Source organism: Aristolochia californica, unplaced genomic scaffold, assembly GCF_029961685.1.
Source record: "Aristolochia californica isolate CCGP_79_NKW_82.1479 unplaced genomic scaffold, dmAriCali1.0.hap1 SCAF_10, whole genome shotgun sequence".
Classification (NCBI taxonomy): domain Eukaryota; kingdom Viridiplantae; phylum Streptophyta; class Magnoliopsida; order Piperales; family Aristolochiaceae; genus Aristolochia; species Aristolochia californica.
The window spans coordinates 23751043-23823131 of NW_027181771.1; the positions used below are offsets into that span (position 1 = coordinate 23751043).

Below are 72089 nucleotides of genomic sequence, written 5' to 3' on the forward strand. Positions count from 1 at the left end.
TTTCTTCCATTGAAGTGTGCAGTGATGACATCAATTCTGCCTAGACAAGGGATAAACATGTGGAAATCCCTATGAATTTACAACACTATTATAGACATGACAAGGAGTTCACAACAAATTTAAAGAAGGCACATGATGTACAAGTTGCATACCAACTTCTACAGCTCCAAACTCTTGACAAGATTAAGAAGTTTCCCCTGTTCTTTTGTCTCGATGGCAAATACTCATCCGATCTCACAGAATGGATTGAATTTGTTAAAGAAGGAATTGGAGATTTTGTGCTTGACTTGAGTGGAAGAGTAAGGCACTTCGACTTGACATATGATGATGATATCAGGTGGGGGTGAATAAATTCACTGAACTTAACCTGAGGCATGAAGAAGTGTCATTATGATTTCAAGGGACTCAAATCTCTAAAAAAGGAAAGTAGCAAAGATTGATTATCTTTGCCTGAAGAGATGGAGATAAGTAAGCCAAACCTGAAGAGTCATGAGTAGAAGGGTCGAGTATCTAACAAGCCAATTTTCAAAGCCATCCCTCCTTGAATGAAGCTACCAAGATGCTCATTCTTGACCTCGACTTCTTCTTCGATCTATCCAGGGATGTAAACCACTTGAACTCAAGTTTTTCAAATTGAATGCTCAACCCAGTCAGCTGCTACCTTGAACCATCACTTTTGTCAAATTGTATGCTCAACCCAACTAGTTCAGCCTCTAGACTGGTTGGGTTGAGCATTTCAATTTGAAAAACTGGATAGTTCTACTTGTCAATATCTCAGGTAGTAGCGGAGCCTCAGTAAAATTCTTTTCAGGACTCCTTAGTGTTTATTTGTGACAAGCAAGCAGACAAACTTTAATGGAGTTCAAATGATTTAAAAAAGTGCCATTAAAGAAAAAAAACAAAGAGGCTTCAAATATCGATGGAGAGAGCATCAGAATTGCACATTTTAAATAGATGAATAAATGAGAAAAGGCTTACAAATGGATCAATTGTAGTACAAGAATCTAGTCTCTTAGCCAAAAAAAGGGATCACAACTTTGAACAGCTACGATGTTCCTTTTCTTTACTGCAATTCTCTACAAAAACGCAAAAGAAGAAGAAGATGAATGAAAGACAAAACACTCTTGATTCTTTTTCCCCTACTCTCATCGTTCTTAAGTCTCTCCTGCTTTATATAACTCTTGTTTACACATTTATGACTATAACAAACAATGTATTCATTGAATGTGCTCCTAAAATTGGTTGTAACAAACCTGAAAATTAGCTATAACTTGTAAGACATTAAGAAATTGGTTGTCACAAACCTGACGATGGGGCATGACAGATGTTGTTGTGTCAGGAACTATTTCTGGATGGAAGCAGAAAGTGCCATTAGGCAGACAACCACATGGATCAGTGCTGGCAGAATCGGACCTGACCCGTCGGTCCTATAGTAATTGGACCGGGTAAGATTAGGTCCAATTCAATCCTTACAAATTGATGTGAAATACCTAAAAAAACTCGTCTTTCAAAGACGACCGGTCTAAAAATTCCGTTGTTGTGACAAGCTAATTTGCATAGGAACAAAGTATAAGACATAGCGTTGAGGCTTCCAAAAAATCATCGAAGTTGACAAAGGTCCAAACACACTTCGAATGTTAAAATCTATGAGACAAGCTTGTTGTTGCCGAACAAATTTCAAGGAGAAAAGTTCGACGTCTGGGCCGAGCAAGTGTCTTGTGTGATTGGCATTTAAGCAATACTTGAAATTTCCAGTCAATTATTCTAATCGTTGAGCAAAGCATAAAATTTGAAATCGCTATCTACTTCGATCGTTCCAGTTTTGGTTTCTACGATTGCCAATGTTCGAATTATCGCAAGACAGCTTTCTTTTCACCTTGTTTGTACTGTTTCCGTCCTCTTTGTTTTTAACAAAACTCTTATCAAAATTTCTTTTTATAGTTTTCTGGATTGTTTCAGCAAATCAGAGTTAAACGATGGACCAATCAATAGTGATTTATATGGTTGCATAAGGGCACTGTATAATTAAGTTTCATAAGTGGCTATAAGTCGAGTGAGGGGGTAAGTGGGGGACTTGCTGCCGGTGTAAACCCGAAGAAATGTTATCCCTCTAGAAAAATTTACTCCACCTGAGAGCTCATTTTTTCTCTACTGGAGGTAGTGGAAAATGACGAGACCTTCAGGGCACTTGTTGTTCCCGACTAACCCTGCCTGCATCGCTACCTCAAGGTGCCCACGTTCATTCAAGCCCTTACACTTTTCCACATTACAAGGCGCTAAGGATGCACTCCGCAATGACGAACATTTTGCAGAGAGAATCATCAGTCTCCTCCAACACAACAATTGGCAGCTTCTCATGACCTCCTCAGACATTCCAAGAAAGTTAAACCCGGAAATGATACAATGTGTCCTTCGCCGAGAATAGGTAAATGACCCGAAACTCCTCTTGAGTTTCTTCCACTGGTCCCAGTCTCAAATGGGTCTCCCGCAAACATTAACTTCTTTTTCAACACTTGCTGTAAATCTATGTAACGCCTGTTTGTTTGGTCCTGTAAATGGTATCTTAGAGCAAATGAGTGCCACCCACTTGGGCAATTCACATGTGGATGCTATTGCGAACTCAATCTTATATAGCTATAAAGACTGTAAAGAATTCAACCCTCTTGTGGTTGATATATTGATAGATACATACAAGAAAATTGGTATGCTGGAAGAAGCTGCAAAGTCAGTGCTAGTAATGGGAAATGAAGGACTCACACCAAGTATAAGGTGTTTAAACTCTCTTCGGGTGCACTGGACCCACTCTCTCCATCACTAGCATCTCTACACTGCACTGTGGCCTCTGGTAGGTCATCCAATCTGACAAAGTCGGACTTCTGAGGAGTTGCTTCAACAACTGTATTGGACTTGTCCTTGTATACAATCTTCTCATTGAAGATCATATTCTTGCTTCTTATAATCTTTCGGCTCTTATACTAGTTTTTAGGAAAAAATCGTCGATGACAACAACACAAGTAACAAGTAATCATGCACGACACAATATTTTACGTGGTTCGGCAAATTGCCTATGTCCATTGGAGCTGTATAGGATTTTATAGATCAGTTGAAGAATCGCAATACAGTATGTTTCTCACACTAGAAATACAACCCGAGAGAGTCTTCTCTCTATTTCGTCTCAATGAGTTTCGGTGAAACCAAAACTTCTCCCCGCTTCGTCTTCCTGGCGCACACACAGGCACCAATACGAAATCTCGAGGGAGTTCTGCAAACCTCTCAGTTCTAGTAAGTCCTAGACTCTGTTCTTCCGACTACAACGTCTAATAGCAGCACCGATAATGGCAACAGCAACGGCAACAAACTGTAACTCTTGCAACGGTGAAGGCAACATCTTCGTTCTTCTCGAGTCTCTCTCTATGCCGAGAGACTCTGTTTTGTACTCTATTTCTATTTCGGAAACAAAGTTGAAGTCCCACCCTACAGCACCGGCAACGGCGACGCCAGTAGCATTGCACAGCAGCTCCGGCATCAGTGACGGCAACGGCGTCCAGCCAACAAAGTGCCTGTTAAATCTTGCCTTTTCTATACTTTTTTGCCACTTTCCAGTTTCCACTCCAACTCGCAAGTCGCCACCCAATTCATGAAAGAGCACATGCAGTTTGCCAACAATGAGGTGACTTGCCATTCCGGGTCAACGCCCCAAAGTGCGTAACAGACCTACCTTGTTCCCTCCAAAAATCTTTTCAAAATGTATTCTATGTGCCCTCACCCCCTCTTTGTCTAAGCAAACGAGAAATCACAAAAAATAAAACAAATTATGATTATTCTCAATAGTGAACAAACAATGAAATACGAGACTCTCTACGCGTAACGTCCCTGTTTTGGCAATAGAGACGAAGTCTTCCGGTTGAGGGACTCTGTTCGTACACCATCTCTATTTCGGAAACAGAGTCGTGTGAAGTGGACCAGACTCCATAGTCCTCAACAAAGACATCTCACTTGAAATTTTTTCACGTCTACCCAAGAAATGACGGCTCAAGTGTGAAGCTATTTTAAAGAAATGACATAATATGATCAAGAAAGTTAGCTTCTTTCACTACCAAATCAATTCACTTCAGTTTAGTCTATCTCAAATACTACGACTATGGCTTCATACGTGAATGTATGTTTTGTCGCTTGGATGACAAAGGAGCACTCACGCTCCAAGACTCCCTCATCTTCCCTTCACATCAGAACATCAAGAATATGGGTTCATGCAATGGGGTCATCTTCTAGTGCAAGAAAATCCACACTAATCTCAAGCTCAGTTACTATCTCTACAATCCAATTACCAAGTATCTCATGACTCTTCCTCCACTCCCTCCTTTCAGAATGGCCCATGACCCCTTTGATAGTTGTTTCCCTTTTTTAGGTTTAACCCATTATTAGGTAGTTTCCCATAGATGTAAGGATAGTGAGCCTGAGTTTGGATTATACATTAAATGGGATTTGGTCTAGAAATAAGCTTGAGTTTTCTCCGTCAACGGGTTTCTCTGCTAATTCCTGGAATTTTGTCTACCATGACTGAAGGTATGCATCTTGGGTTTCTGATTTTCTTTTTACGAATTTTATACTGCTTTAGAAATTCTGATTTTCATTTGGAATCTCTCATCTTGATTACAATTCCATTATTTATTTATTTTTGTAAAATGTTGTCTATGTTTTTATTCTGCCATAAAAAAAAAAATTACGTGTCGTTTTTGTGTAGAGGAGGATGTAGCCTTACGATGAGGCCTTATGAGCCCCGCGCTTCTTCGATCACCAGTGGTGGCACGTGCGACTGTCAATACATTGTGTGCCTATTGGATCTCAATCACGTTGGCGCTCCCTGGCTAGACAGCGTCCAAGAGAGGCAATGATGTTTCCGAACAGCGTTCCCGGCCTGATAGGATGACTACATTGGTGTGTCAGAGTAGGTTGCACTTAGTGCACTGGAGGTGCCGGCATGTTAGCGGGAACAGATGCTCCCGAGGGAAGAAAATTCCCACAGCAAGCCGTCAGCCGCCGATCGGGTCAACAGAGGGGATCTTCGACGAGGGGAGTCGAACGACAGGCTCATTGTGTATGCTGGCGTCGAACCATCGATGTTTTGTGCGTTTTTTATTCCCGACTCCCGGTTGGTCCCGTTCCTCACTTCCAGTCACCTGGAGACCGGCGTTGCACACAACTGATTCTCGATCGAGAAACGTTGCTTCAGTGGGTGGCAATGAACACCAGAATTTGCGTCGAAGCACTGCCAAGAGGAGCAGTCACAAAGCACAGAAGAGAGACGTTGTAATGGAAGCCTGTGTACACCGACGTGTTGCACTCGTTGGACGCACACCGGTGACAATAGCACCAGAGGAAGGAGACGGCGGCGTGGGGATGGTGAGAAGAGTCCCGAATAGACGAGACGCCTGGCTATGAGCAGCGGAGAGCAGCACGAGCGAACATAGCAGAGACCTGTGCTTTGTGCGCCGGTGTTCCATGCTCTCAATGGAGTGCAGCCAAGGCCTGGAGCACGACATCGTGCTCGCCGGCTGTCCCGCACCACTATACGCGCAAGAGCACCAAACGTGCTCATGGCCCATCCAAGCCCAGTGTTATCATTGGATACATTTAATTCATATATAAATAACAAGAAAAATAGAATATTTTAGTTTTCATTCATTTTCATTTTAGTGCATATGGATTAAATAATTGGAAATGCATATATGAATGTTTAATATGCATGTGTTAGTTAATTTTTATATGTATAAAATTTTATTTTGTTTTTATGCATACTTAATCTTCTATGCATATTATGATCGACCTAAATATAAGAAATTAATAATTGGCGTAACTTTTAGTCAATTATTTTGATGTAATATTTTGGTTTACATTTGAATAATTAAGTAATAACCACAACATTCTTAATTATGAAAAATGTCTAGTGACGTTAAGTTTAGTCACATAAAGTTAATGATATACAAACTTGAGAATAACCATGGAAAGCTTATAATTTAACCTCACGTAGTAATTGTTATATTTAAGTCATTAATTTGGATTGGATAGAAACATTTAAAACAATTGGTTAGTGGCCCACAAAAATAGAAAATTCCTTTAGAGATAAATTTATGATGCCATTATAAAGTAATTTAAATTGTTTATGTGTTATAATCTAAGCCTAGTCACATGTTGATTTATTTATTTGAATTTATTTACGTGGGTAAATATTCAATTTATTGTTCCATTGCATGTTTTAGTAAGCATTGTTGTTTATTTTGTCATTCTTCAAACTTTATATGTTCCGAATTTTGATTCCTCCAATATTATTCCTCTGAATGGTAATAATTAAGCTCTTTGTTGGTCATTTCTTCTATTAAATAGCATTGACATATATGACTCTTTCATTAGCAAAGTCATCACATTTTCTCTTGCTTGGTCATATATGACTCTTTCATATCAGCTCTTCATCTCATGTTCTATTTCTTTTTTATAAGATTAACATATTAGACTCTAGTTGATAAAGTACTGACACGTTTTTGGTTATTCAATTTGTTGTTCTTTATGAAATCTTCTGGTAATGTCATGAGTTAAATTAGCAAAAATGAGGAGAACCATGCTTTTAGTTCATGTTTTGAAGTTATAATTGGATATCTTATTTTTATACTATGTTTTATTTGAGTCATTAAAAATATTAGGCATAGGAATTGATTCTTAAAATATTAAGAGAGAAAACAATTAATTGATTGTATAATGAGTACATTGTTTCTCTATTTATAATAGAAAAAACTCACAGAATCAAAATAAAATTAAACCTACCCATGTTCCACTTACAACTTGAATAAAACTCCAAATACGAAACAAAGTAAATCACTATTACAAAAAACTGATAGAATCAAAAGATTTCTTATGAAAGATTCTTTCCCATGAGACTCAAATAAGACTTTTTCATACTAATTCTTCCACCATGAGACTCCTTTACCATGAAAATCATATTAGACTATTCCATATTTGCTTCTTCAACACTCCTCTCAAATTGGAGTTCCTAACCTTCGCATGAAAAGAAATTTTCGTCTCTATCCTCCTCCTTACTTAGATGTTCTTTATTTCTAAAAAAACATTTACCACCACTACTTCTCAACACCTCTTCTTTTGAACTTCTCCTTCTACTTCTCTCCATTAAGTGACCCTTTCCTTTTAAAGAGGCCCCAATTGTACATAGCAAATATGAGAGAAGGAAGCATCACTCTAGCCAAATGATAAAACTTCATATTCCTTTTAATATGGTCTATGTTTGAAAAAAGACTCCTTTCAATTTCAAAGGCAGACAAACCCAATTTTTGTGCATGAAAAAAAGAAAGTGTAGTAACTATTTTAATGGTAGCTCACAAAAATATACTACTTTGGTGAATAAAAAAACTTAACTCACTCTGACTGTTGGGTGCACTCTTGTTCTATGTAGGAAGTATAGCCAGTGCTCTGAAGTGATAAAAAAAATACAAGAAATTTCATTACCTATTTCAAAATTCTAGAATTTCTAGAGGACTAACAAAAGTGATCATTGTTTTATACCAAGAAGGTGACAAAAGAAGTAGAATGATAACAAAAAATTAACCAGAATAGTAACTAACCAATGGAGCACAAAATTGACTAAAAATGTTGGCCACAAGAGTTTGACTAAATAATTGAGCCAAAAAAATTACTAGAATTTTAATAATAAATTAAATACACTGGAGATATACCTTGGAGAAAGGGGGAATGCACCATGGAGTTTAACTAGAAAATTAGTTGGAGTTAATTGCAGTATCATATTCATATGGCCTTCGAGCAAAAAAATCTTTCCTCATGGACACTCTTAGAATCCCAACATATGGCCTAACTTACTATGATGAAAGAAGGCTAGTTTGCCTCCCAAATGAAGAAGAAATAACTTAAAAGAACAAGAAAAAGAGCTTTGAAAATAAGGGAAACTTCTTTGCACAAAATGAAGATGGTTTACACTTGTGGTTACAAAGCCTACTTATATGCAAACTAGGAATAAGAATCCTTATCCCTTCATCTTACATGGATCAATATGATCTTCCCACCTAAGTACGAGGTTTACCCCTTTATTTAAATTCAAACTTGGCATTATCACAAATGCCTAAATAAGCTCATAAAATATAATTCAAGAGCATATTAATCGATCCGAGTTAAAATTTAAATTTTAAACGAGACAAAGAAATTGATAGCCAACCTCTACAGCTTGAATGCATGCGTGCCACTCACCTACACATGTGCGTTGCCTATGTGGCTCACCTACGCACCTCACCTATCTCCTCACCCATGCCTGGGTGGGGGGCAAGGGTTGGGTCGGGATTAATTAAATAACACATTTAATGTAATACATAACTATCTTGATCATAGCTAATACTAATTAATTAATGACATTATGTATTTACTAATCATATAATTACTGATTAAGTAAGAAATAATTAAATACCCGATGATTTATGCTAATTAATCGGCCAAGTGACCTATTTAATGTAATAAGTAATGAATTATTTAATAGAAAAAGTAGTAATAACTTACTTATCTAATTAATCAAACACATTCTAGTTATATAATTAGGTTGGGTGACTTCCTGAGAAGTCTTCGTGTTGCACCCCTTTTTGCCCTATTTTTCACTGCCACCAGCTAATTTATCCATCGCATTGCTGCGTTTAGGGGGTGACAAAACACATTTTTATATATAATTTATTTTCTTTTTTAACGGTTTGAAACTTTTGGGTAGAAGTGAAGAGGGGAAAAAAGAAAAAAAGTATGATTTTGTTTAGTTTTTCTTTATTAATGCAGTTCGCTACACTTTCGACACAAACAATCAATGTTTTTTTCTTTAACCCAACAAAATGGTGCTCCTTTTTTATTTTTTATATCTCGATTTTTGCATAAGATTATAATTTTTATTTTATTTTATGTAGGGAATGTGGAAAAGACCGACAGAACACGGGGGTATAGTGAAGCCGGAGAAGGGATTGGTAGCATGGAGAGGGTAACACAAACGAGTGCGAACATACTAGCACCAATGCACCAGATCCCATCAGACCTCAGAAGTTAAGTGCGCTTGGATGAGACTAGACCTAGGATGGTTGACCTCCTAGGCAGTCCTCGTGTAGCACGCGTTTTTTCCCATTTTTCCTTTGCCTCTAGCTAATTTCTCCCTCGTAATGCTACGGTTAGGGGCGGCAAAACATATGTGTATATATAGTTTGTTTTTTTTTAAAACATTCAAAACGTTTGGGTAGAAGAGAAGAGGGGGAGAAAAGAAAAAAAATACTATTTTGTTTTGGTTTCCGTTAATATCGTAGTTTTGTTCAGTTTCAACACGGACGATGAATGTTTTATTCTTTAAGCCAACGACATAATGCTTTTAATTTTTTATGTCCTGATTTTTGTTGAAGATTTTAATTTTTTATTATATTTTATGTAGGGAATGTGGAAAAGACCAGAAAAATACGGGGGGAGGGGGAAAATGGGGAAGGGATTGGTAGGATGGAGAGGGAAACACAAACGGGTGCGATCATACCAACACTAATGCACTGAATCCCATCAAAACTCCGTAGTTAAATGTGTTTTGGCGACTGCAGTACTTGGATGGGTGACCTCTAAGAAGTCGTTGCACCCATTTTTACCCTTTTTTTCCTTTGCCACCTGCTAATTTCTCCCTCGTAATGCTGCGGTTAGGGGTGATAGATGCCATATTCTGACATGAAAATAGGTTAATTATAATAGAATAACCTTTATAATTGTGTTATAGGTGGTTATTTATCGGTTTTAAAATGAAATGAGCATTTATTGAATTTGGTATTAATCACTGTCGATATTGCATATTTTTCTCTCCTGAATTATATTTCATTGTTTTCAAGGTTTATTTCTTTCTGAAATGCTTTTTATAGATTCTATTATGGAATTTCAGGAGAATTTTGGTTGAGAAGGAGATAATTACCAAAATGCCCTTAGTGAAATGTAGGTGATTTTTAGGGCAAATCGTTTTTAAAACAAAGAAAAATTGGCATTAAAGGAAAGAGGAGCGTCGAAGGGGGGACGGAGCGTCAAGAGAAAATAGAGGGTGCGTCGACCAAAACAAAGCACCAAAAACAGGGGAAGACCCGAGAGGAGTTTTCCACCGTCGTTCGCCGGGCCACTGTCTTTCGCCGCGCCACCGTCGTCCACCATCGTCCACCGCCATCCAGCAACTGAGAACAAACCCGAGGAGAGCTCGAGAGAGTCTCCGTCGAGGTGAGTTCAACAGTTTCTGCTCGCCACGCCGAGAAGTGATCCGAGAGGGCTTCTCCAGTGTCACTTCCGCTTTCCGACTATCCTCCGGCATCTATTACATATTCCCAACCATTCCCGGAGCTATTCCGACTCCGACCGAGACTCGAGAGAGCCGGTTAGAGAACGTCAACTCTGTTTCGTTCTTCGCCGGACATTACCTCCGTCCGGCGGCTTCTAACCTTCGTCGCCGGCATCGTCTCTACCTCCGGCCACTCACTCTTGCTACCCGAAGCCATTAAATTTGGGAAATTGCAGCACCCGTGAGAACGAGTTGCTGCCCGAGCAAGAGGAAAGAGAAGGGGAGTAATTCGTCATTTTTTAATTTAATTTTTTATAAAATTTGAATTTAGGTTTTGAATATTTATTGAATCTGATTTGATAATTAATGTTTATTGAATATTTGTTTTCCGGATATTTGATTAAATTAGCTAATTAGGGTAGGATTATAATTGAGGTTGGATTTTGGTATTTTAATCCAATTTCTGTCTTTCACTCTATGCGCCCGAGAGGGGCTAGATGCAAGGATTGAGAAATCGGATCCGTGGTTACGTGGCGCTCGAGAGAGGCACGAATCACCATAAAATCCAGAGTTGACATTTCCTGTTGTGCAAGTAGTTAACCAGATGATTGCTTGATAATTTAGGATATAATTAGTGTTTAGTTCATATTAATTCATCATATTTGGTTAGGCTAGTTGACTGAAGAATACACAAAATTCAGTCCTCCCTGTGGATATGACCCTCGCTTCCCGCTAAATTACATGAATGATTCGTACGCTTGCGAGGTATTAAAGTCGATGTAATTACAAAACGTATTTTTATATATAGTTTGTTTTCTTTTTTAACGGTTCGAAATGTTCGGGTAGAAGAGATGAGGGAAAAAACTACGATTTTGTTTTGTTTTCCATTATTAATGTAGTTTGGTTAAGTTTTGACACGGCTGAAGAACGTTTTATTTCTTTAATCCAATCACATAGTGCTCCTTTTTAATTTTTTATATCTTGATTTTTTCTTAAGATTTTAATTTTTTATTTTATTTTATGGAAAGAATGTGGAAAAGACCGACAGAACATGGGGGAAGAGGGAAGCTAGGGAAGGGATTAGTAGGATGGAGAGGGTAACACAAACAGGTGCGATCAATAAAATTTGGCATTTTGATAAATGTGGTAGAAAAAAAAATTTGAGTATGATAAGCAAGCTAAAACATTTTTGCAATTTCAGTTAATGTAATAAGAATCAGTTTCTATTCTCTTTTTCCAATGAACTAACCCATCAACTCATAAAATAGTTTTTAGACATGAAAAAGATTGAATTTTCAGCATATATGATGTTAATGCTGAGTAATTTCAGATCACCTTTGTGCTCACTCTAGGAAAACAACACACAAAGTAATTGACTTCAGTTCTAATAGGAGAGGTTATTCAACTCACGCAGGTGATGAACTTCAGTCGCATTACTCAACTCATCACTTGACATCGTTAGTGGAGCACCAGCGTATGATTCTTGTTGATGAATCAAAAGAACCCAAAAATCATCTCTACAGTTTAATTTCGAGAATCTGGACTCTGCAGTATATTGAGAATCATTTGGATGAAGCGGGCAAGATGCCTCGAACTCTCTTCAAATTTTTTCTTTTCAGTCTCTCTTCGGCACTCTTCCCTCTCTCGGTCTAATTCTTCTCTCGTCTCTTCTTCCTCCAAAATTTTTTTCCTCCCTCTTGTCCTCCGTCTCCCTTCTCCCTTCTCCCTCTCGTTGTGAACGTCCTCTCGGCCTCCCACTCCCTTCTCCCTGTAGCTATTCTCTCTTCGCCCAAAATACCTCCCGATTTCGTTTGATTTCCCCCATTTCAACTTCGATTTTCTTTGATTTTTGACATTTCAGCGTCAATTTCTTCAATTCTACTTCGATTCGGCTTTGATTTCACCCTTCGACTACGGTTTTCCCCAAATTTAAGAAGGTATGCCAATACCTTGACCTTGTTTATTATTTTAGTGTTGTATTTGATTTAATTTTAAATTTTGTACATAATGTATATTAATTGTTGCTTAATTGTAGGATTTAGGGTTGGGGTTTATGGTTCAATTTTGTCTTCGTAGGGTTTAATTTCTGGATTAGGGTTAGGGATTATTGTATTTTTAGGGTTTAGTTTTTTTTAAAATTTTTTTTAGGGTTCTCAGTTTTTGGTTTTAGGGCTTTTAGGGTTTTTAAGGTTAGGTTTTAGGGTTTAGGTTCTGGTTCTAGAAATAGGGTTTAGGGTCAATAGGGTTTAGGGTTTGGGGTGTTGAGTCCAGTTCAAACAATGCTGAGTCGCCTTCACAGGCATCCATAAGCCAATGAAACCCGACCCCCCATCACTGAGAGGTACAATTTGTAATGACTGTGAAATCATATGGGGCTCTACCAGGGATGTTCGGTGAATTTGGACTTGATATGTGTGTTTTTGCACTATTTAGTTTATCTACAATGGAAATAGTTTGAGATATGGATCATATCGAAATGCCCTAATATGGGGGTTTGCTATCATAAATGCCTCTAGATGGAATCTACCATCTACAACAAATACAACAACATCAACTACAACACTATTAGGACATGTAGTAGATGCACTTCCGCTGAAGACAAAGGTTTAGACTGTGGAGCAATGATATCAATACTAGAGTCAGCTAAAGCAGATTTAACGGCTCTCACAACTGCTGAGAATTGGATGGTCCATGCCACTGCAATCTTTTTGTCACAAAAAAAGCTTTAATAGTATTAATGATATGGTCTACCTCAATTTTTATTACAACGAAAACATATAAAGCAGGGATTTTGGTGTAATCTATTGGGACTAAACAGCTATGCCCGTAATGGATCAAAAGATCCAGAAAAATCATCCACACAGCAGCATACCCCATATGTGACGTCAACTAGAATAATGCACTCATCAACAGAAACAAAAGTTTCAAAAATGTCAGAAAGAACAAGTTAGTACATGAGGAGACCATCAATGAATTGAAGGGCGACCCTTTTGGTGTCGGAAGATACAATTCAGCATATTGATTTATGAAGTTCGAAGTTATAATTTGAGGGGAGCGGGGAAATTGCAGTATGGAGGGAAGGATTGTTAAGAATCGAATCAGGGACTTGATTTCTGAAGAAACAAACGCTTAGGAGGGGGTCTCGGGTTTTTGGAGGAAAGAACAGTGTCGGGTTCCATCTGGTTAACAAGCTACGTGAAAGAAGATTTCCAAGAAAGTCACGATAGTTATCATTGGCAGACTCACCTTTTCCAGAGAAAACAATGAGAAGCGAATTGGAACAAACAAAATACTTGAAGAGTAAAAAATACAGCATGAACCAATATGCTTTACTTACAGAACTTAGAATTCTTCTATAAGACCTTTACTTCACAAAATTTCTATGAAACCTGTCCTATGTGTGCAAAATTTGGTTTTAATCGGGAAAGGAGGAATTTTGGGTTTTAATGGGCAAAGGAAGAATTTTAGGTTTTAAAGGATGGGTTGGCATGGTGCTATATGGACAAGTTTTACTAACGTAGGAAGTTGACGAATCGCATGAGGATTCCAAAGGTTGAAATCAGATAATTTGGGAAATAAGTTTAAAAAGTCATTATTCAGGTAAATAAAAATTTGAAATCCAATATTCGAGTACAATTCCTTGAAATATAATAAAAATAATAATAATTTTCCACAAAATCCTTCTTATTACATGAGTTGCTAATTGGGTGTAATTAGATTGGACAACATCAACCTTCATGTAGGGCATATTGAGTGAGAATTTCTTAAAACCACTAAAATTTCAAATTTTGATCAATTCAATTTCTATAATTTTTTTGAGAAAATTTTACTTTTGTGCAATGGTACCCCACCTATAAAGTAATATTTAATTAATCTATCTAAAAATTACATAAAAATTTTAAAGCTACAACAATTCAAAGTAATATTTAATGAATTTCTTCTTTTGCATGTTGAAGATTAAAATATAATTTTAGTTATTGACATTTGTGTTTCAATTGCATAATTCTAAACTTTTTTCAATCGATCATTTAAGTTTTTCTCCATAGCACAACAAGGTGCATCAATAGATGACAAAAATTCAAAATACAGGCCCCAGTACTACTTCATGACTTAAAAACTATCAACTATGAAATCTCCAGCCAGCGAAATATCAAGGAAGGAAAGTAGAGCTCCATGTTTAGCAAGTATTACGTAAAAGGACACTCTAGGGAAACAAGGATTCCAAATCAGACTAGAATAGGTAGCCTCTTTGGTTTATATATAACGAAGGTAGGACTTGCTCTCTTCTGCCTTGTAGAATTGCCGGATCATACCATCCTCCTTTAGTCCACGTTTTCCATCTTTGTTGTCAGATCTTGCTCTATTCTTACTTCTTGGGGATCGACCTACTACTCTTATATTGTTTTAATGGAGGTCAGCTTGCCCGAAAACTTGTAGGGAAAAACCGTCGATGACAAGACTAGTAACAAGTAATCATGCACGACACAATATTTTACGTGGTTCTGCAAATGGCCTACATCCATGGAAGATGTAGAAGATTTTATAGAGAAGTTGAAAAATCACAATACAGTCTGTTTCTCACACTAGAAATACAACCCGTGAGAGTCTTCTCTCTATTTCTTCTCAACGACTTTCAGCGAGACCGAAACTTCTCTCCCGCTTCTTCTTCTTGGCACACACAGGCATTGATACAAAATCCTGAAGGAGTTCCGTAAACCTCTTTGTTCCGGTAAGTCCCAGACTCTGTTCTTCTGACAGCAGTGTCGAAGAACTGCACCGGTACTGGCGACGGCAATGGCAGCGAACAGTTACTCCTGCTACGGAGACTACAATATCGTCGTTCTTCTTGAGTCTCTCTTTCTGCCGAGAGACTCTCTTTCGTACTTTTTTTTTGTTTCATAAACAGAATCGAAGTCCTGTAGTACAACACTGACAACGGCGACGGTAGAGGCATCGTACTGCAGCTCCGACAATGGTGATGGCAATGGCGTCAAGCCTCTAACCACTCTTTCTCCTGACCACGGTGTCGCCTGAAGGTCTCCCAAAAACCCCTATCTGTTTTTCTGTGAGCTCCTCTAACGCTCTTGGTTTTTCGCCCTGACCCTGTTCAAAAACCCTGAGGGTTTTTATTTCCCAAACAGAGTCGCAGTTTCCTCCAGAGACTCTCTATGCGCAACGTCTCTATTTCGGCAACATAGATGAAGTCTTCATGTCGAGGAACTCTATTCGCACACCGTCTCTAATTCGGTAACAGAGTCGAGTGCAGTGGACCAGGCTCCACAGTCCTCAACAATTCTCCAATTGGAGACTGGTACACCAACTGGATCGCCCTCTTCCTCAAACATGATATCCTCCACCTCTGCAGCTCATTGCCCCTGTCTTCATACTAGAAGACCAACTGAACCTGCGCACAACTTCAATTTCTCAGGAGTAACACCCTTTGTCAACATATTAATAGGGTTCTTCCCTAGTGCAGGTTTAGTCAACTCCCATGTCTGATTCCCTAACAAGGAATCCATCTGATCCTTCATGGCCAGCTCCCACTTGCTAGAATATTCACCTTGTAAGGTTTCTTTGTAACTCTATGGTTCTCCACCATCTGTCAACAAAAAATAATTCAAAGTAGGTGAGAAATGTTGTGGAGGACGATTAGTCCTTAATGATTTGCGAACTGCAGCTACAGGAGTGGACAACTTTGGATTTGACTGCAGAATAATAGGAGTGGGAGCACTAGACCCACTCTCCTCGTCACTCGCATCTCTGCACTACACTGTGGCCACTGGTAGGCCATCCAGTCTGACAAATTCAGACTCCTGAGGAGTTGCTTCAGCAACTGTACTGGACTTGTCCTTATACACAATCTTCTCATTGAAGATCACATTCTTACTTCTTATAATCTTCCGGCTCTGATACCAATTGTTAGGAAAAAATCGTCGATGACAACAAGACAAGTAACAAGTAATCATGCACAAAACAATATTTTACGTGGTTCAAAAAATTGCCTACATCCACGGGAGCTTTAGAGGATTTTATAGATCAGTTGAAGAATCACAATACAGTTTGTTTCTCACACCAAAAATACAACCCGAGAGAGTCTTCTCTCTTTGTCGTCTTAACGAGTTTCGGCGAGACCGAACCCCTCCCCGCTTCGTCTTTCTAGTGCACACACAGGTACCGATACAAAATCCCGAGGGAGTGTCGTAAACCTCTTTGTTCTGGTAAGTCCAACACTTTGTTCTTCCGACAGCAACATCAAACAGCAGCACCAGTAACGGCAACTGCAACAAATAGTAACTCCAGCAACGATGACGGCAACATCGTCATTCTTCTTGAGTCTCTCTTCTGCCGAGAGATTCTGTTTCACACTCTATTTCTATTTCAGAAACAGAGTCGAAGTTCTACCCTACAACACCAGCAACGGTGACGGCCGCAACGTCGTACAACAGCTCCGGCAGTGGCAACGACAACAGTGTCGAGCCAATAGAGTGCCAGTTAAATTTTGCTTTTTCTATACTTTTTTGCAACTTTCCAGTTTCCACCCCCACTCGCAAGTCTCCACACAATTCACGAAAGAGTACACGCGGTTTGCCAACAGTGAGGAGACCTACCATTCCCAGTTGACCGCCCAAAGTGCGTAATAGACGTACCTTTTTCCCGCCAAAAATCTTTTCACAATGTATACTATGTGCCCTCGCCCCCTCTTTGTCTAAGAACACGAGAGATCACAAAAAATACGACAAATTATGATTGTTCTCAATAGTGAACAAACATTGAAATGCAAGAATCTCTACGCGCAATGTCCTTGTTTTGGCAATAGAGACGAAGTCTTCCTGTGAGGGACTCTATTCACACACCGTCTCTGTTTTGACAACAGAGTCGTGTGCAATGGACCAGGCTCCACAGTCCTCAACAAAGACATCTCACTTGAAATTCTTTCACATCTGCCCAAGAAATTACAGCTCAAGTTTGAAGCTATTTTAGAGAAATGGCAGAATATGATCAAGAAAGTTAGCTTCTTTCATTGCCAAATCAATTGACATCGGTTTTGTCTATCGAAAATACTACGACTATGGCTTCATATGTGAATGTATGTTTTGTCTCTTGGATGACAAAGGAGCACTCACGCTCCAAGACTCCCTCGTCTTCCCTTCACATCACAACGTCAAGAATATGGGTTCATGCAATGGGGTCATCTTCTAGTGCAAGAAAATCCACACTAATCTCAAGCTCAGTTACTATCTCTACAATCCCATTACCGAGCATCTCATGACTCTTCCTCCACTTCCACCTTTCAGAATGGCCCATGACTCCTTTGATAGTTGTTTCCCTTTTTTAGGTTTAACCCATTATTAGGTAGTTTCCCATAGATAAAAGGATAGTGAGCCTGAGTTTGGATTGTACGTTAAATGGGATTTGGACAAGAAAGAAGCCTGAGTTTTATCCATCAACGGGAGTTTGGATAAACAAGACGTTCCTCTGCAAATTCCTGGAATTTTGTCTACCATGATAGAAGGTATGCATCTTGGGTTTCCGATTTTCTTTTTATGAATTTTATATTGTTTTAGAAATTCTGATTTACATTTGGAATCTTTCGTCTTGATTAAAATTCCATTATTTTTTTTTGTTAAATGTTGTCTATGTTTTTATTCAGCCATAAAAAAAATAAAAATTTATGTGTCGTTTTCAAGTACAGGAGGATGTAGACTTAAGATCAGGCCTTATGAGCCCTGCACTTCTTCGATAGCCAGTGGTGTCACATGCGACTGACAATATGTTGGGTGCCTAGCGAATCTCAATCACGCTGGTGCTCCTTGGCTAGACAGCGTCCAGGAGAGGCAGTGATGTTTCTGAACAGTGTCCCCGGCCAAACAAGATGACTGCACTGGTGCACCAGAGTAGGTTTTGCTTAGTGCGCTAGAGGTGCCAACATGTTAGCGGGAACAGATGCCCCCGTGGGAAGAAAATGCCCATAGCCAGCCATCAACTGCCGTTCGGGTCTGCAGAGGGGATCATCAACGTGGGGAGATGAACGACGGGGCTCGTTGTGTGCATTGGTGTCGAATCATCGAAATTTTGTGAGCATTTTCTTCCCGACTCCCGGTTGGTCCCGTTCCTCACTTCCACTCGCCTGGAGACCGGCATTGCGCACAACTAATTCTTGGTCGAGAGACTTTGCTTCGGTGGGTGGCAATGAACACCAGACAATACGTCAATGCGCAGCCGAGAGGAGTAGTCACAGAGCACCGAGAGAGAGACGCTCTAAAGGAAGCCTGTGTACACTGACGTGTTGTGCTCGTCAGACGCACACCGGCGAATATGGCACCAAAGGAAGGAGACGGCGGTGCGGGGATGGTGAGTGAAGTCCCAAACGGACGAGACGTCTGGCTATGAGCAGCTGATAGCGGCGCGAGCGAACAGAGCAGAGACCCGTGTTGTGTGCGCCGGTGTTCCGTGCTCTCATTGGAGTGCAGCCAAGGCCAGGAGCACGACATTGTGCTCTCCGGTTGTCCCGCACCACTGTACGCGCAAGAGCACCAAACATGCTCACGGCCCATCCAAGCCCAATGTTATCGTTGGATACATTTAATTCATATATAAATAACAGGAAAAATAGAATATTTTAGTTTTCATTCTTTTTCATTTTAGCGCATATGGATTAAAATTTGGATATGCATATATGAATGTTTAATATGCAAGTGTTAGTTAATTTATATCTGTATAAAAATTTATTTTGGGTTTATGCATACTTAATCTTCTATGCATATTATGATTGACCTAAATATAAGAAATTAATAATTGGCATAAATTTTAGTCAATTATTTTGATGTCATATTTTGGTTTACATTTTAATAATTAAGTAATAACCACAACATTCTTAATTATGAAAAACGTCTAGTGACATTAAGTTTAGTCACATAAAGTTAATGACATACAAATTTGTGAATATCCATGGAAATCTAATAATTTAACCTCACGTGGTAGTTGTTATATTTAAGTGGTTAATTTGGATTGGATAGAAACATTTAAAAAAACTTTTTAGTCATCTACAACAATAGAAAATTCCTTTAGAGATAAATTTAGGATGCCATTATAAAGTGATATAAATCGTTTATGTGTTATAATCTAAGCCTACTCACATGTTGATTTATTTGTTTAAATTTATTTACATGGGTAAATATTCAATTTTTGGTTCCATTGCATGTTTTAGTAAGCATTGTTGTTTATTTTGTAATTCTTCAAACTTTATCTATTCCAAATTTTGATTCCTCCAATATTATTCCTCTGAATGTTAATAATTAAGCTCTTTGTTGGTCATTTCTTCTATTAAATAGCACTGACATATATGACTCTTTCATTAGGAAAGTCATCACATTTTCTCTTGGTTGGTCATATATGACTCTTTCATATCAGCTCTTCATCTCATGTTCTATTTCTTTTTTATAAGATTAACTTATTAGACTCAAGTTGATAAAGTACTGACACATTTTAGGTTATTCAATTTGTTGTTCTTTATGAAATCCTCTGGTAATGTCATGAGTTACTTTAGCACAAATGAGGAGAACCATGCTTTTAGTTCATGTTATGAAGTTATAATTGGATATCTTATTTTTATGCTATGTTTTATTTTCTATTTGTTTTATTTGAGGAATTAAAAATATTAGGCATAGGAATTGATTCGTCAAATATTAAGAGAGAAAACAATTAATTGATTGTATAATGAGTACATTGTTTCTCTATTTATAATAAAGAAAACTCCCAGAATTAAAATAAAATTAAACCTACCCATGTTCCACTTACAACTTGAATAGAACTCCTAATAAGAAACAAAGTAAATCAATATTACAGAATACTGATAAAATCAATAGATTTCTTATGTAAGATTCTATCCCATGAGACTCAAATAAGACTTTGTCCTACTAATTCTTCCCCCATGAGATTCCTTTACCATGAAAATCATATTAGACTCTTCCATTTTGCGCCTACAACACTCCCCTCAAATTGGAGTTGCTAACTTTTGCATGAAAAGAAATTTTCATCTCCTATCCTCCTCCATACTTAGATGTTCTTTATTTCTAAAAAAACAAATTTACCACCATTACTTCTCAACACCTTTTCTTTTGAACTTCTCCTTCTGCTTCTCTCCATTAAGTGACCCTTTCCTTTTAAAGAGGCCCCAATTGTACATAGCAAATATGAGAGAAGGAAGCATCACTCTAGCCAAACGATAAAACTTCATATTCCTTTCAAAATGGTCTATGTTTGAAAAAAGACTCCTTTCAATTTCAAAGGCAGACAAGCCCAATTTTTGTGCATGAAAAAAAGAAAGTGTATTAACAATTTTAATGGTAGCTCACAAAAATATACTAATTTGGTGAATAAAAAAACTTAACTCACTCTGACTGTTGGGTGCACTCTTGTTCTATGTAGGTAGTGGCAGTATAGCCAGTGCTCCAAAGTGATAAAAAAATATAAAATTAAAAACATACAAGAAGTTTGAAAAGAACAAAAAAAAGACCTTTGAAAATAAGGGAAACTTCTTTGCATAAAATGAAGATGGTTTACACTCGTGGGTACAAAGCCTACTTATATGCAAACTAGGGATAAGAATCCTTATCCCATCATCTTACATGGATCAGTATGATCTTCCCACCTAAGTAGGAGGTTTACCCCTTTATTTAAATTCAAACTTGGCATTATCACAAATGCCTAAATAAGCTCATGAAATATAATTCAAGAGCATTTGAATCAATCCGAGTTAAAATTTTAAATTTTAAATGAGACAAAGAAATTGATAGCCAGCCCCTACAACTTGAATGCATGTGCGCCACTCACCTACACACGTGCCTTGCCTATGTGGCTCACCCACGCACCTCACCTACATCCTCACCCACGCCTAGGTGGGGAGCAAGGGTTGGGTTGTGATTAATTAAATAACACATTTAATGTAATACATAACTATCTTGATCATATGTAATACTAATTAATTAAAGACATAATGTATTTACTAATCATATAATTACTGATTAAGTAAGAAATAATTAAATAGCCAATGATCTCTGCTAATTAATATGCCTAGTGACATATTTAATGTAATAACTAATCAATTATTTAATAGAAAAGTAGTAATAACTTACTTATCTAATTAATTAAACACATTCTAGTTATATATTTAGGATGGGTGACTTCCTGAGAAGTCCTCATGTTGCACCCCATTTTGCCCTATTTTCCACTGCCACCAGCTAATTTCTCCCTCGCAATGCTAGGGTTAGGGGTGACAAAACGTATTTGTATATATATATACTTTTTTTTTTACGGTTTGAAACTTTCGGGTTGAACAGAAGGGGGAAAAAAAAGAAAAAAAAAGAATGATTTTGTTTAGTTTTCCTTTATTAATGCAGTTCGCTACACTTTCGACACGGACGGTGAATGTTTTATTCTTTAATCCAACAGCATAGCGCTCCTTTTTTATTTTTTATATCTTGATATTTTCATAAGATTAAAATTTATATTTTATTTTATGTAGGGAATGTGGAAAAGACCGAAAGAACACGGGGGGATAGTGAAGCCGAGGAAGGGATTGGCAGGATGGAGAGGGTAACAACAACGAGTGCGATCATACTAGCACCAATGCACCAGATCCCATCAGACCTCAGAAGTTAAGAGCGCTTGGATGAGACTAGTACTAGGATGGTTGACCTCTTAGGAAGTCCTCGTGTAGCACCCATTTTCCCCCATTTTTCCTTTGCTACCAACTAATTTCACCCTCGCAATGCTACTGTTAGGGGCAGCAAAACATATTTGTATATATAGTTTGTTTTCTTTTTTAACGATTCGAAACGTTTGAAGATGGGAAAAAAGAAAAAAAAGTACAAATTTTGTTTTATTTTCTGTTATTAATGTCGTTTTGTTCAGTTTCAACAAGGTCGATGAATGCTTTATTCTTTAAGCCAACGACAAAACACTTATAATTTTTTATATCCTGATTTTTATTGAATATTTTAATTTTTAATTTTATTTTAGGGAGGGAATATGGAAAAGACCAACAAAATACGGGGGGAGAGGGAAGCTGGGGAAGGAATTGGTAGGATGGAGAGGGAAACGCAAATGGTTGCGATCATACCAACACTAATGCATTGAATCCCACAAAACTCCGAAGTTAAACGTGTTTTGGCGATTGTTGTACTTGGATGGGTGACCTCCTAAGAAGTCCTCCTGTTGCACCCCTTTTTACCCTTTTTTCCTTTGCCACCAGTTAATTTCTCCCTCATAATATTGAGGTTAGGGGCAACAAAACGTATTTGTATATATAGTTTGTTTTCTTTTTTAACGATCTGAAATGTTTTGGTAGAAGAGAAGAGGGAAAAAACTACGATTTTGTTTTGTTTTCCATTGTTAATGTAGTTCGGTTAAGTTTTGACATGGCCAGAGAACGTTTTATTTCTTTAATCCAATGACATAGCGTTTTTTTAATTTTTAATATCTTCATTTTTTCTTAAGATTTTAATTTTTTATTTTATTTTATGGAAAGAATGTGGAAAAGACCGATAGAACACGGGGGAAGAGGGAAGCCAAGGGATTGGTAGGATGGAGAGGGTAACACAAACGGGTGCGATCAATAAAATTTGGCATTTTGATAAATGTGGTTGAAAGAAAAACTTCTGAGTAAGATATGCAAGCTAAAACATTTTTGCAATTTCAGTTAATGTAATAAAAATCAGTTTCTATTCTCTTTCTCCAATGAACTAACCCATCTGCTCAGAAAATAGTTTTTAGATATGAAGAAGATTGAATTTTCAACATAAATGATGCTAATGCAGACAAATTTCAGATCACCTTTGTGCTCACTCTAGGAAAACAACACACAAAGTAATTGACTTCAGTTCTAATAGGAGGGGTTAGTCAACTCACGCAGGAGATGAACTTCAACCACATTACTCAGTTCATCTCCTGACATTGTTAGTGAAACACTAGGGCATGATTCATGTTGATGAATCAGAAGAACCCAAAAATCATCTCTACGGTTTAATTTTGGGAATTCGGATCCTGTAGAATATTGAGAATCATCCGGATGAAGCAAGTGGGATGCCTTGAACCCTCGTTAAATTTTTTCATTTCAGTCTCTGTTCTGCACTCTTCCCTCTCTCGGTCTAATTCTTCTCTAGTCTCTTCTTCCTCCGAAATTGTTTTCCTCTCTCTCATCCTCCATCTCCCTTCTCCCTTCTCCCTCTCATTGCGAACGTCCTCTCGGCCTCCCACTCCCTTCTCCCTGTAGCTATTGTCTCTTCGCCCAAAATACCTCCTGATTTCGTTTGATTTCCCCCATTTCAATTTCAATTTTCTTTGATTTTTTATATTTCGCCGTTGATTTCTTCAATTCTACTCCTTCGACTATGGTTTTCCCCAAATTTAAGAAGGTATGCCTATACCCTGACTTTTTTTATTATTTTAGTGTTGTGTTTGATTTAATTTTAATTTTTGTGCGTAATGTGTATTAATTGTTGCTTAATTGTGGGATTTAGGGTTGGGGTTTATGGTTCAATTTTGTCTTCATATGGTTTAATTTCGGGATTAGAGTTAGGGTTTAGTGTATTTAGGGTTTGGTGCTTGGTATTTTAGGGTTTAGGTTTAGGGTTTATTGTATTTTTAGGGTTTAGTCTTTTTTTTTAAATTTTTTAGGGTTCTCAGTGTTTGGGTTTTAGTGCTTTTAGGGGTTTTAAGGTTAGGGTTTAGGGTTTAGGTTCTGGTTCTAGAATTAGGGTTTAGGGTTAATAGGCTTTAGGGTGTTGAGTCCAGTTCAAACAATGTTGAGTCGCCTACAAATGCGTCCATTAGCCAACAAAACCCGACACCCATCACTGATGAGGTACAGTTTGTAGTGATTGTGAAATCATATGGTGCTCTACCAGGGATGTTCGGTAAATTGGGACTTGATATGTGTGTTTTTGCAGTGTTTAGTGTATCTACATTGGAAATAGTTTGGTTAATTTGGAAATGTCTTAGAATGTTGTTGAAAATTATTGAAGTGCTATAAAATGATTTTACCATGTGGAGAGGAGATTCAGGTGTTATAAATATCCACCACTTGGTATTTTATTTGTTTTGGTTTGATGAGGACCATCTCGGATTTAGATTATAAATGGTTGTAAGAAGACCACAAATTGCTCGATATTATGATATTTGGATCTTCGAAGAAGACAACAAAATGTTCAATCTCTTGGTCGAGCAAGTCAATATAGGGAACAAGTTGCCCAACAGGGTTTGGAAGCATGTGGTATATATGGACCGTCACCTGAACGTCCCAACTACAATACACCAGGACTTAGCTTTCCTTGCATTCAATATAGCTTTTTTCTGAGCTTCGTTCATCCCATTGAGATCATATTCTTCCAAGAAGAAAACTTTGAGATATAGATCATAACGAAATGCCCTAATATGGGGATTTGCTATCATAAATGCCTCTAGATGGAATCTACCATCTGCAAGAAATACAACAACATCAACTGCAACACTATTAGGAATTGTAGGAGATGCACTTCCCTTGAAGACAAAGGTTTAGATTTTGGAACAATGATATCAATACCAGAGTCAGCTAAAGCAGATTTAACAGCTCTCACAACTGCTGAGAATTGGATGGGCCCTGCCACTGCAATCTTTTTGTCACAAAAAACGCTTTAATTGTATTAATGATATGGTCTACACCAATTTTTATTGCAGCGAAAACATATAAAGTAAGGATTTTGGTGTAATCTATTAGGACTAAACAGCTATGCCCGTAATGGATCAAAAGATCCAGAAAAATCATCCACACAGCAGCATGCCCCATATGTGATGTCAACCAGAATAAAGCACTCATCAACAGAAGCAAAGGTTTCAAAAATGTCGGAAAGAACAAGTGAGTACATGAGGAGACCTTCGAGGAATTGAAGGGCGACCCTTTTGGGGGTTTATTTCTCACCCAAATGCCTAATCGACCTACATTTTTTCATGCCAAAAATCTTTTAAAAATGGATTCTCTATGCATGTATAATGTCCCTCGCCCGCTCATTGTCAAAGAGATCACAAAAAAAGCAACAAATTATGATTTTTTTTGTAGTGACTACTTTGCTTCAAAGTGAGATAGTAGTATACTGCCTACATCTACAAAAATCGCCTGATCCCAATGTTTATTGATTTTCAACAAGCCTATTCATAAACTACTTGGCAATCTCTCTTGGTTCTACCCATTGTCACTCTCCTTACAATTTTTTGGTCATCTTCTTCTATGACATAGCACTGACATATATGACTCTTTCATTAGCAAAGTCATAACATTTTCTCTTGGTTGGTCATATATGACTCTTTCATATCTGCTTTTCATCTCATGTTATATTTCTTTTTTATAAGATTAACTTATTAGACTCAAGATGATAAAGTACTGACACGTTTCTGGTTATTCTATTTGTTGATCTTCATGAAATCCTTTGGTAATGTCATGAGTTACATTAGCACAAATGAGGAGAACTGTGCTTTTAGTTCATGTTATGAAGTTATAATTGGATATCTTAGTTTTATCCTATGTTTTATTTGCTATTTGTTTTATTTGAGTCATTAAAAATATTAGGCATAGGAATTGATTCTTAAAATATTAAGAGAGAAAACAATTAATTGATTGTATAATGAGTACATTGTTTCTCTATTTATAATAGATAAAACTCACAAAATCAAAATAAAATTAAACCTATCCACTTAAAACTTGAATAGAACTCCTAATACGAAACGAAGTAAATCACTATTACAGAAAACTGATAGAATCAAAAGATTTCTTCTGTAAGATTTCTTATTTAATGTAATAACTAATCAATTATTTAATCGAATAGGTAGTAATTACTTAATTATCTAATTAAGTGAACACATTCTTATTATATAATTAACTAATTAATTTGTTTTGTAGGATTAATGGAGTCTGTAAGAACCACAATGACATACTATTTGATGATTGCTAATACTAGTTAATTAGAATAATATATTTACTAATTAAATAAGTATTGATTAGGTTAGAAAATAATTAAAAAGCCATGATTTGTGGTAGTAAATTGGCCAATTGGCCAATTGACTTATTTAATGTAATAAATAATCAATTATTTAATTGAATAGGAAGTAATTACATAATTATTTAAGTAATGGAACACATTCCAATGGAGTTGGTATGAAGAACTAGAATAATTTACTATTTGACTGCAACTAATACTAGTTGATTAATTTATATTTAATACATTTACTAATTGAATAATTACTGATTTGGTAAGAAAATAATCAATTACATGATGATTTGTGGAAATTAACTAGTCAATTGATATAATTAATTATATAACTAATCAACTATTTAATCAAACATGCAGGGATTACTTAATTAACCAATTAATATAACCTTTTCTATTTATAAAATTAAATAATTATTTCATTATTAATTGATTCAAATAATTTTTTTAGTTTTATTAGTTATTTTTTATTTTAATGACTAATTACTTTTCCTACCATTATTATTTTTTTCTATGTTCAATTTTTATTATTATTTCATTTTTTACTTTTTTTATAATTCCTTATTTTCCCTTTTTTATTTTAAATTTTATTATTTTTTTATTTTTCCTTTAATCTTTTCTTCTTTAGTTTTTTTATATTTGCCCATGTCAACAGAGCTTGTCCAAATGGCACCACATCAGCATGTCCATTAAGGAAAGAGGAAAGAGGAAAGAGAATGGGAAAAGAAGGAATTTTAGGTTTTAAAGGATGGGCTGGCATGGTGCTATATGGACAAGCTTTACTACGTGGGAATTTGACGGATCGTATGAGGATTCCAAAGGTTGAAATCAGATAATTTGGGAAAAAGTTTAAAAAGATATTATTTAGGTAAATAAAAATTTTAAATCCAATATTCGAGTACATTTCCTTGAAAATAAATAAAAATAATAATAATTTTCCACAAAATCCTTCTTATTACATGAGTTGCTAATTTTGGGTGTAATTAGATTGGACAACAACAACCTTCATGTAGGGCATATTGAGTGAGAATTTCTTAAAACCACTAAAATTTCAAATTTTGATCAATTCATTTTCTATAATTTTTGTGAGAAAATTTTAATTTTGTGCAATGGTACCCCACCTATAAAGTAATATTTAATTAATCTATCTAATAATTACATAAAAAATTTAAAGCTACAACAATTCAAAGTAATATTTAATGAATTTCTTCTTTTGAATGTTGTAGATTAAAATATAATTTTAGTTATTGAGAATTATGGTTCAATTGCATAATTCTAAAATTTTTTCAATCGATCCTTTTACTTTTTCTACGTAGCACAACAAGGTGCATCTATAGATGACAAAAATTCAAAATACTGGCGCTAGTCCTACATTATGACTTAAAAACTATCAACTGTGAAATCTCCAGTTAGCGAAATATCAAGGAAAGTAGAGCTCCATGTTTAGCAAGTATTACGTAAAAGGAAACTCTAGGGAAACAAGGATTCCTAATCAGACTAGAAAAGGTAGCCTCTTCGATTTATATATAACTGAGATAGGACTTGCTCTCTTTTGCCTAGTAACATTGCCGGATTATACCATCTTCCTTTAGTCCACGTTTTCCATTTTTGTTGTCAGATCTTGCTCTATTCTTGCATCTTGGGGATTGACCTACTACTCTTATATTGTTTTAATGGAGGTCAGCTTGCCCGAAGACTGTTAGGGAAATATCGTCGATGTCAACAAGACAAGTAACAAGTAATCATGCACAACACAATATTTTACGTGGTTCTACAAATTGCCTACGGCCATGGGAGATGTACATGATTTTATAGAAAAATTGAAGAATCACAATACAGTCTGTTTCTCACACAAGAAATACAACCCGCGAGAGTCTTCTCTCTATTTTGTCTCAACGACTTTCGGCGAGACCAAAACTTCTCCCCGCTTCGTCTTCCTGGTGCACACATAGGCACTGATATGAAATCCTGAGGGAGTTCTGTAAAGCTCTTTGTTCAGTAAGTCCCAGACTCTGTTATTCCGATAGCAGTGTCAAACAGTAGCACCAGTAACGACGATGGCAACGGCAATGAACAGTAACTCCTAAAACAGCGACGACAACGTCGTCGTTCTTCTCGAGTCTCTCTTTCTGCCGACCGACTCTATTTCTTACTCTATTTTTGTTTCAGAAATAGAGTCGAAGTCCCGTCGTACAATACCGGCAACGGTGACGGCAGCAACATCGTACTGCAGCTTCGGCAACGGCGTCGAGCCTCTGAGCACTCTTTCTCCTAACCACGGCATTGCCTGAAGGTCTCTCAAAAAACCCCTACTATTTTTTCGAGAGCTCCTCTGTCGCTCTCTATTTTTTGCCCTGACCCTGTTCGGAAACCTGAGGGTTTTTATTTCACAAACAGAGTCGCAGTTTCCTCTTGAGAGACTCTCTACGCGCAAAGTCTCTGTTTTGGCAACATAGACGAAGTCTTCATGCCAAGGGACTTTGTTCGCACACTGTCTCTATTTCAGCAACAAAGTCGTGGGCAGTGGACCAGACTCCACAGTCCTCAACAATTCTCCCACTTGGAGAATGGTACACCAACTGCATCGCCCTCTTCCTCAAACATGATATCCTCCATCTCTGCAACTCACTACCCTTGTCTTCATACTAGAAGACCCACTGAAGCTGCGCACAACTTCATTTTCTCAAGAATAACACCCTTTGTCAACATATTAATAGGGTTCTTCCCTTGTGGAAGTTTTGTCAACTCCCATGTCTGATTCCCTAATAGGGTATCCATCTCATCCTTCATGGCTAGCTCCCACTTGCTAGAATAGTCATCTTGAGAGGTTTCTTCATAACTTTGCGTTTCTCTACCATCTGTCAACAAAATATAAATCAAAGTACGTGAGAAACGTTGTGGAGGATGAATAGTCCTTACTGACATGCGAACTGCTGTTGTAGGAGTGGATGTCTCTAGATCTGACTGTGGAATAATAGGAGGTGGTGCACTGGACCCACTTTCCTTGTCACTTGTATCTCTGCACTGTACTGTGGCCTTTGGTAGGTCATCCAGTCTAATAAAGTCGCACTCCATAGGAGCTGCTTCAGCAACTATACTAGACTTGTCCTTGTACACAATCTTCTTATAATATTTCGGCTCTGATACCAATTGTTAAGGAAAAATCGTCGATGACAACAAGACAAGCAACAAGTAATCATGCATGATACAATATTTTACGTGGTTTGGCAAATTGCCTACGTCCACGAGAGCTATAGAGAATTTTATTGATCAGTTGAACAATCGCAATACAGTCTGTTTCTCACATCAGAAATACAACCCAAGAGAGTCTTCTCTCTATTTCGTCTCAACGAGTTTCGACGAGACCGAAACTTCTCCATGCTTCATCTTGCTGGTGGACACATAGGTACCGATATGAAATCTTGAGGGAGCGCCGTAAACCTCTCTGTTTCGGAAAGTCCCAGACTCTGTTCTTCCCACAAAGTGTCCAATAGTAGCTCGGGTAACGACGACGGCAATGGCAACGAACAGTAACTCCGGCAACGGCGACGACAACATCGCCGTTCTTCTCGAGTCTCTCTTTCTGCCGAGAGACTCTATTTTTCACTCTGTTTCTGTTTCAGAAACATAGTTGAAGTCCCACCCTACAGCACCAGCAACGGCGACGGCAGTGGCATCATACAACAGCTCTGACTGTGACGATGGCAACGTTGTCGATCCAACAGAGTGCCAGTCAAATCTTTTTTGCCATTTTTCGGCTTCCACCCCCACTCGCAAGTTGCCACGCAATTCAAGAAAGAGTACACGCGGTTTGCCAACAATGAGGTGACATGCCATTCCCGGTCGACCGCCCAAAGTGCGTAATAGACCTACCTTTTTCCTGCCAAAAATCTTTTCAAAATGTATTCTATGTGCCCTCGCCTCCTCTTTGTCTAAGCAAACGAGAGATCACAAAAAAATGCAATAAATTATGATTATTCTCAATAGTGAACAAACAATGAAATGCAAGACTCTCTACACGCAATGTCCCTGTTTTGGCAATAGAGACAAAGTCTTCCTAACGAGGGACTCTATTTGCAAACCATCTCTATTTCGGCAACAAAGTCGTGTGCAGAGGACCAGGCTCCACAGTCCACAACAAAGACATCTCACTTGAAATTCTTTCACGTCGGCCCAAGAAATGACAACTCAAGTTTGAGGCTATTTTAAAGAAACGACAAAATATGATCAAGAAAGTTAGTTTCTTTCACTGCCAAATCAATTGACTTCGGTTTTGTCTATCTCAAATACAACGACTATGGCTTCATACGTGAGTGTATGTTTTGTCGCTTTGACGACAAAGGGGCACTCACGCTCCATGAGTCCCTCGTCTTCCCTTAACATTACAACATCAAGAATATGGGTTCATGCAATGGGGTCATCTTCTAGTGCAAGAAAATCCATACTAATCTCAAACTCAGTTACTATCTCTATAATCCCATTACCAAGCATCTCATGACTCTTCCTCCACCCCCTCCTTTCAGAATGGCCCATGACCCCTTTGATAGTTGTTTCCCTTTTTTAGGTTTAACCCTGTAAAATTTAGGATATCATGAACGGAACTTTAAATCAACAAGAAAGAAGAAGAAGAAGAAGAAGAAGAGAGAAGGAGAAGAGAAGAAGAAGAACGAGGAAGGAGAGAGTTTGGATTAAGGGAGAAGAGGGTTGTGTCAAAAAGAAAAAAGAGGGTTGGACAAATTTGTGGAAAGAGAGGAGAGTGCTTCAATGCCCTACCTCGTAACCAATGCCTTTATTTATAGTTTTACAATGCCCTTAGGGCTACAACTTGATAAAACAAAAGACATAAAAGGAACACATATTTACACTTCTATGCCATCTTTATGGAAAGTACCATATTTTACACATATTCCACTCCTTTGACGTGTGGGCTTCTTGTCTTGAGCTCGTGGGCTTGAGCCCATCTTCCAACACTCTTCCTCAAGCTGGAGGAGAAAAGACATCATAAATACCCAGCTTGCCACATATAAATGATAGGATTTTAGATGTAATGGGTTTAGTGAGAATATTAGCTACTTTCTCTTGAGATGACACATGTTTGAGAGAAATTATTCCTGCTTGAAACTTCTCCCATATAAAATGACAATCCACCTCAATATGTTTAGTTATTTCATGAAAAACTGGATTTGAGGTGATATGAATAGCTACTTGATTATCAAAATGCAGATTCAAGGACCCCTTTTTATAAAAATGTAGTTCGGTAAAAAGAATCCTGACCCATAAAAGTTCACTAACGGTATGGGCCATAGCTTTGTATTCTACTTCGGCGCTAGATCTTGCAACCACATTTTGCTTCTTACTTTTCCATGTAACCAAGTTTCCCCCAACCAGAGTACAATATCCTAATGTTGATTTTCTATCATCAGGAGATCCAACCCAATCTACATCTGAGAAGCCTTCTATGTTGAAGTGCCCATGTTTTTTATACAGCAATCCTCTTCCTGGAGCTCCTTTTAGATAACGTAATATTCTCTCTAAAGCCTGCCAATGGGTAATTTGTGGTTTGTGCATGAATTGACTCACCACACTAACATCATATGATATGTCTAGCCTAGTTACCGTGAGATAAATCAGTTTTCCCTTGAGTCTTTGATATTTGCCAATATCAATATCTTCTTCATTTGTGGCACATAATTTTACATTTGTATCCATAGGTGTGTCAACTGGTCTACAACCCTTCATTCTTGTTTCTTCAAGGAGATCCAAGACATATTTCCTTTGAGACAATATTATCCCATGTTTGGATTGAAGAACTTCTATACCCAAAAAATATTTAAGCTTACCAAGGTCTTTAGTCTTGAATTCCTGACATATCATCTGCTTCACCTCTCATATGCTCAAAGCATCGTCATCGGTTAAGATAATATCATCCACGTATACGGCCAATAATATTTTTCCTTTGACCGTATTTTTATAATATACAGAATGATCAACTGAGCACCGATGAAAACCAAACCGAAGGAGTGTTTGACTAAATTTATCAAACCAAGCCTGAGGGGCCTACTTAAGCCCATATAAAGACTTTTTTAACTAGTATACTAACTCTCCCTCAACCACATAACCAGGTGGTTGAACCATATAAATTTCCTCACTGAAATCACCATTTAAAAAAGTATTTTAACATCCAACTGATAGGCAGGCCATGATGAGTTAGCAGCAATAGATAAGATGATGCGTACCGAATTCAATTTTGAAACATTAGAGAAGGTCTTCTCATAATCTATCCCATAGTACTGCATATAGCCCTTAGCCACCAGTCGATCTTTAAGACAAGCAACCGATTCATCCGGATTATGTTTCACCAAAAAACCCCATCAACAACCAACTTGTCTTTTATCTTTCGGGAGTGATGTTAAGTACCAGGTTTGGTTTTCGTATAAGGCGTGTATTTCTTCATCCATAACCGCCTTTCATCCTGGATGTCTCAGGGCCTCCTGATACGACTGCTGAACAGAAGTAGAAGAAAGGGACGCAAGAAGCTGAAAACACTCAGAAGACAAGAGATGGTGGGACATAAAATTTGAGATAGGATGCGAAGTAGTAGAGGAGCGATGTTTTTTTCTTAAAGCAATAGGCCGAGTATCAAATTCAGGCCCATACATAGGAGGAGAAGGACTTACCTCGAGTGGATCCGACAACTCCAAAGGTGAAGGTACAGTTGGTGCATCAGGGGATGGATCCACTTCAAGATTGAATGGCATAAGCAAACAAGGAGTAGTAGAAGGACAAGTCCATCCTAGAGGTGCATCAAGGGAGGAGTAGAAGGGGGTGTCCTCAAAGAAAGTCACATCCCTAGAGATAAACATCCTCCTAAGGGTAGGATTTTAACAGACATAACCTTTCTGGGTGCGAAAGTACCCCAAAAAAATGCACCTCATAGACCGAGGATCAAGTTTATTTTTATGTGGGGATGCAACATGAACAAAACACGTACATCCAAACACTTTCAAAGGAAGAGAAAAGGATCTTCACTGTTAAATAACACAGAGTAAGAAGTTTTATGATGAAGGACTGATGAAGGTAATTTATTAATGAGAAAGAATGTTGTAAGTATAGCACGAGGCCAATAGAAATAGGGTACCTTCATGGAGTAGAGGAGGCCTCGAGAAACTTCAAGAAGATAATGATTCTTCCTTTCAGCAACACCATTTTGTTGAGGAGTATAGGCACATGATGTTTGATGAATAAGCCCATTACTCTCACAAAATGATTTGAAGTCATGAGACATGTATTCCTTAGTATTATCAGATCTAAGGCTTTGAATTTTCTTCCCAAATTGTGTTAAGACCATAGCATGAAAAATTTTAAACAAAGGAAGAATTTCGGAACACTCTTTAAATAGATATAACCAAGTCACTCGAGTAAAATCATCAACAAAAATGATAAAATATTTAACTTGGGTAATATTTGAGACACATAAAGGGCCCCATACATCAGAATGTATTAGCTCAAATGAAGCAGTACTTGTAGTTGTAAGACGAGGAGAATATGTACTCTTGACATGTTCACTTAATTGACAAACCTCACAACTGAAATTAGAAAGTTCTTTTAAAGATGGAACCAAAGAACGAAGTGAAGGGGTAGATGGATGACCAAGTCGATTGTGCCAAAGTTGGGCCTCAGAAGTAGTGGACGATAATGCAACTAATGGTGGAAGAGTGAAGTAGTACAAACCCCCCCCCCCCCCCCCCCCCCTTTCATGGCCGCCACCAATCACCCGCTTCGTAGTCAGATCCTAAAAGACACAAGAAGACGGTGAGAAGGTGATAGAGCAATTTAAGTGTTTGGTCAATTGACTAACCGGGAACAAATTTAAAGGAAATTGAGGAACAAACAAAACATCTTGAAGGGGAATGGATGAAGTAAGAGAGGAGGAACCTTTGCCAAGGACCTTGGTTTGGGTACCATCAACAATAGTAATGAATTTATGAGGATAACAAAGAGATAAGGACTGCAACAAGTGTTTGTTACCTGATAGATGTTCGGAGGCCCTGGAGTCGATGATCCAAGAGGAAGAGGAAGAAGAGGAAGAAAGTATACTTGTGGCAATAGTAGTGGCAGCAGTAGATGATGAGGGAATAGATGATACCATGACTTCATTTTCTGAAATGTAGCATAGTCCTCAGCCGTAAGAGTCACATTTTCGGATGACGATTCAGCCTTATCTTCATTTTTCTCAACGTTAACCGAGACTGGGTTAGTCGTGGCCCAATTAGGCTTGCCATGAAGTTTCCAGCATGATGCCACTAGGTGGTTCTGACGGCCACAATAAGTGCAAAGTTGAGGCTCAGTACGGAAAGAATTCTGACCCGTTCTACCACCTCTATTTTCAGCCCCTCTCATAGTTTGACCCCCTCTCATATTTCTGCCCTGTCCTCGGGATGAGGAAGATGTTCTCCGATTGCTAGAGAGCATCGGGGATAGAGCATCAATAGGAGAAGGAGGGAATGGATCTGGTATTTGAAGTAATGTAGCACTAATATTATCGAATGATGCAAGAGTAGGAGAAGATAACACAAACCCATGAACAATCTTAAGTAGGAGAAGATACAACAACGTGTGCTGGAATTCTACCTCAAATGAGATGGATCCAAATTACATAAAGGTAATTGAATTTCACCCATCAATCTTAATAAGATGCAAACAGCAAATGATCTTGGTCATTCTTGTAATTGATTTACAAGGAGTCAAAATTATAACATCAATTTAGTTATAGAAATAAATCTTTACAACATATAAAGATTTATCTTGACTTGATGTGACTCAAATTCAAGTAGTAAAGAAAAACAGTAAAAAGGAGTATGTAAATAAGAAAAGGAAACAAAAAAAAAACGTAAATAGGAAGAGCATGAACTTATCTCTTCATGACTGAACTCCTTTTACAACTTCTTGAAAAAATTTCATCATAACTCCATGAAGAGAGATCCTAAATTCCTTGCTCTGATACCATGTAGAATTTAGGATCTCATGAAATGAACTTTAGATCAACAACAAGAAGAAGAAGAAGAAGAAAGAAGGAGAAGAGAAGAAGATTAACAAGGAAGGAGAGAGTTTGGATTAAGGGAGAAGAGGGTTGCGTCAAAAACAAAAATGAGGGCTAGACGGATTTGTGGAAAGAGAGGAGAGTGCTTCAATGCTCTACCTCTTAGCCAATGCCTTTATTTATAGTTTTACAATGCCCTTAGGGCTACAACTTGATAAAACAAAATACATAAAAGGAACACATATATACACTTCTATGCCATATTTATGGAAAGTACCATATTTTACATATATGCCACTCCTTTGACGTGTGGGCTTCTTGTCTTGAGCTCGTGGGCTTGAACCCATCTTCCAACAAACCCATTACTAGGTAGTTTCCCATAGATGTAAGGATAGTGAGCCTGAGTTTGGATTATACGTTAAATGGGATTTGGTCTAGAAATAAGCCTGAGTTTTCTCCATCAACAGGTTACTCTCCAAAATTCCTGGAATTTTGTCTACCATGACTGAAGGTATGCATCTTGGGTTTCAGATTTCTTTTTATGAATATTATATTGCCTTAGAATTTCTGATTTACATTTGGAATATCTCGTCTTGATTACAATTCCTTTTTTTTTGTAAAATGTTGTCTATATTTTTATTATGCCATAAATAAAAATAAAAATTATGTGTCGATTTTTAGTAGAGGTGGATGTAGACTTACGATGAGGCCTTATGAGCCCTGCGTTTCTTCGATTGCCAGTGGTGGCACGTGCGACTGTCAATACGTTGTGTGCCTAGAGGATCTCAATCACGCTGGTGCTCCCCAGCAAGACAACGTCCAAGAGAGGTAGTGATGCTTCCGAATAGCGTCCCCGACCAGACAGGATGACTGCACTGGTGCGCCAGAATAGGTTGCTAAGTGTGTAGGAGGTGACATCATGTTTGTGGGAACAGATGCGCCCGTGGGAAGAAAGGGATTACAACCAGCCATCAGCCGTCGTTCGGGTCTGCAGAGGGGATCATTGACGATGGGAGTCGAACGACGGGGCTTGTTGTGTGCTCTGGCATCGAACCATCGATGTTTTGTGCGCATTTTCTTCTTGATTCCCGGTTGGTCTTGTTCCTCACTTCCAGTTGCCTGGAGACCATCGTTGCGCATAATTGATTCTCGTTCGAGAGACGTTGCTTCGGTGGGTGGCAATGAACACTAGACAATGCGTCGAAGTGCAGCCGAGAGGAGCAGTCACAATGCACAGAGAGAGAGAGAGAGAGAGAGAGAGAGCTGTTGTAATGGAAGCCTCTGTACACCAACGTGCTGCGCTCGTCGGACGCACACCGGCGACAATGGCACCTGAGGAAGGAGACGGTGGTGCGGGGATGTGAGTAGAGTCCCCGACGGATGAGACGCTTGGTTTTTAGCAACCAAGAGCGGCAAGAGGGAACAGAGTAGAGACCGGTGTTGTGTGCGTCGGTGTTCCGTGGTCTCATTGGTAGGGGCAGAAAAACGTATTTGTATATATAGTTTGTTTTCTTTTTTAACGGTTCGAAATGTTCAGGTAGAAGTGAAGAGGGAAAAAACTACGATTTTTTTTTGTTTTCCATTATTAATGTAGTGCGGTTAAGTTTTGATACGGTCGGAGAATGTTTTATTTCTTTAATCCAATGACATAGCGCTCCTTTTTAATTTTTTATATCTCTATTTTTTCTTAAGATTTGAATTTTTTATTTTATTTTATGGAAAGAATGTGGAAAAGACCGATAGAACACGAGGGAAGAAGGAAGCCAGAAAAGGGATTGGTAGGATGGAGAGGGTAACACAAACGGTTGCGATCAATAAAATTTGGCGTTTTGATAAATGTGGTAGAAAGAAAAAATTCAGAGTAAGATAGGCATGCTAAAACACTTTTGCAATTTCAATTAATGTAATAAGAATCAGTTTCTATTCTCTTTCTCCAATGAACTAACCCATCAGCTTAGTTTCAATTTTAGTTAATGATGCTAATGCTGACAGATTTCAGATCACCTTTGTGCTCACTCTAGGAAAACAACACACAAAGTAATTGACTTCAGTTCTAATAAGAGGGGTTAGTCAACTCACGCAGGAGATGAACTTCAGCCGCATTACTTGGTTCATCTCCTGACATCGTTAGTGGAGCACCAGCGCATGATTCATGTTGATGAATCAGAAGAACCCAAAAATCATCTCTACAGTTTAATTTCAGGAATCCAAATTCTGTAGTATATTGAGAATCATCTGGATGAAGCGGGCGGGATACCTCAAACCCTCGTCAAAATTTTTCTTTTCAGTCACTCTTCTGCACTATTCCCTCTCTCGGTCTAATTCTTCTCTCGTCTCTTCTTCCTCCGAAATTTTTTTCCTCCTTTCGTCCTCTGTCTCCCTTCTCCCTTCTCCCTCTCGTTGCGAATGTCTTCTCTGCCTCCCACTCCCTTGTTCCTATAGCTATTCTCTCTTCGCCCAAAATACCTCCTGATTTCGTATGATTTCCCCCATTTCAATTTCGATTTTCTTTGATTTTTGACATTTCGGCGTCGATTTCTTCAAGTCTACTTCGATTCGACTTCAATTTCACCCTTCGACTACGGTTTTCCCCAAATTTAAGAAGGTACGCCTAAACCTTGACTTTTTTATTATTTTAGTGTTATATTTGATTTAATTTTAATTTTTGTGCGTAATGTGTATTAATTGTTTCTTAATTGTGGGATTTAGGGTTGGGGTTTATGATTCAATTTTGTCTTCATATGGTTTAATTTCTGGATTAGGGTTAGGGCTTAGTGTATTTAGGGTTTGGTGCTTGGTATTTTAGGGTTTAGGTTTAGGGTTTTTTGTATTTTAGGGTTTAGTTTTTATTTTTTATTTTTTTAGGGTTCTCAGTTTTTCAGTTTTTGGGTTTTAGGGCTTTTAGGGTTTTAAGGTTAGGGTTTAGGGTTTAGGTTATGGTTCAAGAATTAGGGTTTAGGGTTAATAGGGTTTAGGGCTTGGGGTGTTGAGTCCAGTTCAAACAATGCTGAGTCACCTACACAGGCGTCCATTCGCCGACTAAACCTGACCCCCATCACTGACGAGGTACAGTTTGTAGTGACTGCGAAATCATATGATGCTCTACTAGGGATGTTTGGTGAATTTGGACTTGATATGTGTGTTTTTACAGTGTTTAGTGTATCTACAATGGAAATTGTTTGGTTAATTTTGAAATGTTTTAGAATATTGTGGAAAATTATTGAAGTGCTATAGAATGACTTTGCCATGTGGAGAGGCGATTCAGGTGTTATAATTATCCACCACATAGTATTTTATTTTTTTTGGTTTGATGTGGACCATCTCGGATTTAGATTATAAATGGTTGTAAGAAGACCACAAATTGCTCGATATTATGACATGTGGATCTTCAAAAAAGGCAACAAAATGTTCGATCTCTTGGTTGAGCAGGTCAATATAGGGAACAAGTTGCCCAACAGGGTTTGGAAGAATGAGGTATATATGGACTATCGCCCGAGCGTTCCATGCACAATACCCCCAGGAGTTAACTTTCCTTGCATTCAATATTTCTTTTTTCTGAGCTTGTTTCATCCCATTGAGATCATATTCTTCCAAGAAGAAAACTTTGGGATATGGATCATATCGAAATGCCCTAATATGGGGGTTTGCTATCATAAATGCCTCTAGATGGAATCTACCATCTACAACAAATACAACAGCATCAACTACAACACTAATAAGAATTGTAGGAGATGCACTTCCCCTCAGCTTGTTTCATCCCATTGAGATCATATTCTTCCAAGAAGAAAACTTTGAGATATGGATCATATCGAAATGCCCTAATTGTAGGTTTAAACTGTGGAACAATGATATCAATACCAGAGTCAACTAAAACAGATTTAACTGCTCTCACAACTGCTGAGAATTGGATGGTCCCTGCCATTGCAATCTTTTTGTCACAAAAAATTCTTTAATTGTATTAATGACATGGTCTATATCTATTTTTATTTCAACGAAAACATATAAATCAGGGATTTTGGTGTAATCTATTGGGACTAAAAAGTTATGCCCGTAATGGATCAAAAGATCTAGAAAAATCATCCACACAGCAGCATGCCCCATATGTGACGTCACCCAGAAGCAAAGGTTTCAAAAATGTCGGAAAGATCAAGTGAGTACATGAGGAGACCTTCGGGGAATTGAAGGGTGACACTTTTGGCGCCGGAAGATACAATTCGCCATATTGATTTATGAATTTCGAAGTTATAATTTGAGGGGACCAGGGAAACTGCAGTATTGAGGGAAGGATTGTTAAGAATCGAATCAGGGACTTGATTTCTGAAGAAACAAACGCTTAGGTGGGGGTCTCGAGTTTTTGGAGGAAAGGGCAGTGTTGGGTTCCATCTGATTAGCAAGCTACGTGAAAGAAGATTTCCAAGAAAGTCACGACAGAAATCACCTTTTCTAGAGAAAACATTGAGAAGTGAATCGGAACAAACAAAATACTAGAAGAGTAAAAAATACATAATGAACCAATATGCTTTACTTACAGAACTTAGAATTCTTCTATAAAACCTTTACTTCACAAAATTTCTGTAAAACCTGTCCTATGTGTGAAAAATTTGGGGATAACCCCTGCTCTCCCATTGAACCCGAACCCATTCACGTTACCGTTCAATAAAATTTGAATCCGAGATCTGTGCTGGAGGAGCTCTAAGTCTTACCCCAAAACAATTGATCAGAAGGAAGATCAAGCCCCGTCTGAGACTGCTGAAACGGATTCATGTAAGAAATTGGAAGATAAGCGTTGTTGCTTCCCTGAGATTCCATCTCACAGACGAGCCACAGATTATGCGAGTGATCAACTATGGTTTGCGTCTCAATTTTTCTGTCTGATGCTCCTTCGCACACCAGTCCCATTCCCTTGGGAAATTCCAATCTCTGTTTCGCTTCTTCCCATTTACCAGAAATTTTTTAAGACAAATTCCGCAGAGATTCTTTCGACGAGTTGGTGCTTAAAGTGGTTGGATGCTTACATATTTCTTCATTGCTTTGATTACTGTACTTTGTGAGGATGTGAAGAACTTCAGGCTTATTTGGAGGCCAGGAATGAGGAGAGAATTTTTTCTCGCTTTCGAGAGGAGAACACAAGAAGAAGACGTCAATGCCGCAGAGCAGAGACAATCGATGGCACTTCTTCTTCACCCCTTCGACTCGGTTCTTGAAAACCTTGCAGCGAGCCCTTTCGTCGCCGATGAACTTCATCTCGAGTTTAGATATCACCATGGCAACTATGCGAAATCGAGAAGAAATTTGGGGAAATTGTGATAGGAGCGTTGAAGTAGGAGAGTGAGTGCCAGTTGTTTTCCAGTTTCCGGTTTCCACGCCCACTCACAAGTCGCCACGGAAGAGCACACGCCGTATTCCCGATCGACCACTCAAATGCTTAACCGACCAACCTTTTTCACGCCAAAAATATGGATTCTCTATGCACGTATAATGTCCCTCGCCCCCTCGTTGTCAAAGCAAACCAGAGATCACAAAAGATATAATAAATTATGATTTTTTTTGTAGTGACTACTTTGCTTCAAAGTGAGATAGTAGTATATTGCCTACATCTTCAAGAATCGCGTAATCCCCATGTTTATTGATTTTCAACAATCCTATTCATAAACTACTTGGCAATCTCTCTTGGTTATACCCATTGTCACTCTCCATATCAGCTCTTTGATGATCAACTTCTTCTATGACAAAGCACTGACATATATGACTCATTCATTAGTAAAGTTATAACATTTTCTCTTGGTTGGTCATATATGACTCTTTCATATCTGCTCTTCATCTCATGTTCTTTTTCTTTTTTATAAGATTAACTTATTAGACTCAAGTTTATAAAGTACTGACACGTTTTTTGTTATTCAATTTGTTGTTCTTTAAGAAATCCTCTGGTAATGTCATGAGTTACATTAGCACAAATGAGGAGAACCATGCTTTTAGTTCATGTTATGAAGTTATAATTGGATATCTTATTTTTATACTATGTTTTATTTGATATTTGTTTTATTTGAGTCATTACAAATATTAGGCGTAGGAATTGATTCTTAAAATATTAAGAGAGAAAACAATTAATTGATTGTATAATGAGTACATTGTTTCTCTATTTATAATAGAGAAAACTCACAAAATCAAAATAAAACTAAAATGGGGAAATGAGGAATTTTAGGTTTTAAAGGATGGGCTGGAATAGTGCTATATGGACAAGCTTTACTAACATGGGAAGTTGACGGATTGTATGAGGATTCCAAAGGTTGAAATCAAATAATTTGGGAAATCAGTTTAAAAAGTCATTATTCATGTAAATTAAAATTTTAAATCCAATATTTGGGTACAATTCCTTGAAATATAATAATAATAATAATAATAATAATAATTTTCCACAAAATACTTCTTATTACATGAGTTGGTAATTGGGTGTAATTAGATTGGACAACAACAACCTTCATGTAGGGCATATTGAGTGAGAAATTCTTAAAACCACTAAAAATGCAAATTTTGATCAATTCATTTTCTATAATTTTTGTGAGAAAATTTTACTTTTGTGCAATGGTACCCCACCTATAAAGTAATATTTAATTAATCTATCTAATAATTACATAAAATTTTTAAAGCTACAACAATTCAAAGTAATATTTAATGAACTTCTTCTTTTAAATGTTGAAGATTAAAATATAATTTTAGTTATTCAGATTTATGTTACAATTGCATAATTCTAAAATTTTTTCAATCGATCCTTTCTCTTTTTCTCCATAGCACAACAAGGTGCATCTATAGATGAAAAAATTCAATATACTGGCGCTAGTACTACATCATGACTTAAAAACTATCAACTGTGAAATCTTCAGTCAGCGAAATATCAAGGAAGGAAAGTAGAGCTCCATGTTTAGCAAGTATTACGTAAAAGGAAACTCTAGGGAAGCAAGGATTCCAAATCAGACTAGAATAGGTGGCCTCTTCGGTTTATATATAACTGAGTTTGGACTTGCTCTCTTCTGCCTTGTAGCATTGCTGGATCATACCATATTCCTTTAGTCCACATTTTCCATCTTTGTTGTCGGATCTTGCTCTATTCTTGCATCTTGGGGATCAACCTACTACTCTAATATTGTTTTAATGGAGGTTAGCGAGCCCGAAGATTGTTAGGGAAAAATCGTCGATGACAACAAGACAAGTAACAAGTAATCATGCACGACACAATATTTTACAAGGTTCTGCAAATTGCCTACGTCCACGGGAGATGTAGAAGATTTTATAGATAAATTGAAGAATCACAATACAGTCTATTTCTCACACCAAAAATACAACCCAAGAGAGTCTTCTCTCTATTTTGTCTCAAAGGGTTTCGGTGAGACCGAAACTTCTCCCCGCTTCGTCTTCTTGGCGTACACACAGGCACTGATATGAAATCTCGAAGGAGTTCCATAAACCTCTTTGTTCTGACAAGTCCCAGACTCTGTTCTTTCGACAGCAGTGTCAAATAGCAGCACTGGTAACGGCAACGACAACGAACAGTCACTCCGACAACGGCGATGACAATCTCATCGTTCTTCTTGAGTCTGTTTTTATGCCGAGAGACTCTATTTATGTTTTAGAAATAGAGTCGAAGTCCCACTGTACAACACCGGCAACAACGTCGGACTACAGCTCCGACAGCGGTGACAGCAGTGGCATCGAGCCTCTGAGCACTCTTTCTCCTAACCACGGCGTTGCCTGAAGGTATCTCTAAAAACCCCTCTCTATTTTTCCGAGAGCTCCTCTGTCGCTCTCTGTTTTTTGCCCTAACCCTGTTTGGAAACCCTGAGGGTTTTTATTTCGCCAAAAGAGTCACAGTTTTCTCCCGAGAGACTCTCAATGCACAACGTCTCTGTTTTGGCAACATAGACGAAGTCTTCCTGTTGAGGGACTCTATTCGCACACCGTCTCTATTTCGGCAATAGAGTCATGTGCAGTGGCCATAATGACACTTTAATGAAACTTTAAGGCCCTTTAAAAATAAATAAATGGTATTCAATGATCCTTTCCTTGTAACATTTAATATATAAGAATTAGAAACAATTTGAAAAATTTCATATAAAACTTCTTTATTCTGATTGTTAATAAAATTATTTTGGCATTTTAGTTCATTAAAATAAATAAGAAGCTTACAACTTACTATTCTATTATGTGAAAGAGGTCAATATCAAATAAGGATTCCTGTAAAATGAAATCTATTATGGCATATTTAATAGTTCAAAGCTAGTAAATAGTCTACAAGAAAAGCTCCTCATGCCAATGGATAAGGAAAAGTTTTGTAAAACATATATTTAAGTGAAATCTTCTCTTAGTGAGAAAAAGAAAAGGATAAGTTTAAAAATCATTACTCAGACAAATCAATGCAAAATAATGCAAGCTAATGCATAAGTTTGAAAAGATGAGGAAAATTGTAACTTCTGTGTGTTAATGTAATAATAGATTTTGAAAAATCTTCTTATTGAAACAAGGTACAAAGACTTATAACTCAAAATTGGCCATAGAACCTTCACAAAAAAATTCACTTGAAAATAAAATTCTTATTGGCACAACTATTGAGAGTGATTGTTTACTTCCTATTAGTACCATCATACTTATGCAAAATACTAGGATTGATTCCACTACATTTTGTAGACAGTAGGAGATATGGGGAACTTGAAACTATATATTGTCTAGTTCTCAACACGGAGCTATATTGTCTCCTTTCTCGAGAACATAGAGCTATAATGAAGCTGGTGTAAAACTTACACACATTCGTTGTTCTCAATATAGCTATAACAAAGTTGGTGTACAACTTGCACACATTTGTTGTTCTTAATCCAACAGTAAACCGATCTTCAAAGTCCACATTGGTGTCATAAATCTATGAGGTTTTACACATGTTTATCCATTTATTGATAAAAAATGATGTCCACATTGAAAATATCAAAGGCATAATAGAGAAACATGATGAATAAGATTTTCATTTGTTGAAACTGCATTGAGTGACATTTTATAGTATTTTTATTCCTAACCTTTTTATGTTTTTGCTACACACTACTATTTTTTATTTGGTCTTAACATTATGCTAGTCATAATCATTTTCCTTAGAGAAGAATTTTAAAAACACGTTCATTTTCTATTTACATCAATAGAATCATATTCAGGCTAGAGGTTCTAAAATAAAAAATGTAGATTGGTATTTTTTCACTTCTTTGCTTATTTTTCATTTATATCCCCTTTGTAAATTTAAAATTTTGTATATAATCTAAAATAGCTTGCCATTTCTAATTTATGAGTAAACCTTTCGTAAGAGTAATACCATATATGAACATCATCATTATGCAAAAAGTGCCCTTTTAGCACAATTTTGATGCTAAAAGTAGAAATAAAATAAAAAGTTGACTTAGTTTGTAAGATCACTGTGACATGTACAGTCTCCAAGTATCATTTTGTGGAAGGAGCCAACCCCATATCATTTTTCTTCTATAGGGGTCAACTCCTATGCTAAAGGGCTGACTTTGGATAATGAAGGTCAACTCTTTTTTCTTTCAAAACATTCTATTTGTCATAATTGAATCTTTTTCCTCCTCCCTCTTGATGGAGTCAACTCCTTTACCGAGGGGTTGATTCCTTTGATGAGGTCCATTCTGTTTCACCTTCAAAATTCTCTATTTCTTTGCACTCGACTCTCTTTATATGTTTGCCATGATATGGGGTCAGCTCCTTCCACAAGGGTAAACTCTTTTTTCTCATTTTAACCAAATGCTTAATTCATGTTTTTTCTCTTTCAGTTGAGGGCTTCATATTTCTTACTAATGTGGTTGACTTCTATGCATGAGCTTGACTCTTTCAACTCTCGGCACTTCAATTTCTTCAATTTTCTAGTAGAAGTAGCTGATGTCTTGCTATGTGATCGACTCTTCTTGCCTATTTTACTCTTCTTGTCTCTTTTGGGTTCACTGTTTGTGAGAAATAAATCTCCATTTTTCTTGCTTGGTTAGACATTGTTGCTGAGTTGTCTAGATGATGTACTCTCTAGAATGAGCTACTTACTTTTTTTTTTGTAAGAACCATTGGGTGGACCCTGGCCAGTCGAATGGATTTATTGCCAGAAATTTCGTTTCAATGTTTTTTTAACTACACAAGATACTTAAAGCATATCATTAGTAATGTTGGTGTACATTGATCATCAAAATGATCTCAAAGGTTATGTTAGGCTGACATCTAGACCCTTGAAAATTGAAGGAAACTCCATTTTTCAACAAGTCAAGTTCAAAGAAGATATCAATGACAAGAAAACAAACAATTTGACATTCAAAATTTTTCCATCCAACGAATATCATAACTGATCAATTTGGAGTGCCTTATGCTTCCATTCAGATTAAGTTCAACCTCGATTTCTTTTATCGAGGCATACAAACTCCATCCACTCTAAAAGATTGAATGAAAAAAAAGGCTAGAAATAACCAAGAAAATATAAAAAAGGTATATCTTGTTCAAGTATGCCTATTTTTTTATAGAGGCATGTTCAATTTCTGTTTACTAAATGAAATATAATGGGATTGAGGAGATTAAATCGGAGGCTGTCTTTTGTCCCTTAAATGAGTTTCATTCAAGAGATAAAATCACTATTTGGTGACACTTATGGCAGGAGAAGCAAGGGCTGGCATTTCTAATATCACCTTTGTAATTTAAAAGAGATGATTTTCAAGATGAAAACATCTCTATGTGACTTTCTTACGATCACAAACTTACCCCAGTTTGAAACCAAAAGAAATGTAAAGGAATATAAAGAATTTCTACATTGGGAACTCTTATGATTTAGAATATCCAAAAATATTAAAGATATAAAAAATATTAAAAATTGAAAGAAATAACGTAGAAACATTGTATAAGGTACTTGTATTCAGCTTTATGAATCATTTTGACTTCTATTGCCTTTAGACTAAATTTTTTTACCTAAGGTGTAATTTTGATAAAATTGGAAAAACACCTACAAGATAATAATTGTCACTTCTAATTAATGTTAAAGGATAGCTTTATTATGGGAAAGGTGGTTTTTTAGTTTAATTTTCTACAATTAGGAACCACTTAAAAGTTGACAAGGTGAGTTAGAGTAATGTGGCAGGTATCAACCTCAAGAATCACCTTAACAGGTAATGCCCGTATGGTTACTTCTAATATGCACCATGTGTTGGATTCGATTGGGTATATTTCATCTCTCAAAGCTAATATCAACACCCCTAAATTCCAACACATATTACTCACACGATATAAGTGACAATGGTATCCCTTGGTAAGAGAACTAAAGGAATGATATTCCAAATGATGTTATAAGTATTTGAGGGGAGCGATTACAAAGACATCCCTTTAAATTTCGCATATAGGATAGATAATGAAGGTGACTGTGAAGTGTCCAAATGATGCAGGCATGTGTAAGACTCTTGTGAAGGGATCTAGGTTGATGACTGGTTCAATCTCAAATTACGACCTTATTAGGGAGCTTTGACTTTATCCATGACAACTAAAATCTCTCTTACAAGTGTATTAGAACCTTCACATATATGCATGGTCACATACATGTATGGTGGGGGGGGGGGGGGGGGTGGGGGGGTGTGATTATGTATATTATAATGCCAATTGTATAGTTTACATTCATGCACAGTAATGAAGGTACAAATGGAAGCAATTATATAAAAAGTACACAATGGATTTTTAGAGGGTTCACAATCCTTATGTGGATTCCTTGTCCACCCCATAAATGTTTTTACACCTTGAAGCTATTCTTGTTAGGAATTAGACACCATAATTCCAAACCAATGATAGCAATAATAATAAATATAGAACAAAGGAAAAGAAATCACGAAAAATAACAAGATTTATACAGGTTCGCTTCAAGGTGAAACTACATCCTGCCTTCCACTGCTGCAGTAATCCACTAGCAAGATGAAGTAGTTTACAAGAGAAATTACACACACTTACAAGTGTTCTCTCTAACCTCTCTTAGGATAGAACTCCAGCTCATTCTTGGTGATGATAAAACCCTAACAACAACGTCTCTCAATTATAAAGAGAAAATTAGGCAACCACGATACAAGAGTAAAATTCCCAAACTGCCCTTAATGAAACAACAGTTAATATATCGTGGATCTGTGTACCAACTCAACGTAAGGCACTGATTAGGCTCCATCACTTAACACTTCTAAGCTTGGGTAGTCCTACAACATCTACAACAAATAATCTCTAAGAACAATTATAATGTTATCCACAGTGACTCGCCAGCCAACTCGCATACCACACTCTCACTAAGATTTACAATAGTTAATTAAGCACACTAGCCTAGACCCACAAAAGGATCTTCCAGCAACTAAATAGGCTATACAAGAATAGACAAAGGGATTGTCAATACCACTTGCTTATGTCTGACACTCACGCCATAGAAATTAAAATTCCACCTATCAGAAAGTACAATTGGGAAAGAAGACTAAATAAAAAAGCGAGAAGTTCCCCTTATTTTCCTTTTCTTTTTTTTTCTTATTCCTCCTCCCTTTCCTCTCCATCTTCTTCTCCTTTTCCATCTCAGATCGTTGTCCGCTATGATACCATGTTGATTTCTAGTGCTAATACATTAACACGAGAGATTTCAACGAGAGGAGAGAAGAAGAGACTCTAGCTCGAGGAAGAGAGAAGAGAAGAAACTAAGGGAGACAAAAGACAAAAAGAGAGAGAGGTATGGCGAATTTGAGCAAAGAGGAAGTGACTTGAATGCTCTACCCCATACCTTGAGGCTATATTTATAGTTGTGAGTTTACAATGACTATAATCCCCTTAGGGCTACATGTTTAAAAAGGAAAGAAACATAAGAGGTCATACACCAGCTTTTATATTTAAAATTCTCTCTCATCTCTATGGAAGTTCTCCTTATTTACTAGTCATGCCACCCCTACACATGTGGCTGTCATTTTACATAATTTTCTCTTTCCTACCCAATAGGACCATCTCCCTTACCGGTGTTGATATAATTGAACTACTTGGATTGGAGAAAGAAGGAGAATTCCTCCACCCAAACTATTTTAAAAATAATGTCATTGGGATGCCATGGCAAGATCAATGAAAACTTGGTCTCAACACTATGTCGGTTTTAAATATAATTCTCAACATAAATTGTCAGTCATGTTGGTATAAACCATTCAGAAAGTTGAGGCTTTTGTTGCTACTTGACCATTTCTACTTCAAATGTCGATTTATCTTTCTATAAAAATCTAATTGCAATAATTATTTTTGAATTTGAATTTAGACTCAAAGTTATTTCGAAAAGTATATAATTTTCTACATGAAAATCATCCTAAGAAGTGAGAAATCCAATGAAAAAAAATTGGGAAAGAAGACTAAAGGTATAAATGAGAAACTACTCTTTTTTTCCTTTCCTTTTTCTTTTTCTTCTTCTTCCTCCTTTTATTGTCCATCTTCTTCTCCTTTTCCATGTCAAATATTTGTCCACTTTAATACCATGTTGATTTTAAAGGAAAACACACTAACACAAGAGATCTCAAAGGAAGGAGAGAAGATAGGAGAGAAGAAACCAAGGAAGAGAGGAGAGAAGAAACCAAGGAAGAGAAGAGAGAAGAAAGGAGAGGAGAGCAGAAACCAAGGAAGAGAGGAGAGAAGACACCAAGGAACAAAGGAGAGAAGAAACCAAGGAAGAGAAAAAAGAGGAAAAAAGATAGATGTGTATGAACGAATTTGAGCCAAGAGGAAGATGCTTGAATGCTCTACTCCGTACCTTGATGTTATATTTATAGTTGTGGGGGTGTTTATAATAACTAAAATGCCCTTAGGGCTACATTCTACAAAAGGAAAAGAACATAAGAGGACATATATCAACTTGCATAATTATTTACTAGCCATGCCACCCCAACACACATGGGTGTCTTTTAACATTTTATAAAGTTTTTCAGTTAAAGCTAAATATTTTAGTGCTTGGATTTTAAAATATGATTCAAATACTTCATTACTTGATTTATGGAAGTTTTTCATTTGATTTTCATATCATAGAAGGCTCAACATCTTTGTATTGAGTGATTGATTAGTAGACTTCCTAGCATTACCAGCTTTGCAGCTGTATTTTTAATGTCTTTTAGTTTAATAGTTATTCATTAGAGCTCCTAAATTTTTGGTAGATTCACTTTATGATTGAGTGTAATCTTGTTTTGAGTTTCATTATAATATTTGTTTATCAAGAGGCTCAATTGTGCTTTAACTTAGACAAACAACCCTTGCATTTGTAAATCATTAATCAAGACTTGAATAAACTAATCGGTAACTACTGAAAATCCCATAATTAGATATAAGTACTAATACCTAATAGCTGTTGAAGGTCTCATCATGAGGGCATGAAGTAGCTTTATGTCCATGACCATTAGCATGATAAGAATAGGTTTAATCCGATAATTGGATGATAAATAACCAATGGAAGGAGAAGACTATTGAACATGAACAATGTATAACATGGTTGAGAATGAGACTAACCTGGAGAACCTGGTGAAGAGAGACTAACCCGGACTGGAGCCGAAAGCCATGCAGAAATGGAGAGGAAAGTGGGGCAACTGCTTCTATGATTATACATGTTGTAGCGTCTCAGCGGAAGAACCTGTGACCTAGAAAAAGTAAAAGGGGTTCACAACTGTTAAGCTCGTCAAAGCTTTCAAAAATGTAACTCCGCCAGCCAATCTTAACCTGCTCTAGTTGATGCTTTACCATCTCTGCTTGTCTCTACAACTCGTTGAGATCCTCTAACATTTTGATAAATGCAGGACAACCCAAGGTAACTCGTTGTTCATTTTGGAAGCCAATCCCAAATTTATATTGAACTTATATTTTTAAATCATCATTATTAAGTATATTTTCAAATCAAGTCAAATACTATTTTGAATTGTTGATTACATTGAGTAGGTATATAGGATTAGAGTACCTGTTTGTTTGTGTTTTGATTATTAAAATCTAATTATTGAGAGCTAATCCACAATGAACTATATTATAAGCAATCATAGCAATTTGGGTCAAGCCTTATGTAGCAAGACCTTGTTCACCCCAAAGTGTTTTGGAGAACCTATTGTGGTTGAGTAGAAGGTAAGAAGTTGTATTTTCTATTGTGTGAGAATAAGACCTTGTGTAAGTAGGTGGTCCTGAAAATCCCTTAAATCTAGGCTTGTGTAGCCTAAATTAGCTATTGAAAAATCCTTTTGTGGGTCTAGGCCAGTGTACCTAATTAATTGTTTCAAATCTAAGTGAGAGAGTGGTATGTACGTTAGTTGTTGAGGTCAATTAAGTTGTGTCCCTATGTGGGCAATATTTCAATTAGCCTTAGAGGTGATTTGCTATAGATGTCATAGGACAACCAAAGGTTAGTAGAGCCTTAAGGTGGAAATCATTTTGGATTGTGGACTAGCATTCTACAAAGGACTATGAACCCTCTAAAAGTCATGTGTACTTTGTTTGTATTGCTTCCACATGTACCTGATTACTTTGCTTGAATATTGGTGTTGTACTTTAAATTGAACCAACCCTCCAACCCACCCACTTTAGATTTGTTCTTCATCATACCTATTTGAGTTCTAATACACTTGATAAGAGATTTTGATTGTCTTAGATGAAAAAAAAGGTTCCTAATAAGGTTGTAATTTTATATTGAACCAATCATCAACTTAGAAGTTTGAGGAAGAGTAAGCTCCAAGTCTTCTCCATAAATCCATGTTTTGATGATAAAAAATATAGGCTATTGATTTTTTTATTTTGAGTGTGAACAAAGTATGAATTTCTCAAAAATAGTCAACTCCACAAGAAAGGAGTCAAGAACATGAATGAGTAGAAGGTTATAATATTCAAAGTTGCATTGCCTAACTCAATTGTAAGATGATGAAGTCGAGCACATATCCATGGAGCTGACTACTGTCAACAAAAAAGTTTAAACATTCGTTACAAGCAATGGTTTAAAAGTTGATGGATTTGAGCACATGATAGATGGAGTCAAGCACATGTCTCTGGAGCTGAATATAATCATCAATTGTTAAGAAAGGAGTTCAAAAGTCGTTATAAACAATGGTTGAAAAGAAGAGTCGAGCACATGCACAAACAGCCAAACACAAACTTAAAAAAATTCAAAATCCAAAAAATATCAATTTAGAAATATGGAGTTGACTGCATAATTAGGGAGTCAAACCTATGCACTCAACAATAAGCTAAAATTAGTCAAATCTAACTTACAAAAGGTTTTGATTTAATTAAGGAGTTGACCGCTATAGGAGGAACAAAGGTATAGGATTTTATCTCCACTCCAAGGAGTCAACCTCCTGTAGGAAAACATAAGATGACTAAACCTGAAAAGGGTCATTGGATCAAACGGGTTCGATCCCAAAGCAAAGGACTCGACCCCATGTTCCAGAAATGGAATTTAAAGCATATCAACATGCAATATCTTTGGTTGTAGACCTCAAAAATTGTAAGTGTTATACCAAAATGACATTTAGCACAAATATTTTATTTTAATTATTTTTTGATATTTTTAAAATTTTATTTACTAAGTTTTTGGCAAGATCTAGAAACAAGCCAGTAAACAAGTAACAACTACTTTTTTTAATAGAATTCCAATTCTATAAATGCACAATCCTTCTCTAGCTTTAAAAATCATCTTAGTGTTGGCCCAAGTGCTTCTCAAGAGGGGGTGAATTGAGAATATCAAATTAAAATTAAGTTGTGCGTGTAATAAAAAATCATGCATAAAAGCAATTCAATGTAAATCAAACATGCACACACCATAAGAGCTAAAAGAATTTTTTTTATCGATGTTCCCCTATCAGTATTCACCGCCCAAGAACCCTTGCTTGGGATATTCCATTATTCAAAATCTCTAATAGCCAGAATTATGTAAAGTGATTTTTGTCTCTCTTTAAGCCATGTGAAGCTCAATACATGCTTTTAAAAAACCGATCTCCTCAAGAGATTATTGTTAGATTCTAGCTCTAACTAGCCCTTTCTATCTAGATTCTATAGGTTCTAGATGAACATTTCAAAAATTTAAGAAAAAATAAAAAGAAAAATGTACAGCCTTAGTAGGTGAGATCCTTCTCCTTGAGAGATCCAAACTTCCTCTTCCTTGGCAATACTATGTTAAGTGATTGAAGGAGCTTGACTATATATGAATGCGAAGATGGGATGGAAAGAGATGTGAAATTTCAAAAAATATGGCTCACTCTTTCACTGTAAAACACTTTTTAGAGATTTTACAAGATTGAGAGTAAAGGCTTAATATATTTGCCACTAAATGTTCATTAACTTCTCAATACATGGTTTGGTGGGGTATTTATAACTTCTACAACTCAAAGTAGTTATTTTTTGCCTATATGCAAAAATTGATACTTTGATTGATCGATCAATCGATCATAACAACTGTTTTTTTTTTAGACAGTGACTTATTGATTGATGGACTGATTGATGAATATGTTATCGTTGGTGTAAAAAATTTAAGTTTACCTATCGTTGACTAGGAGATGATCGATCAATTAGAATTCCCTCAGGCTGTGCAAAACAAGTACAATCAATCAGTGCATGTCTCATGATCGATCATGCTTTATGTCCCTGACTGGCAAGATTCTGTTTGATAGATCAATTAGGTAGGATGCTCGATTATTCCATGTAAAATTTGCTTACCAAGGAAAAATTGATTGATCAATCCAAATGGGATGATCGATCATGATTTATAGCACGGAATGGCCATGTTCTGGATGATGGATCAATCTACTATGGTTGATTAATCATGCTTTATATTTTTGGCCTGCATACTTCTAGATGATCGATCATTGGTAGAGGTTGTTCGATCATTCCAGTGCCAGTTCAACTATGTTGACTTTTTAAGCATCAGAATATTTTTCTCTAAGTGCTCTATATGCAATTGATGACCTAAAGATCAAATTTCACAATTGTACTTAAAGAAGGGAGATTAGGAATACTCTCTTACATTGTGACTAAGTTTGGACATTTGACTTTTATATTTGAACTCTAGACTTCTCGTTGTCTTCTTCCTTGAGAGTGATTCTTCAAGAGATGTCGTTCATTGATGTTTGAGGTTGTTGGAAGATATGATGTAATTAGAGTGTCATTGATGTAATATATGTTTTTGTCTCTTCATGACTTTTACTAGGATAATTGTAATATTGTTACTCCATAACCCCATTCTTCCTCCTTTTTCTCCTCAACGTGTGTTCTCTTCTTTACCCAAGATGCTATCAGAGCAGTGATTGGTTTTCAGGACTCATTGCTATGGACTTCTTTGTGTCTCGGATTATGAGGTATTAAGGCATTGTTCGGTGTTGAAGATTTCATTGGTGTTCTGTTTGAAGAAGACTGCCCATGCTGATCTGAAGAAGATATGCTCCCTCTATTGACTTCTCTATGAAACAATAGATATATCATGTTGGTCCTTGGCACCTATTTCATGCAAGAAGTATTTGTTTCTTGGTATTTGCTTCAATAAGATTGGTGTTTCTTACTTTTGGAAAACAAGACCGAAGCAGGAAGACAAATGTGTGATCTTCAGTTGATTATCCGCTACTGGTTGAACGCTAATTTACTCTACTGGTAAAGTTTTTTTTTTTATTCCAAAACTTTTGTTGTTTCATCCACTCTGAAATTCAGAATGATTAGTTTGCTACTGCTGGAAGAGAAGCAGTATGAGATCCTGGAAAGCTAGTGTGTTTGTTGTTGTAAGATGTTAGATTATTTTGTTGAAAACTACTAATGATCATTATCTGAATTCTTGTGAGGCTTGACAAATTCTGGAAATCTGCTCGAATCGAAGATTCAATTGCAAAGCTGGAGCATCCATCTGCTAATCTTGGTTCCATGTATGATAGTAATCGATTGTTTGCTGAATAATCTCTCTGGTTGTTGTTGATTAATTTGCTAATAATCCAAGGAAAAAAAGATTACTGTTTCAGTAACTTGCTCTATAGTGTTCATTGAAAGTCATTACTTACTATGTTTGGTCATCATTGATTCTGTTGTTGGCAGATTTTAGTATCACGTAGCATGCTAATCATCCTGGTGGCTAGTATTCTACTAGACCTCACTGATTGATCTCTGGATGAGCTAGCATTCCTGTTGGACTTCGCTGATTGTTCTCTAGACAATCTAGCATTCTGTTGGCATCATAATTATTGAAAAGTTAGTGATTTATCTGAATTAAGGATTGAACAACATTGTTCCTTATCTTGGAAAGCTCTACTTTAAGCTATCTTGGCAAATTGCTGGATTGACAGCATTACGTCACGGTGTTGCTTGGCTTGGATATTTTAAACTAGAAAGTTGTTGTTTTCATATCTTTCTTTGTTTTGCATTGCTATTTTCGGTTGGAACCATCGTTGTTTCTGGCTTGTCTCCTTCGCTGGCCTTTCCATTATCTCTCGAGCCACCTTGGAGATTTAATCATTGTTTGGAAAGTTTTTTTTTTACCAGAAGGCCCACTTAATCTTTTGATCTTCTGCCAGTTTTTTATCTGGTCCAACAATGGCAGATGGAACCATTCCTTCAGATAAAAAAATCCTGGTTTGTGTTTCTTCATTTAGAAAAGTGTTGAGCTTATGGAGGAAGTCATGGCTGGTTTGGCAACAGAGTGTTTTTTCTCCGATTGATAATTTAATGTCCGAAGTATCTTTATTCTATATCTTTGCTTACTTTAATCCCAATTTGAACTGAAGATCTCTATTGCAGTTTTGGACGTCTGTAATTGGATTAATCCTTATTATTCAGGCTTCATCAAGTTGGCTATGTATCTTGCTGGTTGGTATCTTCATTCATAAACTTTCTTGATTAGCAGCTTCATTGGCTGGTATATTCATTCAAAAGTGATTTCAATATGAGCTGGGAATTTATTCCAACCCATGAATCCCAGCCGGTAGTTTTATTCTGAGCCATGAATCTCAATTGGTTTATTTGGCTTCCATCTAACTTCTGAAACCAAGGTTGGGGCATGCCAGGATTGTGCAGTTCAAGGCACGAGTGACACTTCAGAGCCCCTAACATTTGCTTGATAATACTGAATCAAGTTCCAAGCTTGGGTCTATTGACTCAGCCTGACTCGGACCAGGTTAACTCAGACTCATGAGCCCATTTTTCGGACGTTGAGCCCATTATTCTGAATTTTAGCCCATTATTTTGAGTCTTAATTTTTGCTAGAGCCAGATTGGTCTCTTGAGTCAGCTTCACCCAGAATCTTGACTTGGGCCCTTGACTCGGCGTGAGTCATTTTATTTTTACTTGGATTATTACCTTGGATTATCATCAATTTATTACTTGGTGTACAACTTCCTTATTCAAGGATGGACTCATTGTAGTTTATTTCATGTGTCCTTATTAAGAAGTTTCATTATTCACCAGTTATCCGTTACTATATAACTGCATATTTGGTACGTGTTATTTGGGCATTGGCTCATTACCGCAACTGCTATTGTGTCTTTTTTATTGGGACATTATTATTGAAAAATAAATCCTTAGTTGCTTGCCTCAGATTCATTATTTGCTAACTATTGTTGGCATTGGTTCGTATGATGATGAATTTGAATTACTTGAAAAAATAAAGCACATGATGACCCCAACTTCTTCATCTTATCTTCTTGATTACCCATATTATCCTTTTATTATTTGGCAGTCTTTCTCCTACCATCCTTTATTTGACTCTCACTTATCCCTTAGCACTAAGGTGAAACGGTTCCCATTTAGGCTTATTGTTCAAGTAGGTCCAATTAAGTCCATGTGGATTAGTTGAAGTGGACAACAGGTTGAAACTATATTCTTGGCATTGAAATAAATTTTGTGTTGCTTTCCTAATTGGAAAGTATCACAAGGACTCTCTCTTACAAATTTTTGATCTGGTAGTCCTCTCACTAGATTCTTTTTCACTAGTTTGTTAAAGAAATTTATTCCTATATGTCCTAATCACTTATGCCATAACCAAGATTTATCCATTTTTGCACCCAAACAGATGGCACTAGTTGAGGGTAAATTGACTATGTTCACTACATAGAGATTTCTATTTCTGTCTCTCTAGACCTAGTTCATCATTTTCTTTCTTTACTAAGCATTTGTCCTTTTCAAATGAAACTTTGTTTCCTTTATAAAAAAATTAACTAATGTTAAGCAAGTCATGCATCAACCCTTCAACATAATACACATCAGATATGAAAGAGGTTGAGGTACTTATTTTACAAATTCCTTTTATGGTACATTTGTTATTGTCTCTGAAACTTACATGACCTCCATCTTTGGGATTGAGTACAATGAACTTCTTCTTATCACTGGTCATGTGCCTCGAGCAACCTCTATCAAAAATCCAAAAAAATTTTGGTGCCTTGGCTTGGAGACATACCTACATCACTGTTGAATTTATGGGAAAGATAAAATTTTATTAACTTGTTGTAATCAGTGTACATGAACCTCTATTTATAATAGAGGAAGGTAGTAGAGTCCAATTACAATAAAACTACATTTGTCCCAATTACACCCAAACTCTAACACTTAAAGATAAGTCCGTCCAAGCATAATTAAATAACTCAATATAGATAAAAGACAAACCTAAATCAAAGTAAAACTCTTCTAGGACGTGACCATTAGATAAAGATACTTTCTTGAGTCCTTCTTGATCTTCCAACTGATGTGATAAGGATGCCAACTCATGGTAATCGTTGTGGGTCCTACTTATTATGGGCTTGGGCCAATCTTGTGCGCCTTCTTTGATTGTTTGGCCCATCTTATTATACTCTTAGATATGTGGCCTTCCTTGGTCGTGTAGGCTTGAGCCTTATCTTCCAACAATCACGAAAAGTTTAACCCTTAGAGATCCATTTTATGTTGGGTCCCTTTGGGATAACATTTGAGGTTCTAGCTTATTTGGGCTTCCAAACTTGTTTGCCCAACTTCTTTTGCGTTACTACAACCTTTTTGGTTGATTTGGGTTTGATGCCTTTTTAATTCTTAACTTCACAAATGTGATCATAGTGACTCATCTCATTGCAATAGTGGCATCTAATGTGAGGGATGGGAGAAAATTTATTGTTTTGCTTTGTACTATTCTTTCCAACTTTCTTCTTAGGCGTGGATTTGAGAGATAGAAGTTTGACTTGATGTTCTAAGTCTAAACTCTTCTTTTCAAATGCAAGTCAATCACATGGTAGCTTGTCTATCAATCTATTTAGTCATGAGGCATTTTCTATATATATTTCATTAGCTTCCTTCATGACAACAAGTTCTTCCTTGAGCCTTGCAATCTCATGTAATTGAGCATTGCATTTTTCTTTATATTTGTTTAGACAATGAATAGACTTTTTTCTTCAATTGCATCCCAAACTGAGATCAAGACTTTCTTCTTTTTGTTCTTGGGATTTTTGCTTGTAGATGGGGTTCTTTCTTCAAGCTTTAGATATTTGTTCCTTCTATGTCCTAGTTTCCCACACTCAAAACAAACATCAGTTTCCTTATAGAATTTGTCATTTTGAGTTCTATATTGGCCTTTTATAAAATTCTTCTTTTTCTTATAGATTCTTTGAAGATGTCTAGTGATGAAACTTACGTCATTAGAGCTTTCTTCACTAGAGTTACTTTCAACACTCGTCTTGTCTGTAAGAGCAATTTTCTTAGCTTGCTCTTCCTCAACATCTTGAGGTTCCATCTCATAAGTGAGAAGGATTCATGGTAGCTCTTCTGAGCTTATAGTTCTAAAGTTATCATTCTCATGCACGGTTATCTTCGTTGCCTCTCATAACTTTGGAAGTGCCTTGAGTAGCTTGTCATTTTGTCTATACAAGGAAATCTCTTCTCCTAGAATATTCAACTCATTAATTATATGAGTCAATCTAGAGTTCATCTCAGCTATTGACTCACCTAGTTTCATTTTGAATTCATCTTCTTGAGCTATAAATAAGCTAATTCTAGAGTCTTCTACTCTAGTGATTCCTTCATGTGTGACATTTAGTTTTTCCCAAATTTCCTTGACAATTTTACATGTGGGGACCCTTTTGAACTCATTTGGTTCTAGGTTTAAGTCCTTAGAGTTTGTCTTGAGCTGCTCTTTCTCTTTCATAGTTAGCTCACTGAATTCATTTTCAATCGGAAGGCCATATTCAAGTTTTTGAGGCTCAAAAGGACTACTCTTGGTTAGATGCTATATGTCCAAATTCATAGATTGAAGGAAGAATTCCATTCTTACCTTCTAATATCCATATTTTTTTTCCATTGAACAAAGGTGGATATTGTTCTTCGGGATGGACCAATTTGTCTTGAGATGCCATTTATTCTTTTCTCAAAATCATGAGGATTTTGATTTCAATTAAGTGTCTGGCCCACTCTGATACCAATTGCTGACCCAATGGCTTCTCAAGGGGAGGATGAATTGAGAATATCGAATAAAAATTAAGTTGCACGTATAATAAAAAATCATGCATAAAAGTAAATCAAACCATGCACACACCATAGGAGACACAAATGTTTTTGTTATTGATGTTCTTCTATTGGTATTCACTGTCCAAGAACCATTCCTTGTAGCCGAAATTACCTAAAGAGATTTTGGCTCTCTTTAAGCCACTTGTAGCTCAATACATTTATTTTACAACACCAATCTTCCCAAGAGATTGCTACTAGATTCTAGCTCTAGGAGGCCCTTTGTATCTAGATTCTATAGGTTCTAGATGAACCTTTCACAAATTTAAGTAAAAATAAAGGAAAAATGTACACCCTTACTTGGAGAGATCATTCTCCTCGAGAGATCCAAGCTTCCTCTTCCTTGACAACACAATGTGAAGTGATTGAACGAGTTTGACTATATGAAAGCAAGGAGGGATGGAAAGAGACGTGGAATTTCAAAGAATATGACTCACTCTTTCACTCTAAAGCACTTTTAAGAGATTTTGCAAGATTCAGAGTAAAAACTTAGGATATTTGCCAGTAAATGCTCATTAAATTTTCAATACAATATTTGGTGGGGTATTAAAAACTTTCCCAACTCGAACAAGACATTTTTTGCCCGTTTGCAAAAATCAATACTTTGTTTGATCGATCATTGTCATGTGATTGATCGATCAATTGATCATAACAACTACTTTTTTATTAGACAATGACATAATTATCGATGGGCTGATTGATCAATATATTACCATTTTTCTAGAAAAGTTAAGTTGCTTAATCATTGACAAGGGATGATCGATCAATCAGAATTTTCTCCGACTATGCAATACAAGTATGATCGATTAGTGCATTTCGTATGATCAGTCATGCTCTATGTCCCTGACTAGCAAGATTTTGTTTGATCGATCAATCAGGTGGGGTGATCAATCATTCCATGTAAAATTTGTTTGCCTGGGTAGAATTGATCAATCAGCCAAATGGGATGATTGATCATGCTTTATAGCATGAAATGGCCATGTTCTGGATGGTGGATCAATCGACTATGGTTTATCAAACATGCTTTATATTTCTTGCCCCTGCACTTCTAGATCATCAATCTTTCCAGTGTCAGTTCAACTATGTTGACATTTAAAACATGAGAATGTTTTTCTCTAAGTTCTCTAACAAGTTCTAAATTATGTCATTGATGTTCTTAAATATATCTATATGCTTTTTATGACTTAAAGCTTCAATTTCACAATTTCACTTAACCAAGGGAGTTTAAGAATACTCTCTTACATTGTGACTGAGTATGGGCATTTAACTTTTACATTTGAACTCTTGTCCTCTCATTCTCTTCTTCCTTGTGGGTGCTTCTGCTAGTGATGTCGTTCAATTATGCTCGAGATCTTGTGTCGGCTTGATCGTTACGAAGTTTTAAACCTTGAGATGCATTGACTCTTGACGGTGAAATATATGAATACTTAGTTTTTCAAATTGTTAGATTAATTAAGTTTTTTTTATCATAAAAAATAACATAGGAGTCAACCTATAATCAACATTTAACCATGATTGAAAAGCAAGAGACCTTTGCTTCGTAGTCATTTGTTAACTTGCTAAGCATCTATACTTAGTGTTGTCATAAGTCCCTATGTGGACAAGTGTTGCTCAATGTGGACAAGTATTTGCTATTGCCATAAGACCTTGTCTAGGTACGTGTTTTTGTTTCCGTAAGTCCATATGTGGGCAAGTGTTGTTGTTGATGTTGTTGTTGTTGTTGTTATTTTAATAAGTCCTTGTGTGAAAAAAAGTGTTGTTATAGGTTATGTATTTAGAGTTTGCTAACTATAAGCCCCTAACTGTTTGGGGAAGGTGTTGTAATTGAACCTGTGTGGGTCTAATTTGTAGATGTTGTTTGGCTTTACAGAGTAGATCCTTTAACTCCAAGGTAAGAGATCCCCAGGAGTAGAGCTACAATATAAAATAGTGATTGTGAACCACAATAAAAGTTGGTGTTGTGAATGTGATTATGATTGATTATTTTAAAGTTTTTAATTTTTTAGTAAACCTATTCACCCCCTATAGGTTTACTTTGAACGAATCCTTTCCAAACTCTATCTTAAGTCACATGCCAAGTGTTGCTACTCTAACGCAAATAGCTTTGTGATGAAAATTCCATAGGAATTAGTTATTTGTTGTATTTTTTTTCTTGTGAGTGTGGCACACACATGCATGGGAGTGGGATCCCTACTCCAGAGTCTTACACTTGCCCTCTACTACACAACCTAAAGCTACACGAAGAAACATGTACATAGAAGACATGCCGAAGGAATGAATCTTGAACATAGAAATCATGCCCAAAGAAAACCTATAAGAAGAGTGGTTCACACCCATGCAAAGGGGGACGCCTTTATGCATGGATGAATCTCAGCCACCTCAAGGATCTTCTATAATTAGTTATCCTACATTCATCCACATGAGGGACCCACCACAAACATAATTAGCTATTCAAGATTCTCCAACAAACCATACTATTAATAAAAATCAATCAAGGATATTTATCCTCACAAATCACTCAATAAAATGGAGATAATCAAGGACAAATGAATCACTGAAGTGAAGAGGAACAATATCCAAGAATCATAGAAGAAGAATGGAAGGAACAACCCATTTATTTGTACAAATTTTTAAAGACACCTAGTTGACAGTAAGACACTTCAACATGTGGAATTCTAGACCTTTGTAATTCCTTTTTGTGAGGTTTTGAAAATCTATGTAAACCCTTGTATACTTAGTCTTCACACTGATTCAATTCAGGCAATTCTTTTTGTTCCTTTGTTGGTGGTTTGAAGAGTTGTTCTTGAGCATTGAAGTGTCTGCCCAAATCTTCCATGTTTGCAATTTTCACACCTTCATCATCTGGCTGCTTCACAATCACCACCTTTATCTATCCTAGACAAGGTTGAGGAAGACCATACATGAAATTTAATGGGATGCCTTTTGTGATTTTCTCTTCTAAAACACATAAAAACATCATTTTGGATCTCGATCATTTAGTCCTCGTACCAAGGGATGCCCTTGTCACTTATTTCATGCATCGAGTAATATGTGTTGGACTTTGGGTGTGTTGATATTAGCTTCGAAAGATGATACATAACTAAAAAAATCCAACAAAATATGCATATTAGATGTAATGATACAGATATTACCAGTTACACCAATTTTTGCACATTACCCTCCTCGTCAACTTTTTAGTGTTGCTAATTATAGCAAGTTAAATTAAAAGATTAAAAAAATCTTAGCTAAGGTGTAGTTTTGGATAAAATTGAAAAGTCACCTACAAAATAATAATTGTCATTTCTAATTAATGTGAAAGGATATCATTGAAATGAATCTTAGATTGGCATTAAAATTAAAAATTTAGATTTTAGTTGTATTTTTATTTTAGTTTTAAAAGGTAAGATAAACATATTTATGCAATAATGACACTTTAATGAAACTTTAAGGCCCTTTAAAAATAAATAAATGGTATTCAATGATCCTTTCCTTGTAACGTTTAATATATAAGAATTAGAAACAATTTGAAAATTTTCATATAAAATTTCTTCATTCTGATTGTTAATAAAAGTATTTGGGCATTTTAGTTCATTAAAATACCATAGAAGCTTACAACTTACTATTCTATTATGTGAAAGAGGTCAATATCGAATAAGATTCCTATATCTATTATGACATATTTAATAGTTCAAAGCTAGTAACTGGTCTACAAGAAAAGCTCCTCATGCCAATGGATAAGGGAAAGTTTTGTAAAACATATATTTAAGTGAAACCATCTCTTAGTGAGAAAAAGAAAAGGATAAGTTTAAAAATCATTACTCAGACAAATCAATGCAAAATAATGCAAGCTAATGCATAAGTTTGAAAAGATGAGGAAAATTGTAACTTCTGTGTGTTAATGTAATAATAGATTTTGAAAAATCTTCATATTGAAACAAGGTACAAAGACTTATAACTCAAAATTGGCCATAGAACCTTCACAAAAAAATTCACTTGAAAATAAAATTCTTATTGGCACAACTATTGAGAGTGATTGTTTACTTCCTATTAGTACCATCATACTTATGCAAAATACTAGGATTGATTCCACTACACTTTGTAGACAGTAGGAGATATGGGGAACATGAAACTATATATTGTCTAGTTCTCAACATGGAGCTATATTGTCTCCTTTCTCAAGAACATAGAGCTATAATGAAGCTGGTGTACAACTTACACACATTCGTTGTGCTCAATAGAGCTATAACAAAGTTGGTGTACAACTTGCACACATTTGTTGTTCTTAATCCAACAGTAAACTGATCTTCATAGTCCACATTGGTGTCATAAATCTATGAGGTTTTACACATGTTTATCCATTTATTGATAAAAAATGATGTCCAATTTGATATCCCCTTTATATCCCCTTTGTAAATTTAAAATTTTGTATATAATCTAAAGTAGCTTGCCATTTCTAATTTATGAGTAAACCTTTCGTAAGAGTAATACCATATATGAACATCATCATTATGCAAAAAGTGCCCTTTTAGCACAGTTTTGATGCTAAAAGTAGAAATAAAATAAAAAGTTGACTTAGTTTGTAAGATCACTGTGACTTGTACAATCTCCAAGTATCATATACGATAATATCCAATGTCATTACATTTGATGACCATGTTTGGAATTGTATTCAACATATATCATTTCTCAGGGTTGGAGCAACACCCTTGAAACCAGACATGTATGACATGATACATGATATGTCTCTCTCAGTAGGTACCACCTCTAGGCAAAAGGACCAAATCATTCCCATAAACATGCTTCAAATTTTTTACGAGAGAGAAGATAAAGTTGTCATAAAAGAAAATTTTAAAAGATAAAAAAGGCCACCATAGTCTATTGGCAAGAGGAAGTAAACCAATTTGTGGTAGATAAGATCTAGTATAGGATCTAACAGGCTCCTGCAATTGTAAATTTTATTATGCAAAAATAAAAATAATCATGCTAAATTGGTTCAAAATTATAAGCATTATACCTCCTTACTTGGGGCAAGATGGGTGGAACATGATTGATATCATAATTTGACGATAAAATCTTGAATAAATCTTGTCATTGAGACAAGAAAGAAACTTTTAAGTTCATAGCCAATTATAAGCTAAGAAGAGGTTTAGCTTGAATTTGGCCTACATGATCATGACAAACTTTAATTTTAAGTGAATTATTGTTTTGATAATCACGTTATGATCTATTTTCTGTTTCCTTTTAATGATAACATGAAACTTAAGCCATTAAATCCTCTTCTTAGTTGTTCTTAAGATATGAATGTGTTCACAACTAGCTTTAGCATATACCAAGTTTATTAGATCTAAAGTGGAATATTTTAGGTAGCTTAGTATGTTTTTATTTTCCATTAAAATAGGTTATGAATAGGATGAAGGGTTTGTCACAATAAACTTTTGGTAAAAGGATCAGCTAGGAATTCATTTAGATAATTTGGGAAAATGTGTGGAGGTGGCACAATTTGTTTGATTTCAACTGTGAATGGAGAGTACATACTAACTCAGCCGGAAGAGCTCTTGCCAGTTGTTATGAGAAACATGTATATGCCTCTAGGTATGAACTTTGCATGTTTGCTCCACTAAAGCTTTCAACATCATCTATAGAAAAGTAACCAATATTGTTATTTACTTGCTTTTAGGACTCTTTCATAAGATTGAAAATGGAAATAGTATTGTTATTTGCTATCACCTACCAAATGAGTTTCAACCACCATATACTTAATACATTAATTTTCTTCCTGATCTGTCTACACGGTTTATAAAATTCGCATTCGGGTGTCATGTATTGTTGAAATAATTTAGAATTTGGAGATGACTAAATATCCCTAACCTGATAGATGAATTTGTAGATTTGAATTGATAGGCCATTTTTTGTTAATTTGATAAAAAAAATATGATTTACTCATGCACAAAGTTGTAACGTACCTTGGACTATTTGTGAGTGACTTAAAAAAATAAATGTTACTCTGGGATTTAGTAGCTTTTATGGGTAACTTTGAAGGATAAATTGCCTCTTTTACCATATCACAAATGGATGTAGCTTAAAGTTATCAGAAGCTTATGTGTGACGACATTAAGCTATAGAGTCCACAAAGCATATTTGAGCTCTCTTGAATTGCTTGGATTTTTCTTTGTTATCATGCAACAAGATTTTTGAATGTCAGGGATAGTAGGTTTGTATTATGTTTTTTTGAAAACTAGCTTTTGAATGTTTTGTCAATCATTTTGTAATAATGGAATGTGGCATCTTTGATATGCCCTTTTTTGGCGAAGTATGAATTTTTTTTCAAAATGAAAATACCTTCTCAAATTAAAAATGTAATTATCAAGCTTGATTGATTGAGATAAACATACAAGATATATAAAACTCTCTTTCCAATGTTCTATAGTGAAATAAGGAAGCTTTTAAAAAGTTTTTTATAAGGTCTAGATGTCTTTCCTCTTGAGTCTAGGCAAGATAGGTAAGACATTGAATTTGAATTATTCTTGACACTTGCTTATAGAATCTAAATTGTGTGATCTCGAGTGAGTGTTTTTAGGTAAGTGTCAGGTTGTGACCATAAGACATGAATCCATTGACTTCTCCACAATAATAATTTTTGGAAGATAGTTTAACAAAAATGAGTGTTGTAATGGATTTACAAAAATGGGAGGTCCAGATGAATTAGAAGAAAAGATGGAGTTGTTTATTGTGTTCGAGACGAGAAAATGGTGAACAAAGAGAATGATGATGAATGAGAGGAAGAAGGAGAGGACGTATGTATGCAAGATGGATGTGAGGTTTCCTTCTTTTTCAGAATCGAATGACTTTTCCTTGGATCAGACTGTCGACTTTGATACCATGTGAAAACCTTTCAAATTTAAAACACCTCAAATTAAACTTGTAACTATCAAACATGATTTATTAATGAGAGAAACATACAAGATACACACAAATTTCTTTCTTATGTTCTACAATGAAATAAGGAAGCATTTCAAAATCTTTGGATAAGGTCTAGGTTTCTTTCCATCAGAGTCTAGAGAATTAATGTAAGAATTTAAATTTTAATTATTCTTGACCTTTGTTTATGTGATCTAGATTGTGTGATCTTGATTGAGTATTTTTAGGTAAGTGCCAAGTTGGTGAATATCTTTTCTTCTTGATAGGAGGAACGTGCATGAAAGAATTTTTCTGAACCACATGTATTTTTGATACAGCTGGACATGGGTCGTTTGAGTGAGATCTTGTAGCTGGCATGTTTTGTAATTTGTCTTGCATGGAAGAGAGAGAACATGGGTCCCTTGAGTGAGATCTTGTAGGTGGCATGTCTTGTACTTTATCTTTCATGGGAGATAGAGGAGGATGATTATTATTTTGCATGAATTCAGGCATTCTTCTTTGCATGGAGAGAGATGTTTTAGTAACTTTTGTGATCTTGTGTCTTCACACAAAGATGTGATCCATATGGAAATAGAGGAACGACAAAGATTTAAAACAACACATATCACCTTATTTCCTTGTTTCTCGAGATGTCGACTTATTGAAATTTCATCCTTCCATTGTCAGTTCAACTACTATTCTTTACATGAGATCTAACTTTTTAGAATTGAGGCTTGTGGCGATGAATCTGCCTTTGAATCAACTTTGTGTTACCAAATGGAGCCAAAATTTTATTGGGAATTTAAACTAAAAGTTCTATAGATTGATTCTAGGTCACCTCCATGGAGTCTTTGGTGGGAGTGGTATTTGAGATAGTGAAGGTAATGCTATAGTCTAAGTGGCCCTGCCATTTAGAGTGACAATGAACAATTGATCACTTTATTCAAAATTTTGTTTAAATACCTTACTAGTATGACAAACACAATACTACATTATTGAGGGTGATGCACCAAAGACTATTAATACCAAGCAAGATCGCTCCTCTCTAGCATGTGGACCTCAATTGAGAGTGAGTCTTTCCATGTAGAGCATCTCTAGTTTGGAATCTATTTTTTTTTTGAGTGTCTCTCCTTGTGCCTGACACTTTTCTGTCTTTTCCTTCATTTTGCTTCTATAGGGGTCAACTCCTATGCTAAAGGGCTGACTTTGGATAATGAAGGTCAACTCTTTTTTCTTTCAAAACATTCTATTTTTCATAATTGAATCCTTTTCCTCCTCCCTCCTGATGGACTCAACTCCTTTACCGAGGGGTTGATTCCTTTGATGGGGTCCACTCTGTTTCACCTTCAAAATTCTCTATTTATTTGCACTCGACTCTCTTTATATGTTTGCCATGATATGGGGTTGGCTCCTTCCACAAGGGTAAACTCTTTTTGCTCATTTTAACCAAATGCTTAATTCATGTTTTTTCTCTTTCAGTTGAGGGCTTCATATTTCTTACTAATGTGTTTGACTTCTATGCATGAGCTTGACTCTTTCAACTATTGGCACTTCAATTTCTTCAATTTTCTAGCAGAAGTAGCTGATGTCTTGCTATGTGATCGACTCTTCTTGCCTATTTTACTCTTCTTGTCTCTTTTGGGTTCACTGTTTGTGCAAAATAAATCTCCATTTTTCTTGCTTTGTTAGACATTGTTGCTGAGTTGTCTAGATGATGTACTCTCTAGAATGAGCTACTTACTTTTCTTTTTGTAAGGACCATTGGGTGGACCATGGCCAGTCGAATGGATATATTGCCAGAAATTTCTTTTTAAGGTTTTTTTAACCACACAGGATACTTAATGCATATCATTAGTAATGTTGGTGTACATTGATCATCAAAATGATCTCAAAGGTTATCTTAGGCTTACATCGAGACCCTTGAAAATTGAAGGAAACTCCATTTTTCAACAAGTCAAGGTCAAAGAAGATATCAATGACAAGAAAACAAAGAATCTGACATTCAAAATTTTTCCATCCAACGAATATCATAACCGATCAATTTGGAGTGCCTTATGCTTCCATTCAGATTAAGATCAACCTCCTTGATTTCTTTTATCGAGGCATACAAACTCCGTCCACTCTAAAAGATCGAATGAAAAAAATGCTAGAAATAACCAAGAAAATATAAAAAAGGTATATCTTATTCAATTATGCCTAATTTTTTATAGAGGCATGTTCAATTTCTGTTTACTACATGAAATATAATGGGATTGAGGAGATTAAATTGGAGGCTGTCTTTTCTCCCTTAAATGAGTTTCATTGAAGAGATAAAATCACTATTTGGTAACACTTATGGCAGGAGAAGCAAGGGCTGGCATTTCTAATATCACCTTTGTAATTTAAAAGAGATGATTTTCAAGATGAAAACAACTCTATGTGACTTTCTTACGATCACAAACTTACCCAAGTTTGAAACCAAAAGAAATGTAAAGGAATATAAAGAATTTCTACATTGGGAACTCTTATGATTTAGAATATCCAAAAATATTAAAGATATAAAAAATATTAAAAATTGAAAGAAATAACGTAGAAAAATTGTATAAGATACTTGTATTCAGTTTTATGAATCATTTTCACTTCTATTGCCTTTGGACTAAATTTTTTTACCTAAGGTGTAATTTTGATAAAATTGGAAAAACACCTACAAGATAATAATTGTCACTTCTAATTAATGTTAAAGGATAGCTTTATTATGGGAAAGGTAGTTTTTTAGTTTAATTTTCTACAATTAGGAACCACTCAAAAGTTGACAAGGTGAGTTAGAGTAATGTGGCACAAATCAACCTCAAGAATCACCATAACAGGTAATGCCCGTATGGTTACTTCTAATATGCACCATGTGTTGGATTCGATTGGGTATATTTCATCTCTCAAAGCTAATATCAACACCCCTAAATTCCAACACATATTACTCACACGATATAAGTGACAATGGTATCCCTTGGTAAGAGAACTAAAGGAATGAAATTCCAAATGATGTTATAAGTATTTGAGGGGAGCGATTACAAAGACATCCCATTAAATTTCACATCTAGGATAGATAATGAAGGTGATTGTAAAGTGTCCAAATGATGCGGTCATGTGTAAGACTCTTGTGAAGAGATCTAGGTTGATGACTGGTTCAATCTCAAATTACAACCTTATTAGGGAGCTTTGACTTTATCCATGACAACTAAAATCTCTCTTACGAGTGTATTGGAACCTTCACATATATGCATGGTCACATACATGCATGGGTGGGGGGGGGGGGGGTGATTATGTATATTATAATGCCAATTGTATAGTTTACATTCATGCACAGTAATGAAGGTACACATGGAAGCAATTATATAAAAGTACACAATGGATTTTTAGAGGCTTCACAATCCTTATGTGGATTCCTTGTCCACCCCATAAATGTTTTTACACCTTGAAGCTATTCTTGTTAGGAATTAGACACCATAATTCCAAACCAATGAGAGTAATAATAATAAATATAGAACAAAGGAAAAGAAAACACGAAAAATAACAAGATTTATACAGGTTCGCTTCAAGGTGAGACTACGTCCTGCCTTCCACTGCTGCAGTAATCCACTAGCAAGATGAAGTAGTTTACAAGAGAAATTTCACACACTTACAAGTGTTCTCTCTAACCTCTCTCAGGCTACAACTCCAGCTCATTCTTGGTGATGATAAAACCGTAACAACAACGTCTCTCAATTATAAAGAGAAGATTAGGCAACCACGATACAAGAGTAAAATTCCCAAACTGCCTTTAATGAAACAACAGTTAATATATCGTGGATTTGTGTACCGACTCAACGTAAGGCACTGATTAGGCCAACCAACTCGCATACCACACTCTCACTAAGATTTACAATAGTTAATTAAGCACACTAGCCTAGACCCACAAAAGGATCTTCCAGCAACTAAATAGGCTATACAAGAATAGACAAAGGGATTGTCAATACCACATGCTTATGTCTGACACTCACGCCATAGAAATTACAATTCCACCAATCAGAAAGTACAATTGGGATAGAAGACTAAAGGGAAAAGCGAGAAATTCCCCTTATTTTCCTTTTCTTTGTTTTCTTCTTCCTCCTCCCTTTCCTCTCCATCTTCTTCTCCTTTTCCATCTCAGATCTTTGTCCGCTATGATACCATGTTGATTTCTAGTGCTAATACATTAACACGAGAGATTTCAAGGAGAGGAGAGAAGAGAGTTTAGCTCGAGGAAGAGAGGAGAGAAGAAACTAAGGGAGGCAAAAGACAAAAAGAGAGAGAGGTATGGCGAATTTGAGCAAAGAAGAAGTGACTTGAATGCTCTACCCCATACCTTGAGGCTATATTTATAGTTGTGAGTTTACAATGACTATAATCCCCTTAGGGCTACATGTTTAAAAATGAAAGAAACATAAGAGGTCATACACCAGCTTGTATATTTACAATTCTCTCTCATCTCTATGGAAGTTCTCCTTATTTACTAGTCATGCCACCCCTACACATGTGGCTGTCATTTTACACAATTTTCTCTTTCCTACCCCATAGGACCATCTCCCTTACCGGTGTTGATATAATTGAACTACTTGGATTGGAGAAAGGAGGAGAATTCCTCCACCCAAACTATTTTAAAAATAATGTCGTTGGGCTGCCATGGCAAGATCAATGAAAACTTGGTCTCAACACTATGTCAGTTTTAAATATAATTCTCAACATAAATTTTCAGTCATGTTGGTATAAACCGTTCACAAAGATGAGGCTTTTTGTTGCTACTTGACCATTTCTACTTCAAATGTCGATTTCTCTTTCTATAAAAATTTAATTGAAATAATTCTTTTTGAATTGGAATCTAGACTCAAAGATATTTCCAAAAGTATATAATTTTCTATATGAAAATCATCGTAAGAGAGTGAGAAATCCAATGAAAAAAAATTGGGAAAGAAGACTAAAGGTAAAAATGAGAAACTACTCTTTTTTTCCTTTCCTTTTTCTTTTTCTTCTTCTTCCTCCTTTTATTGTCCATCTTCTTCTCCTTTTCCATGTCAAATCTTTGCCCACTTTAATACCATTTTGATTTCAAAGGACAACACACTAACACAAGAGATCTCAAAGGAAGGAGAGAAGAGAGGAGAGAAGAAACCAAGGAAGAGAGGAGAGAAGAAACCAAGGAAGAGAAGAGAGAATAAAGGAGAGGAGAGAAGAAACCAAGGAAGAGAGGAGAGAAGAAACCAAGGAACAAAGGAGAGAAGAAACGAGAGGAGAGAAGAAACCAAGGAAGAGAAAAAAGAAGAAAAAAGATAGATGTGTATGAACGAATTTGAGCCAAGAGGAAAATGCTTGAATGCTCTACTTCGTACCTTGATGTTATATTTATAGTTTTGGGGGTGTTTATAATAACTAAAATGCCCTTAGAGCTACATGCTTCAAAAGGAAAAGGACATAAGAGGACATACACCAACTTTTGCATAATTATTTACTAGCCATGCCACCCCTACACACATGGGTGTCCTTTAACATTTTATAAAGTTTTTCAGTTAAAGCTAAATATTTTAGTGCTTGGATTTTAAAATATGATTCAAATACTTCATTACTTGATTTATGGGAGTTTTTCATTTGATTTTCATATCATAGAAGGCTCAACATCTCTGTATTGAGTGATTGATTAGTAGACTTCCTAGCATTACCAGCTTTGCAGCTGTATTTTTAATGTCTTTTAGTTTAATTGTTATTCATTAGAGCTCCTAAATTTTTGGTAGATTCACCTTATGATTGAGTGTAATCTTGTTTTGAGTTTCATTATAATATTTGTTTATCAAGAGGCTCAGTTGTTCTTTAACTTAGACAAACAATCCTTGCATTTGTAAATCATTAATCAAGACTTGAATAAACTAATCGGTAACTACTGAAAATCCCATAATTAGATATAAGTACTTATACCTAATAGCTGTTGAAAGTCTCATCATGAGGGCATGAAGTAGCTTTTTGTCCATGACCATTAGCATGATAAGAAGAGGTTTAATCCAACAATAGGATGATAAATAACCAAAGGAAGGAGAAGACTATTGAACATGAACAATGTACAACATGGTTGAGAATGAGACTAACCTGGATTGGAGCCGAAAGCCATGCAGAAATGGAGAGGAAAGTGGGGCGACTGCTTATGTGATTATACAGGTTGTAGCGTCTCAGCGGAAGAACCTGTGACCTGGAAAAAGTAAAAGGGGTTCACAACTGTTAAGCTCGTCAAAGCTTTCAAAAATGT

The 72089-nt window shown here is 36.3% G+C and overlaps 2 protein-coding genes and 4 pseudogenes across 2 annotated transcripts; 1 reads left to right on the plus strand and 5 right to left on the minus strand.

Annotated features, from left to right (window-relative positions):
• Positions 1-12774: 12774 nt before the first annotated feature.
• On the minus strand, positions 12775-14084 carry LOC137942949 (2-(3-amino-3-carboxypropyl)histidine synthase subunit 1-like; annotated as a pseudogene).
• Positions 14085-21942: 7858 nt separating this feature from the next.
• Positions 21943-22061, plus strand: LOC137943264 (5S ribosomal RNA; annotated as a pseudogene).
• A 2561-nt stretch (positions 22062-24622) lies between these two features.
• Positions 24623-25694, minus strand: LOC137942950 (uncharacterized; annotated as a pseudogene).
• A 13034-nt stretch (positions 25695-38728) lies between these two features.
• LOC137942951 (uncharacterized) lies at positions 38729-40294 on the minus strand (annotated as a pseudogene).
• A 54-nt stretch (positions 40295-40348) lies between these two features.
• On the minus strand, positions 40349-40660 carry LOC137942952 (agamous-like MADS-box protein AGL80). The gene has a single exon (XM_068788668.1). The coding sequence runs from the start codon at positions 40658-40660 to the stop codon at positions 40349-40351; it is 312 nt and encodes a 103-aa protein (XP_068644769.1).
• A 17566-nt stretch (positions 40661-58226) lies between these two features.
• Positions 58227-58758, minus strand: LOC137942953 (uncharacterized). Its single transcript, XM_068788669.1, has 2 exons — positions 58738-58758; positions 58227-58631 (listed from the first exon to the last, which is right to left on the minus strand). The coding sequence occupies exons 1-2, from the start codon at positions 58756-58758 to the stop codon at positions 58227-58229; spliced, it is 426 nt and encodes a 141-aa protein (XP_068644770.1).
• Between the last annotated feature and the right edge of the window lie 13331 nt (positions 58759-72089).

Bases quoted from the DNA above. Each gene is read 5' to 3' on its own strand.
- LOC137942952 (XM_068788668.1), bottom strand. From the start codon at position 40,660: ATGGTGATATCTAAACTCGAGATGAAGTTCATCGGCGACGAAAGGGCT.
- LOC137942953 (XM_068788669.1), bottom strand. From the start codon at position 58,758: ATGGCATCTCAAGACAAATTG. The intron at 58,632-58,737 runs GTCCATCCCGAA...TTGGACATATAG, and splicing joins TGGCATCTCAAGACAAATTG to CATCTAACCAAGAGTAGTCC.